Consider the following 70,844-nt stretch of genomic DNA (forward strand, 5'->3'; position numbering starts at 1 on the left):
ACTTGCCTGACACGAGCAGGCGCCTCAACTACCCGCATTAAACACTCAGAGCAGCATATGTGTCGATCAACCCGTGGAACGAACGAGGACGACTCTGCGTGATGAAGTAATGAACGAAGACCCCCGCGTGATGGACACAAAACACAAGAAGATAAGGTTCCAACGGCCCTCAGAAATGGGTCCCACACTCTAACCCTATAAATACCCCCTCTCCACCAAGAGTAAGGGGATCGAAAAATTGAGGAAGGAAAGGAGAGAGAAAGATTGTGAGTGTAAGTTAGTCCTTTACAATACACAGATCTATGTAAATCCCAAAGTCACTCGACTATCTTTGTAACCACCAAGTACATAGTGAAACAACAACCCCGTGGATGTAGGCCTTAGTGCTGAACCACGTAAATCCCCGTCTTATTTACATTTCAGCACTTTATATTTGCCTAACGCTCCATGAGTTTTACTTTTATGCTTCGCTTTCTTTATCTTCTCTGCGTAAACGCCCCTCGCAAAGTTATTAGATGAGGCTATGATAAACTCGAAGGTTTGGAGCCAAGGAATCAATGCCATTGTATTATCAATACGAGTCTGTATCTAGAGTGCGAACATTGTATGTGAACACATAGATGCCTTCGTGATTTACGTGTTCACACTTTATGTAGTCTATAAAACAGCAAATCAAACAACTATTGGATCCATGCAGGTTCTTCATGGAGTAGCATATTTACAATTGACCCTAGTATTTAAAAAACATACTGTAGTAAACTGTCAAGCCACATTTTTTTATCAAATGAGAAGATACGTAGAGGAGCAAACCCGAGGAAAACTTCGAAGATGTTTGCTCATGTAATATGATTTTTAACTATAGTTTTATAAGGGACGACCCTGACTATGAAATACGCGAAACAAACCCGATGTTCTATGATTTCGAGATTTACTCTCGCTTTAACTAAGTATTCTAGGCTACAACATACACTGTTTCAGTATGATCTTACATTCATCTCCTTGAACTAATCTCTATATTCAGTTCCATGTTTGATTGGTATACAATTCATTACACTATATGTGTTCACTGTTGAGATTAGTTTAAATGGGTTTTAACGTTAAAGAAATAACAACACCCTTATTTCCACTATTTGATGTTGTGCGTAGGTAGCAAAAAATCTCTTGTTAGTCTATTTTATGATTTTGCGATAGGGATAATTTGTGCCTTCAGGGTCGTTTTGTTTGTCTAAATTTTTGACATGCTAGACAGTATTCTTTTCAGGCAGCTGGACTTTTGCATATGCTCGTGTTGTAGTGCTGCTCACGACCTGACGACCTATATTTGTCTCAACTCAAAGGTATGTTGTATTTATCAACACCAGGCTTCCAACTCAAAACCAATCGAGTGAGTGAAGTGGCCCTCGTATGCTTGTATTGAGTAGGCATGTTTAGGAAGTAGTCTGCGTGTGACTATTATTTCTAACATGTACATCAAATAAAACAATTTCAATCATGTTCATTCGATTGACAAAAACATGAATGTACTTGCTTTTACAATTTACCGGATCAAAATCGTTCTGAAGCACCAATTAAAACGAAAAAAATGTCTCTCAGCCACTAGGACACCCTTTTACAACCATTCGTGAAAACGCGCAGCCCCGATCAAACGGTTCTTCGTTAGGCTAAGGTTCAATTCAATCCCTTATAACAACGTGCTTCCACCTTTCACCTTGTTCTCTCCTGCAACTATTCACTCCTATTCTAAACATTTATTTACCGATCTATCCAAACTCGCCACAGCATCTGATATTTCAACACAGTTCGTTCATAAGAACCCAAATTTGCATTACTCAGTACAACCACGATTCAATTAAAATCAATTTAACCGGCAATAAGCACAGTTGAATAATTCTAGAATCCCTAAATTTCTAAGATTGAAACAAACCTCAATCAATTAGCCTAACTATACTAAAGAATCAATAAGAAATCAACAACATCATACTTCTTAAAACAGAAATTACATCAGTAAATTAGTTTTTGAGCTTATATTTTTCAATGTTAAATACAAATCACCATAATCAGTACAGTTGGAAAGGAGTAAGGAACCACCATCATTTGCATTTCTTCTTTCAATCGCCACCATCACCATCTCCCAACCACCAAATCTCCACCACCACCCATAAAACCAGAACCGCCACAATCTCTCTCACCAATTTCACCATCCACCATCAACAATAATAACAAACAACTAATCAGAATACCACCATTAATTACGAGCATAAAATGAAACCAGGGAAGAAAGATAATCACCTAAATCCCCTTTGATCTCCATCAACAATTTAGAACCGACGGAGATGCAGATCTAAAACGACAATCGATCTCATTTTAGATTCGTTTGTTCTCGGTCCGGCGGCGATGAATCTCAATACTGGATGTTGCAGTTGTTGCAGTGGTGCGATTTGGAAGGAAGTGCTGGTAGCGATTGAGAGATGGTGGCGGCGGGTTTAAGCCAGAGGAGGAGACTGTGGTGGTATATTTCTATTGGTTTCATCGAACAAATGAAGTAGAATAAATAAAAGATGTAAGAGGTTAAAACAGGAAGTCAACAAATTGTGGTTTTGTTTTGGACTTGTTATTTACCCGTTGACTGAGGGTGTTTGTGCAAAGACCATGAATAGTAGGGGTAATAATAACGTTCTCGCTTCGCGAAAACGTGCATCCCCAATTAAACGATTCTTCGTTAGGCTAAGGTTCAATCTATGTAGTCGATTTCGGCCATTTCGGCCGAAATTTCGGCGAAATTTCGGATTTCGGTCCAAGAAGACACGATTTTATTAATTTCGGCCGTACAAAATTTTTGCGAAAATTTCGGCTGGAAACACGTTTTTCGGTCGGAATTGATTTGTCTTGGCCGGATTTTTTTCTTTCTTTTTAAATTGAGTGGACTAATCTCACGTACAAAAATTAAAAAGATTAATTCACTCACTAGTATTATTGCTTGTTGCTGTGTTTGAATTTCTTGAGCTAAAATTATTATTTGGTGTTGATGATGAGGAAGGTGAACAACCAGATTTACTAATACTATGTTTCTTTTAAGTGATTATCGATACAAGGATATAAAATATGAAACCGAGATTTTAAAACGGAATTTCCCCGAGACAAAGTTGTACCAGTATCTCGGTGTCGACCGAGACAATCCGAAATCCGAAATTGACTACCTTGGGTTCAATTCAATCCCTTATAAGTTATAACAACGTGCTTTGAAAGCAACACTCAGTCACTGCTTTCCCGGCTCCCTTATGTGTATTTTTTATTTAAAGCATCTCCAAGAAATGGTGTAAAAAATTTTATGTCTATTTTTTATTTAGTCCCTTAATTTATGGGGTCTACACATAAAGTAAATATATGACCTCATATCTAAAAAACCATCTCCAACAGTGAGAATTTCAAACCTTAGAATTAAAAGAAAATTAGTTAAAAACATGACGTGGAGGTGCAACCGGAGGTGTAGATAACACTTTCTGGAACACCTTCATATTTATTAAATGGTCCGACCTAACTTGTAGGACCATACTGTTGGAGATGGATTCATACCAAACGGGGTCTAAAATTTTATATGTCGCTAAAAATAAATGAACCCTATTTTGGGGCATACAAGATAATTTGGAGGCATACATAATAAGACAAAAAGGGGGTTGGAAATAGTATTTCTAGGTTATCCCTTATCCAATCTATTTTCATATATGCCAAAATACCCTTACGAGATTAGTGATTAATTAGTGTTAATCTGATTAGTTAGTTTAGTGTTAATTTAGGATCATAATTTTCTTCTTAAAGATCAGTGAGTTATTTTTTTAGAAAAAGAAGGAGGAAAGAAGAAGGAGAGGAGGAAGATGAATCTTCATCACGTAAATCTATGAAAATACATATCAATTACAATGGAGATCCAGACATGGCTTATTTCTTGGATTTTGAAAACTATTTTACCCAAACTCAACCTTTTTCTCAAGCTCAAGATCATTCCTTTATGGAGCCAAACCCCGAAGATGAGTACATGGATGAGGAACCCAATGCTAATAATACACAGGTATGGTTATAGAAGTTGTTTAATTTCCGTTTTGTAGCTTTATTTCACCAAAAGTTATGATTTTTACAACTACTTCGGTGCAACAGAGTAAGGTTCGGCAGATAATATGTATGTCGAACCATCAAAAATAAGAACAGTTCGGTTTATACGATTGAGAAATATATACGCCGAACTTTCATTCAATTATTTCCGCGCCAAATAATTTTCATGGTTCGGCTCAAATGCGATGTGATACTATAAGCCGAACCGTGTGCCAAAAATTATACGAGTTACAGTGTAATGTTCGGCTTACACGTTATCCAGCCGAACCATAATTTTTGTTTTTATAAATTTCAAATCTTATGGTTTGGCTTATAATATTAGTGCCCAATAGGCCGAATCCATGTTTGAGAATAGGTTCGGCTTCGTAAATCGAACATGAAGTAGCCGAACTTTGAGATCGGCTTTCATAGAGCACTGCGTATTAGCCGAACCTGAACCAAAACCTGTATTTTTGTAGATTGTTCCTGAAATGGAAACTATGGAGGATCAACCACCGCATGTTAATGTCATTCATGAAGATACTAAAGATCACTTCCAAACTGACTTGGTAGGTAACGTAGTTTATGTTTTTATTAATTTTCAAGTTTGTTGTATGCAAAATCATTAATAAAACTTAAGTTTTGTACTTGTGTATATGTAGACGTGGAAAACCAAAGAAGAAGTTGTTAAATGGGTTGAGGAACATGCTTGGAAAATCAATTGCGTCCTAGTTAAAAGTAGACAAAGCAAAAAGGAGCGGGTTGAGATGGTTTGTGAGAGGGGTGGGAAGAAAGTAAGCAAGAAGAAAAAAGGTAAGCCATATATTGGGAAGACCGGGAATATAAGACTAAAACAAGGAAGATAAATTGTCCTTTCAAGATCGCTTTACAGTGGAACATAAATGAAAAAGTTTTCAAAATGAATGAAGATATGGATTGCCGTCGTAACCACCCACGTCCAAAGGATCTTCATGGAAATTATAGAGCCGGAAGACTAAAAGATCATGAATATGCGGAGGTAGATAAAATGACACGAGCACCTATGGCACCCTCTAAAATTCTTAGCAAGTTGAAGGCGTATGATAAAAATAACAAGGCTACGTTGCAACAAATTTATAACGCGAGAAGTACTTTGAGAAGAAATGATTTGCAAGGTAGGTTGGTGATGCAACAATTATTGTGGTTGGAGCAAAAGAAGAACTATGCTTGCCAAAAGAAATTGGATGAATTTGGCCATGTGACGCACCTTTTTATTGCCCATCCGGAATGCATAAAGTTGGCGTTATGCTTCCAACAAGTTCTCATATTGGATTGCACTTACAAGACCAATAAGTATGAGATGCCCTTGATGAACGTTGTTGGTCATACGTCAACCAAGTCACCTTTCACCGTTGTTTTTTGTTTTTTGCATGATGAGTTGAAAGAAACCTATGTATGGGCATTGGAACAAGTGAAGTTAATCTTCCGGGAGGATGCTCTACCAAAAGTCATGGTAACCGACCAAGAGGCGGCATTGATGTTTGATATAAGGAAGGTATTTCCGAACGCGCAAAACTTTCTTTATACCTTTCATGTATGGAATAATGTTAGGAAGAAATGCCAAGGGATAATACAACCGCTCAAGTTGAAAGAGCTAGAGAAGATTGCTACATTACCGTATGGAGAACGAGAAGTGAAGAAGAAGAAAGAATTCAGGAAAGCATATGAGGCTAATGAAAGGATGTGGGCATGTTTCCACAATGATTGGGAAGCTTTGACTTGGTCCATCACCGAAGAAGTGTATGAAGAAAATGTTGCAAAGTCCATTGCGAATTGGAGCGTCAAATCATTATATATTTACGCAAGCAATTCTTGGATACCAACGCACATAGATTTGTTAGTGCATTTAAAAACCACCACAAGCACTTCGACAACCAAGCTACAAGTATGGTAGAGTCGGCTCACTATCGTTTGAAGAGGAATCTATTTGGGTGCATGGACACGTTCGTCACGGTGTTTGACGCAATGGAAGACTATTTCATGAGTGATGTTATAAGAATTGGAACGTTATTCGAAAAAAAGTCTAATGATGAAGCATGATGAATTCCCGGATGATAAGTGGCTCCGGGGACTAACCCATAGGGTCTTTCATTTGTGCATTGAACTTATAATGAAGGAAGTGGATTTGATGGAGAAAATGGATGCTAACTCCCAAGAAGAGCGTGTTTGTAAAATGAGGGAAAGCATGGGACTTCCGTGTCGGCATGAACTACTTCGGTACAAGGATTGTCTTATACCTTTTGAGGATATTGATCCTCATTGGAAACAATTGAGTAATGATCCTATGCCCGACGAGGACGATGATGTAGAGATTTGGGACAAACCTTATGGAAAAAGGTTGGCCGAAATGTATCGTGAGATGTTGCGACCTCAAAAACAAATCTTATGGGACAATATGATGCCAATCCTCTATCCTCACACCCAACAAGGTATATTCGAACCGGAAAATGGGACACAAAAAGGTAGGCCACCCACGAAAGAAAACCGAAAATAGCAGAGAGCAAGAGCGTATGCTCTTATTACCAAAAAACCCACACCTACCACAAGGGATCCATGCGAGGTCGAGTACCATGATGCAAAGTACGAAGAAGAGAAAAAGGCAATAGAGATGTTAGACAAGATGGATGAAGTGAAGCTATCAAAAAAACGTGGTCGACCGAGCAAGGATAAAGGTGAAACAAGTAACAAAGAAGTTAAGAATAGTGGTCCTATATGTCCTCCCCCATTGGAAGTAGACGTCAAGATTAAGGGTAAGATGTTTCCATCTCAACAAATCGAAACAACAAAGACGACTCCGGTGCCTAAACAAAAGCAAAAGAAAACCATATATGTGGAAGGTAGAATGAAAGGTCCCAAAAGAGATAGTTTGGGGAAGTGTTTAATACCTTCTAATATGATTCACCAAATCTAATTGGATAACCTACCCGAAGCCATTCATGAGTTTATTATATCCATGGACGATGTCGAAGGGGATGGAAATTGTAGTTCCATGTCACCGCGGAACAACTAGGGACTTTTAAAGATGGGAACCATCCGATTTCCCAAGGGGACGAAGTAAATTATACTCGGCAAAGATTGTTACAAACACTACACCGAAACAAGGACTTTTACAAGTCGATCATGCGAGGTGGCGGAGACCACGGGATCGCACACGAGTTCATTAGTTTTGAACGGCGTTTACATGGGGATGCCATGATCACAAGGGATCATTGGATGCAAATGTCGATATGTAGGTTTTTAATCACGGAGACCTTCAATTGTGTTGTTCATTCTTTTGCGAGGGACGGAATTTGTTACACCTACACACCGCCAACAAAACCTTGCAATGAGAGTGTGAAATATAGAAGACTTGTTATTGCATTTGTTCAAGGCTGCCATTATATCGGTCTTAAGCTTAGACCCGGTTGCCCAATACCTCCCTTGTGCCCTTTAGCCTTTTGGCCTGTTTTTAAAGAAAATTACTCGATAGATTGGTGTGAAAATTACGCTACGAAGATGGAGCTTTGGAGAAGTTTGCATCCACCTCTTCCACCCGGACTAGTTTGTCTAATGGATGATGAGGATGAAGAAGATGTTTTCTAGGATGATGAAGAAGATGTTTTTGAAGATGACGAAGAAGATTTTGTAAGGTTAGGATCACCCTAATAGTTAATCTAATACATGACGAAGAAGATGTTGTAAGATGCTTTGCATTTTGATTTCATTGGATGCCTAGGTTGATATCAAATATTGATGCTATATAATGTATCCTAAAAGCGCATCTTATGAAATGAATATATTTTGTGGTTTTTTGACTTGTTTGTTGGTGCAAAGATTTGAAGAAAGAGAACTTTTAGTGTATGGTTCGGCTAACCCGCAGAAATATATTTGAGCCGATCCTTGTAATTTCAAAAAAAAAAAATCACCAATTTTAGGTTCGGCTTAACGATGACCATGTTTTTGTGCCGAACTAGCATGATGCTAATTTTGGCAACATACAGTGTAATATTCGGCTTATTAGTAAATATAAATAATGAGCCGATCCTTTGTTGGGTTCCTAAGTCCTATGGTTCGGCTTCAAGTTTGTTTTTTTTGTGCGCCGAACTACACTAAAGCACATTTGCGCAACATACTGTAATGTTCGGTTTATTCGTTATATTCAATAATAAGCCGATCATGTGAATATCTCAAATATGTTGTGGTTCGGCTAATATGTAATTTAGATATGTAGCCGAACCATATTAGTTGAACCTGCAAATAAAATGAAATTACCTAAATTGTTTGAAATCATAAAATCACTATTACAAATTAACCATTGTAAAATCACTAACCATTACAAAGTAAAAATTACAAGATTTTAATAACCAAAACGAGTGATGACAAACTTCCTAAGGATGTTGTAGTGAGCTTGGTATTTGAAATTTTTTCCTTTCCATCTACGCCATTCCTCTAGAGCTCGAACAACAATATCATCATTTGTTTCACCTTTAAGCCGATACCGATTGACAATGCGAATCATAGCAATGAAGTCCCTAACTTTATTTTTAATTGTTTCGATTCGACAAAACAATGATGCCCTATCACGGTTGTTAGGATTACCTGTTTCATTGGTGAAGGCTTCATGAATTCTGACCACGTAGTACATACTCATTAGACCCTTTACCCGTCGCTCGGAACCCTTCTCCGGATAGTACGTTACGTAATGTTTGCAAAGACACAAATCTTCTTGTAGAGTATACATAGGACTAGAGGCTGCCATTTTGTGCTTTTATAATGAGATTTCATATGTGGCTATATATACACAAATGGATTGTACTATTTGTAACGGCTATATTTTCAAAAGTTGTTTAAACCTATATGGTTCGACTAATACGACTTTTATATTACAAGCCGAACTACAGTTAACGGCTAGTTTTTAAAATTTGAAAAACAATATGGGTTCGGCAGGCAGACATTTTCATTTCAAAGCCGAACCTGAAATTTTTTCGACCATCTAGTGTATCTCGGCGTAAAAGTCTCTAATAAATCTCATAATTCTTCTCTTCAGCCATCTGTAACATATTCCGAGCTCGTATCTTCTTCCTCCATGGCGTATAGCCCAAAGGCTTTGAATTATAGCTTCCTAAATAAAAGGAATGAGAAGTTAGTTTTATAAAAGGAATGAGAAGTTAGTTTTATAAAAGGAAAACTAAACAAATGGAATATTAAGCTTTTGGATTACTCACTTTTTCTTCATTAGTTTCGCTGGGATGATATTGATTAACCCATCCTAATACTCTGATGTAATATTTCATCGTATAACGGATTTGTCGAAATCTTTCGGATAATTCCGAACGTGTACGATGTTTAGGATTTCCATCTAACTGAAAATGGAATTCTTTAACTTTTTTCCAAAACATCGAATATTGCACATCAGGATGTTCACCATAAATACGATAAGTCTAAATGAAAGCTCTAACAAGCAACTTATCATCTTCTACGGTGAATGGTTCCATGAATTAGTATAGACGGAAACAATGATTTAAGCATACCCAATGCTATGAATAGAACATAATATATAGAAAAAGTCACAACAGATCTATTTTTTACAGAAGACAGTGTAATTTTCGGTTCATATTAACGATTTCCTTATGAACCGAACCTGTTGAACTTAAGGTTCGGCTTATTCGTGTCTGGTATAATGAGCCGAACCTGTTGAACTTAAGGTTCGGCTTATTCGTGTCTGGTATAATGATCCGAACCATTTCCTTTAAGTTGTTTCACAGAGCACCAAGCATTAGAACGAAACATATAAAACCATTGAAAACTACATTAAAACAAGTGATTCAAGGTACTAACAAACTAATTATACTTCACGACTCATAATAAAAGATAAAAAACTAAGTGTACTTCATGACTCATAACAAAAGATAACAAACTAAGTGTACTTCACGACACATCCAAACTTATAGTTCACTGACCACGACCTATTTTCCCTTTAGGACGTACATTGTCATCCTCTTCACCAGTTGGCCCGCCCCTAGCAGCTTGACTTGAGCCTTCACCTTCTTGTCGTGGCCTCTTGCTCGTCGGCCTTTTTGCTGGTTTATTAGGTCATTTTCCTTTGTTTATGACTGCATCCCACTGGTCGTACCAATCTTGTTGCTCCTCCACCGTCATCTTAGTTTTGCAAGAAATTCTTTTCTTCAAATTTATCAACAACTCCTTACCCTCCGCAACCTGGTTCCATTTAAAGGTCGAAGAACTTTAATATTTCAGAAGTAATACTTAAACAAGTAAAAACTGAAGACATCGCTTACCATTGTTTTATATGCCTTTTGAATGTCAATGGCCCTGGAATTCTTTTTGGAAACCTTTGCCTTCTCCTTGTCAGCTACAACTTGACTTGCTCTATTGACAATAAACGGATGTGAAATTTCATTATACCAATCCATATATCCTGGCTCAACTTGTGGAGGACCACCACCCAAAATATGCAAGTGGTTCATATTTAACTTGTTGGCATCCAACCTTCTCCAGTACTCTAAGGTTGGTTCTGGATCATATATGGGGCACCACGAAGAGGTGGTGCTTTTAGTCCCATTGGTACCCAATGGAAACAACCTGAACTTGTCGTTAACTACTGGGAGCGTTTGGACAGATCCTAACTGACGTAGAACGCGACGAGGATCATATATTACAGAACCACCCAGATAAAATAAAGGTCCGTAGTACATACCTATTGGCACAAAATTATCTTCAAAAACATAATCTTCTTAAACATCTCTCAAATATGGGTCAAATACGACGTCACTCCCATCCAAAGAGTCTAATTTCTCTCTCAGATTAATAAAGACATCTTTCTTATTTCTTTCTTTCTTGGCTTCCATATCATATTGATTCGCTGTTGGTGTTGTTTTATCCCAATTTGCATATACTTTGGCCAATTTAATTTGGGGAAATGGTCATATACCCACACCTACATAAATAATTGAAGATTTCTCAAAATATCCTCTTCACAGTGTAAAGTTCGGCACATAATGAAAATTAGCTAACATTCCGAACCTATACAACAGAAAGATCGGCTTACCAATATGCATGGTTTTAAGCTGAACTTTGCACTGAACAATCAACATTTTGTTTTAAATAAGAATAATTTGAACAAAAAAATCAAATTTAATGAATATTATTACCTGAAGCATAATGAAATTTCCTCCAATGTTTGTACTTGCCAACCTAGATGCTTGTGCGAGTTGATTGAGTAGGTAGGCAAGTTACGATGTCCCCCAAGCATAACTATTAACCGAGTGAACATCCTTGAAAAATTGGATATATCGGAAACTCACCTTGTTCCTAGAAGTGTCTGGAAAGATATCTCTTCCAAGATTGTACAACATATATGCTATTGCAGTTTGTTTCACTAACTCCTCAGTCATCACCAACTTTCCACCTTTAACCCTCTCCGCTGTTTTCTCAAAATAGGTTTTCAAACTCAACAACTTGAACTTCTTGTTTTTCTTGTAGGCTACACCTTTATCATTATGGGTAGAAGTGACATCTCTCACAGAACAACAAAACTCTAGTTCGGTTATCGATCTTTGCCAACCTAGAGTTTCCTCCGCCAACTTATACAACTCATCCCAACTCATATTATAAAACGTTGCATCCACGCTTTCGCCGGTGACACTAAGGCCCTTAATCTTATTCGCGTCTTCCGGAGTGATTGTCATCTCGCCAAAGGGGAGATGAAATGTGTAAGTCTCATGAGCAAATCTCTCGGCAAAGGAGGAGGTTGTCACTCTATCACATTCCTGATGACCATATTTAATAGCAGGCCATAAACCAGAGGCTTTCACTATAGCAATCACCTCCTGAACCTCTTTAAACAAATCCCAATGTGCGGCTCTTTGATGTCTCAAAACTCTGACCGCACGACAATGGTCATAAGTCTCATATATCCTCTTAGCCCAAGACTCTCTGTAACCAATCAACACCTTGCCTCCGTCGGCTGGAAGACCGTGTGGTAAACCATCATCTCTTGGATCTATTACATCATCATCATCATGAATGTGAAATCCAACTACACGAGGTGTAGCATCTTTCTTCTCTGGTTGTTGTTGTTGTTCCACTTCAGGTTGATCTTCCACATCTGGTTGATCTTCCCGGTGTTTCATTTTACCCTTTTGGTTCCTATACATAGTACAAAAACATAAATAATTATAATCCTATAGAATACACAACATATCCTTAAAAAAATAGGTTACAGAACTAAGTTCGGCGTATACGAACGCCAGACGAAACAGCCGAACCAATGAAACCAAAAGATCGACGATTATCTGGACTAGCCGAACTGTTCTTCAGTTAAGGTTCGGCAGCTAATAAATTACACTCTATGAGCCGAACCTTTCTATGTGTTCTGAAAAACCTAGGTTTTTTCAATTAAAGCTAATCTAACAATAGAATAAAATGCATTAATCAACAAATTAAATGGTTGGGTTTATATAACATACCTTCTAATCCTCATTTCCGGGGTTTCTTCTTCACTTGATTGAACTTCTTTGTCAATTTCAGTTTCAACTCCTTCTAACGGTTGTTGGTCTTCAATTGACGGATTAGAAGAAGATTTGGACCGCCTACCAATTGCTTTTTGTTTTCCACGAGCCATTTTATAGTTGTGTTTAATCGACGATCAAATTTTTATAAATCGACGATCAATTTCGGCGATGAAGTATGATTTGAAGAGGAGAAGAAGAGGAGAGTAACCGAAAAGGTTCGGTTGATGTTCCTTATGCTTTGACCCAAAAGAGCATTTTTTGCTTTTATATCAACTTATGGTTAATATAGTAATTTACAAGATTCTAGAATTTTCTAATACTTGGCAAATAGTTCGGCTCTTTATAAAATCTCCGTTTTAGTCGAATGGGATTCCTTTGGTAATTATCGAGTGCCAGCAATTTGGTTCAGCTCTAAACTAAGATGGAAGTTCGCGCCGAACTTAGCAACAAGAGAGCAGTCGAACGTTACAGTGTAAGGTTCGGCTTATACGCGTTAAACACTTATAAGCCGAAATTTTTACTTAGAAAATTGTAAAAGGTTCGCTAATACATATTACATATATATTTATATGCCGAACTTTATACTGTAACTTAAACATAAAATCAACATTAGACAAAAAGCATAGCATTTCACTTAAACATAAAAGCATAATATTGTAGTTAAACATCAAAACATTATACCGAAAACCAAACACATAACATTGTTTTCTTCAAGTAAATAAAATTGTGCTAAAATCAAACATTACTGAAAAACCAAACAATAAAAACCTAGTGTACTTCAATTTGAACATAATCATCTATTGAGCACCACCGCGTCTTCCACCACCACGACCTTTTCTAGCACCACTTCCACTCGCACCTTCACCTTTGTTGAATTACTCCGACCCAACGGTTGTACATATATTCTTGCTCTTCCACCGCCATATCCACATTGCAATCAATTTTCTTCTTCATAGCCTTCAACACGTCGTTACCCCCAGCCATCTAATAAAATTTAGTTAAAATATATAAGCAACAATAGACAAAAATTTTGAAAACAAGTTTAAAAGTATGCACTCAATATACCATAGTTCGGTAAGACTTCGAAACATCTTCAACCATTCCCTTTATATTCTTCCTCGTCTTCGGCTCCACTTCCTTTTGTGTTCGCTTTCCCCTATTACCATCTACCAAATCTTGACTTTCCCTATTAATGATTAAGGGATATGAAATTTGGTTATACCAATCTATATAAGACGGGTCAACTTCACAAGGATCGTCACGCAAATCTTCTAAGCCAACCCAACTTAATTTGTTATCTTCCAATTTATCCCAACAATCAATGGTAGGATCGGGATCATATTCGGCATTCCATGAACTTTCTATACTCTTTGTTCCCTTAGAACCCTTGGGAAACAACTTGAACTTTGATTCCTCTAGCACCGGAATCGTTTGGATAAATCCATATTGACAGAGTACTCGACGGGGATCAAACACTATAAAGCCTTCGAGATAAAACAATGGCCCATAGTACATCCCCAACGACATATCTTCATCCTCAACAACATCATCATCTTCTTCATCCTTTTTGTATGGTTGAAATACAACTTGTTCAGCAGTCAAAGAGTCTAAGTTTTCTCTCAAAGATATCAATATTTCATTTTTATTCCTCTTCTTATTTTCCTTGAAACTCCATTTGGCCGAGGTAGGGAATGTATCTACCCATTTGTAATCTTCCTTGACTAAATTCAAATCCTGGAAATGGTCATATATCCATACCTACACCAACAATATTGAAAACAAAACACGAAACTTAATTATTAGGATCAGTAAAATTGGATCATGAAGTTTGTCAACTTTGGGAAACAGAAGCAAGTTCGACTTATGTACAAAACAAGGTTTAAAGCCGAACCCCCTCAGGATATTGAAATCGAAACATCCGAACCTACAGAAAAGCAGGTTCGGCGTAAAATAAACCAAAATTGAAAGTCGAGTTTTTTCTTGAAAATGGAACTACAATGTGTAAACTACTTGAAGCATTGTGAAATAACCTCCAATGTTTATACTTGTTAACCTAGACGCAGTTCCAAGTTGCTCCAATAGGAAAGAAAGGGCCGCGGTTCCCCAAGAGTACTTGTGGCAGCTTTTCAAATCCTTTAACAATTGAAGGTATTGACCATTAACCTTGTTCCCACTATTATCGGGAAATATAACACTTCCTAAAGTATACAACAAATACACGGTAGCAGTGCGCATAGCTGTGACCTCGTCCATAACCAACTCCCCCTTTGAAATTTTCTCATTTGTGTCTCCAAAACACTTTTTCATAGCAGTGAACTTGATTTTCTTCAACTTCTTTGTGCTAGAATCCACAAACTTCACCTCTTTAGCAGCGCATGAAAACTCCAATTTTGTTTTGTCTTTTGGCCAACCAAGAGTTTCCTCAGCAAGTACATACAACTCATCCCAAGTCATTTCATAAACCGCTGAGTAAACATTTTTCCCATGCGTTCTAAGACCACTAATCTTCTGTGCATCATCTGGAGTGATTTCCATCTCGCCAAAGGGGAGATGAAATGTGTAAGTCTCCGGAAAAAATCTCTCACAAAAGACTGAGTTTGTAACTGCATCAAATTCCTCTTGTGCATAGAAAATAGCAGGCCATAAACCTGGGCCTTGTACTAAAGCCACCACCTCAGGAGCGTCTTTGAAAATATCCCAATGTGCGGCGCGTTGGTGTCTAAGTACGCAGACTGCATCCCTGTGATCCGGAGTCTCGTAAATTTTCTTCGCCCATGACTCCTTGTAGCCAATCAACACTCTTCCACCATCTTCAGGGAGACCATGGGGCAAACCATCCCTGCGAGGACGTATCACATTATTCGGATGAGGAGTGTGCTTATCTGTCTCCCTTGATGTAACAACTTTCTCTTGTTCTTGTTCTTGTTCTAGTTCTTCTTGACCTTCCTCACCAACATCTTCATCATTGTCATCCTCTTGTTCTACAGGAAAAGAGCATGTGGTATCAATTCCACTTTTCCCTGCATGTAAGTTCTTTGTGCCACCACCCCGAGGTTTGGGAGTTTTTGAGTTAGAAGGAGTCACTTCCATTGTTCTCCTTTTGAGATTCTCTTTGAATTTTCCCGGATGGGTGCTAACACAAATTACAAACCTTAATTAATTTTCCAAATTAAATAAATATGATAATTCACGTATAAGTGGACAAGTTTACAGGAAGCTTTTGGCCATACACAGTGTAAAGTTCGGCACATTCGATATTTATTACAATGAGTCGAACTAGGTGGCCAACAGTATTAGTCATGGTCAGAGAAAAGTTCGGCACATTCGATATTAATCATAATGAGCCGAACAATGAACCCAACAGTAATAGATCGGTTATTAAATAATGGCATTCAAGTTCGTCTGATTATCATAAAAAAAAATTGGTGCCGAACTCAATGGTTCGGCTCATACAATATTCAAGTTTTAAGCCGAACTAATCTTTGTCTGTGTAAAAAAAAATAAGTCTGGCAGCGACATTTCAGCCGAACACTACCCTGAAACTAACAAAAACCGAGACGAATCATCGATTACATGTCATAAATCAACTAAATACGCAAAAATAAACAATGGGTTTGTGGGAAATACCTTTCTATGTGCAATCTTAAAGAATCAGCCTCTATTTCTCCCTTTCCAACACCAATCGATCCACTATCCACTTCATCTCCATCTTTTCCAAAAACCCTAAATTGAGATGCTACAGAAGCAACACCAGGATTCAGCACCGTATTTCTAGGGCATCACTTAACACGAGGTGCCATGTATGTGTTTAACAGAGAAGTTAATCGAACAAATTTTCAGAAATTTTTGAGAAGAAGATGAGAAGAAGAGGGAGAGAGAAGGGTTTTTGGTTTTTAAAACTTAAATTTTTTTTTGTGTGGTTTAAGTAACCGTTTTAGTATTAATTAGTGGGTAGGTTAATTAGTGGGAAGGTAGTTAATTAGGGGATGGGTTAATTAGTGGGAAAGTTTTAGGATTAGAATTTAATTAAGTAGAAGGGTAGTAATGTAATTTAAATTATATGAGGGTATTACAGTAACTTTAGCATCATTAGGACACCCCTTAGCAATTTGAATTGGATGGCATCATAAGTCTGTATGCCTCCAAATTATCTTGTATGCCCCAAAATAGGGTTCACATAAATAAATCTACCCTTTGGAGATGCTCTTAAACCCTCATAACAATCCCGGCCCATTAATAGCAACACTCAGTCGCTCCCTGTTTAAACGACTCCACAGTCCACAACGGCTAGATTTTCTTTTTCCCCTTTCTCCATTATTCTTTCTCGATCAATTTCAGTTCTTGAGTCTATGAAGAATCGGTTTTCTAATTAAATAATCGTTCATTAATCTTTGAACGGCAAAAGGGTTTCTCAGTTCAAGAATTTTACTTCGATTCTCAATTTGTTACTCCTTTTACAATTTGTAAAACTAGGGTTTTCAATTCGTGTCGATATGAAAATAGATTACCATGGTTTTACTCCTGCAACACCTGAAAGAGTAAAACCATCTCCATTTACACCATTAAAACTTTCTCCTTCATCATCAGAAACGAAGAAGAAGATCTCTTCTTCAACCGATTCTTTTCATTCTCTTCCATGTAATAGAGTTCCAAATGGTGATTCTCCATCTGTTAAAGCAAAACACCCTCAGGTGACTCATTATTTCATTAATTTTATTCTTTAATTTTGGTGGGTTTTGTTCGATTCATGAATTTACCCTTTTTTTTGTAAAGGTTTTGTTCAATTCACCATTTTAGCCCTTTCTACAGAAGGGTTTTGCAATCTTTTCTTTAAGGAATTTCAACAAACAGTTTAAAACCCTTGTTTTTATTGTTGATTTCTTGCAGATAACCGAAAAGGATAATAATAAGGCTGTTAAGATGAAGCAACATAACCGTGTTGATGTGGCTATTGAAACAATTGAGTCATTTCGCAGTCTTTGCTCTCAGCAAACACAGGATTCTCTTGATAATGTGCTCATTGATCTATACAAGGTATATTGTCTCAATTATCTTATTTGGTTGCATTTTTTCGCGCAAAATGCATGTGAAAACCCACCCCCATAATGTAGCTCTTAATCTTCCTTGCTGATTAATGTAGGGAGTTGAGAACAGAGAGGAGGAAATTGGGTTGGGGAAAATCTTGTTAGTGTGTCGATAGAGGCAAATTCTCAGAGATCTTGCTCTTTCATGCATATCTCAGATTTTGCCATTTAACTTCCTTGCATGTGATTGTGGTGCTCGGGGCCTTTAAGTTTCTTATAGACATTTTGAAACTAGGTGCATTTGGAAGTTCTTGCTTGTCTTTTTACTTCAAACTCTAGAGTCCTTTTGATGTTACAAGAATGTCTGTTTGCCTGCTAAGCAACTGAACCTTAAACCGTTTACAAAGTAACTGACTGTTGTATTGAGAATTGATTTCTGTCAACTAGCATTCAGTACCGAATTTTATTAAGATTTATATCATGCTTAAGTACTGCTTCCGTTTATGACATTCGATCTTTATGTAACAACAGAGAACCGGTAGGATAGAAAAACATATCGAGCTTCTTCAGCATAAACTCCAGCTAGTTGAGGATGGTGTTACATATGGTGGGGAACGAACTCAGACAGCAAGAGCTCAGGGGAAGAAGTACTATTGCTCCATTCAACACGAGAAATCAAGGTAAGCAAATGTTACAAACCTCTACTATACTCAAAATGTAAATTTCTTGTATTTGTTCACTCACCGTGAGCTTTGAACAAGCAGGTTATTGGGGAACTTGGGATCGGCTTACATGCAACAGGAGAATCACCAAGTTGCTGAAGAATTGTATAGGAAAGCTTTATCTATCGAGCCAGATAAGAACAAAGAATGCAATCTTGCCATCTGTTTAATGCACAAAGGAAGAATTATGGAAGCGAAATCTTTACTTGAAACTGTAAAACCTTCAGTAGCTGAGCGCGAGTTAGCTGATTCCTATATTAAATCATTTGACCGTGCTACCGAGATGCTGTCAGAGCTTGAACTTCTGAAACCACTTGAGCAGAAGAAAGATGATAGTTTCAAAATGGAGACTCGGGTCAAAGTGAATTCCAGTTCACCAGTTTCTTCCAGATATGTGGTTGGTGAAAGAGGTTTGGAGCATTCAGATTCACGAGTTTCTTCTACCACCAAGGTTCAGCAGACTGGCACCAGAAGATGCTTAGAGAGTTCACATCATAGGGTGTCGCCTGGAAAATGGAGAGCCGATGATTCACATTTAAGTCTTTCACCCATTTATGGTGCAGATTCTGGTTTTTGGAACCCTTTTGGTTCCTCTAAAAGTGAGAAAATCTGGGCAGATATGGTTGAAGAACAAGAACCCTCAGAGCAGCAGTACTTGTACTTAAATACGTATTCAGATTGGAGAAAGAATTCAACGCCGTTAAGAAAAGATAAGAGGCTTCAAGCTTTTAAGGAAATCACTAGTCAGGAGGATAGTGCAGAGAAAGACATGGATGTTGTAATGAAGCAACTGAATCGTGCTGAAGAGGCAATTGAAGCTATTAAATCCTTTCAAAGTCTGTGCTCTCGACAATCTCAGGAATCTCTTGATAATGTGCTCATTGATCTCTATAAGGTATGTTATTTCAATTGCCTCATTTGTAATATTGCTTATTTTTCGTTTCTCGCCATCAAATTCACTTAGTAGTAACCCTCACATTACATCTTTGCCTCTGGTTATTTCGCGCAATATGCATGTGAAATCCATGCTAGATTTTCCTGCTGCTCTTAAATCTTAAAATTCTTCTGTACATTCTCAAACGATATCTAGGCCATGCTGCATTTCGGCAATGCCAACCTGAAACCGTTTAAGGATTAGTAGTAATCGGTCTCCTTTGAGGTAGGATTAGTAGTTTTATGATTGAATATTTCATTTTTTGTTGAGAATGATCCATGTCTTTGGTATGTGTATATATGAAGATTATACGATGAATGATTTCTGTAGTAAAACTGTAAATAAGTCTTTCAAGTGTTTCACCAGTAGATTATGTTTGGGCTCAGATTAGGGAGATCTGGCTCTGTGCTAACATTTTAATATAGTATTTAGATTCAACATGTCATGGTATTTTTGGATGTTACAGCTCCGGATTTGATGCGAGGTATTTCAGATTCAAATAGAATATGCAAAACAAGATATATAGCCTATGGGCATGCTTAAGTTACAAAAATCTTAGTCTTTCGGGTAGATTAATGTTTCTCTTAAAATAGCCTAAGTTTACAGAAAATGCAACTCATGGGTTTCTTATTTGAAACTCTCATGGATTTTTGTTTATACAGGTGGTTGCTGTATTGAGAATCGGTTTCTGTCCACTAGCATTTACTTTATACAGGGCTCTAGTACAGAATTGTATTAAGAGTGATATCATGTATTTTATGGATTTTGAAGACTTGGTCTTGAGCTACAACCAAGCGAAACATAAATTCAAGATGGTCCTGGAATCTACAAAACAGGAAATTCTTGAACTTTACAAGTCAATGGTTGTTGGTAAAACAAGAATGTTCTGGGATAACCAAAACTGTGTCTTCGTTATCTGTTGATTGATTCATTATCATTAAGCATCTGAACTTTTGTACAGATTCATTGGTGTAACAGAACGTTGTTATAGAAATTCTATTTTTGATTCAATTTGCCAGTTTACATTCTTATTGTAGTGTTTCGGAAAAGGTCTTATCGGACAGTCAGGTGGAGTGCACCTGAAATTAAAGAGTAAATAGCATTTTTCTTATGGCTTGGATGTGGATTAGAGAAGCTAAAACTACTCAGGAAAGAAGCCTGATTAGCACTGTACCTGGTGAAAATATTACAAGTAAGAAAAATTAGGGACTGTTGTCAGAATTGAGGCTAGGTTCCGAATTTCTGGTAAATACTTAACCCATGAAGTTCTTTTCTTCTTACATTTTTGGAGAGGGGTTAAGGGAACCCCAACCGACAAGAAAGAAAGAAAGAAAAAGCTAAGGAGTCGAGAAAACACAAAGAAACAACACGAAAAAAAAAAAAGGGAACTCACACAGCCCCTTCAAACTAGCCAACATGGCTTTGGGATCTAAAATAGACTGTACCAGACGCATCATCAATCACAATCTTCGTCAAGTCTTCATCAATGTGATTAGTATCTATTTCATTGAAGTCAATAGATGGTGGAGTTGGCCAACAAATCCGCTGCTCTATTGGTTTCTCTGAAAGTATGTATTGCTTTAAATCCTTGGAAGTTGGCACGTTCTCGTCTGATAGACTCCCAGGTGTGGTGACTGGTCCATGGAGTCTTCGAGTCAGATCGAAGGGAGATATTAATGCATCCCTTTATTCTGGCTAACTTGAGGCCAGCTTCAACTCCTTGCATCTCATGAAGAGTTATAGCTATAAGAGTTGAGCCCCCTTTCACAGCACCAATGGGACTACCATTTTCATCTCTTAAAATAGCGCCAAATCCTGCCCCATCCTCTCTAGAAGATCCATCTGTGTTAACTGCCACCTCTCCATTATCTGGCTTGGGCCAAGCAAGAGCTAGCTGATTTGTTGATGTAAAGACTGTAGATCCTCTCCAGCTCGCAGAAAGAGCTCTATTCTCATTGTTGTCCTCCATAGTAATGTTAATAGAAGCCATTCTAAGGCGAACTTCAGCAACAATTCTTTGATATAAGCACTCAGCTGACATGAATGTACGAGTGAAGATTCTTCGATTACGCTCCCCCCAAATGTGTTAGATGTATGCATTGAAAGTGAGTTTGTGAATTATACCAACTGCTCTTACACCTCTTATATGCGTGACACACCACTGTATATGGTCATCCTAATCAGTATGGGTAACACAGCTCAGACCCAACAACTGCATCAGCTTGCTCCAAACACTTGCTGCGTAGTTGCATGTGAACAACAGGTGAACATCATCCTCTAGCATCAGATTGCACATAACACATATAGGATCAACACTCAGTCCCCAAGATAACAATTTATACCTAGTCTTCAAACCCCTATGAAGAGCCATCCAAGTTATAAAACAATGTCTGGGTATGCAGTGGGAGAATCATACCAGCGACTGCCAGTTTTTCTTAGGAGCATGGGGTCTTAGAGCGTTGTATCCTTCAGGGTGTAGATACCAGAACAGCAGTCCAAACAACTCTATCAGCAACAAACAATCCACTTTTTTTTTCGCAGAATATCCTCAACAGTGGAGCCAAAGACATTTTCTAAGTTCGGGGGTGAGGGACCATTCTCCGTTTGTCAAACAAGTGCTCACCCTAGCATCCAAGTGATGGACAGAGTCATAAAGAAGGTGTTGAGGAAATAAGCTTAGAAGGTTACCTTGTGGGAGCCATTTGTCCTTCCACAACTTCGTATCCTCTCCATTGCCAATCAGTTGTAGAAAAAATTGAGAAGCCATATCCCGATGATCCAAGATGCGTCTCCAGCACCATGAGCAGTCTAGAAGCCAAAAATCCTTATGTTTGATGAGATTGTTCTTGACCCAAGTGACCCAGATAGTTTCTTTATTGCTTACGATGTCCCAAATGTGCCGGAGGTTGGATACAGTATTTGCAATCTCGATACATCAAATTCCAAGGTCTCCTTCTTCATAAGGGAGACAAACAATGGACCACCTAACCGCTGATTGCTTGTAGGTGAGTTCTATACATGCCCATAGGAACTTCCTAAATAAAAAATTAAGAGTTTTAACTGTTCTCTTAGGCAAGACAAAACATGAAGTCCAGAAAACCAATATACAGCTCAAAGTGACCTTTACTAATAAAACTCTACCTGCAAAGGAGAGGTCTCTGGCTTTCCAAGACTTTATTCTAGTAATGATGTGATCAAAAAGGGGGATGCAGTCTGAGTGAGAGAGGCGAGTAGAGAGAAGTGGGAGGCCAAGATACCTGATAGGTAGAGTGCCAACTTCGAAGCCCAACACGGATCTGATGCTAAGGGCAGTTGATGCATTGACAGAGGAGATAAATGTTGCTCTTTCTGTTGTTAGCAATTAACCCAGATTTGTTGGAGAAGGAGATAAGGGTGAAAGCAAAAGACCTAGCTTATTACCTAGCCAATTAGAATCCTATCTAACTTAATTAGCCAGCATTTCAGGATAATGAGGGCGACTTACTAGAAAACCTAGAATCGGAGTACCGATTATTACATCTTAGCGACACAATATCTGGTTAAGTTTCATAACTTACTTCTGTTATATTGAAACCCTACTTCAACTCTGAGGACTTAGACTACTAAGGAAATTTTACTGTTTCGTGATCAAAATTAAAATATAACAGTCATCAATGTCGAATATGTTCAAAAATAACTGAAAAACATGACAATACCAGATCCAAAAGTAACAACCGGACAAAAATACAATACCAACCAAATTATATGTCCTAAAAGATAAAATCAAAGAAAATATGAGTGAAGTAGAAAGTGGAGGGGTCTAACCTGTACAAATCAACAGATTTGATCTTACTACTGGACAACATTTTGACAGATCCAAACAGGAACGATCAAAATGTTCTGCTGAAGTTAAGCCCTAGAAATGTGATCAGGCAAAACAAAAAACATTTAAGAGAGTGAGGGACTACTGTCATAAAGAGGAACATGCATATGAAAAGCTTAAGAAAAACTGAGTTAATTGGTTAACCAAAAAACATTTACGGAACTGAACAGAAAATAAAGAAAGGAGATTTGATTGAAAATATTATTCCCAAATAAAAAGATGAGAAATGAAAGAAAACAACAGTCTAATCAAAACAAAAACCAATGCGAGGAAATGTGCAGACTAAATTCAGATTTTACAAGTTGAAAAGAATAACGAGTCTAATTGCAACGTCGAGGAGATCAGATGGATCCGAACATACAAGAATCAGGTGGAAAATCTTAACTCGTATAAGCAACAGCAAAGGCATACCTCAAGTTCATTGAAAGAGCTTCAGTATTTGTATTCGGAAAAGTTGTCCTTGTTCTTCAACCTCCCAGAGTTTAGGGAATGAATCAAGGTCCTGCAGTTAAAAACATTACAAGAATGAGACGCAGTGAATGTTGCTGTTTCATACCTTAGCTATAAATAAAAGTTTGTAGGAGAACGAATATTGGTGACCGGCAAAAACAGTAGAAAGAAGAAGACTTAAGAAAAAATGAAAATGAGAAACCATTTGTATTATTACAGCAGACTGTTCAAACATTACACTCCTTAAAATCTTAGTTTTAACTAAACCAGACACAGGCAATTAACACAACAACTGGACGTGTAAGATTGGACAAGAAAATTGTTCCTTCCCCTTACTTCAATTTCGTACTTTATTATCATCTAATTCCTAAATCAGTAGGAGCTTACATTAATAATTGCGAAAACTGTAATCTAAGGTATCAAATATCGCTGATTCTTAAGCCAATGCTTTGGAAAGACTTATTAGTTGACGAACACGGTTCTTATAGTGTAACCTTACTTTCATGTACGAACCTTTTGATTTGCAGTTACAATGGAGTGGACGCAACCACTCCTGAGCTCCCAAGTTCAGGAAATTCTCCAAATTTTCGACCTTCCAAAATAAGTCCATCTAGAGAGGAAAAGTGACCCAAATTTATTAGGAAACAGAATTCAATAGCCGTTAAGTTATTAGCAGTCAGAAGAAAAAAAACTTAAATTACACAACACATATCCACCATGATATGGATATGTTATCTAGTAGTATTACCTTCGAAACCTGTGTATAGTTCTCTTGATCCGGATGAATCACGGCATTCAGACGCCGCCAAAAACCGTAGCCAGACTACAGCATCCAGAATCTAGTGACTTTCTGTTAGACCACAGTCAGGTCGTTAGCAGCGCTTATATCAATAGCTGCTTAGGCAAAAATCAGCATAAAACACCAGACTGCGCAAAGCTCTGTCTAAAATGAAGACAGACTACACGCAGCCTGTCACAAATAAGGATATTCAAGAGATACCACTGAAGATATTCAAGAGATACCACTGAAGCCCAATTGAAACATGGCGATCTCATTAAGTTTTGCAGTAAGAATTAAAATGATGAATCTCAACAATCAACACAGATTTTATTGGAAGTACCATACAACCAAAAAATGAAAAGCCTAAAGGTATAAAAACTTGGAAATATGTTGTCTAAGAGTATTACCTTCGAAACCCGTGTATAGTTCTCTTGATCCAGATGAATCACGGCATTCAGACAACACGGTCAGAGACTAAGGCATCTAGTCGTCGCAAGAAATTGTGGCCAAAAGCAACGGAATTTAGACGTTTTAAAATACTGTTTATAAACTTTAACTTCGCTAAGAAGACTGATAAGTATTGTACCTGGTGAAAATACTACAAGTAGGAAAAATAAGGCACTGTTGTTAGAATTCAGGCTACGTTCCGAATTTCTGGTAACTACTTCAAGTGATGGCTGAATTAGATGAAAACTCAGGATATCATCTAGTGACTTTCCGTTACACCGATAGACTGCTTATGCAAAGATCAACACTGCCTAAAAAGAAGACAGACTACACACCGCAGCCTGTCACAAATAAGGATATCCAAAGAGATACCACTGAAGCCCAATTGAAACATGGCGATCTCATTAAGTTTTGCAGTAAGAATTAAAAAGATGAATCTCAACAATCAACGCGGATTTTATTGGAAGTACCATACAACCATATATATGAACCGCCTAAAGGTATAAAAACTTGAAAAGATAACATAATACATTATGAACGTTTTCTACAAGAAATTCAACTGATTGATTTGCCGTTTCCTGAAAATGAAAGAGTGATAACTGATAAGTCCACAAAGTTGGGCACTCACATGGCATGTGGAATATGTAGAGAAACTTTGCACAAGCTTCAAGTAACTTTTGTGTTGTAAAGAGACTAAACATGAAAGAGGCTTTCTGTAAAAGTGGTAATCAGAGTCCTCCGGGAGCAACGGGTAAACGAGGAGACTCCATCCATCTCAATCCTCTTACAAGTCTTCTTCTTGCGGTCATAAGAATACAAACAAGTGAAGCTCACTGAGTTGTTGCATCCCCGGCATTCGAAGATTATCTTGTCTGTACTTCCAGCAATTCCAAAACCACCAACCCGGTTATCACAGTAAAATGGTAGCTCAATTATCTCCGTGCTCCAATTACTTTTGTTTCCTCGACAATTTTCCAGTTTTTTACCAGCTCCATCATCTAACATCCATAACTTAACAACATAAGGTTCCATACGGTATAATAGAGCCACATGTCCACCCAATACTAAGATGTCAATTGGCAGCCTATACTCTTCATCACGAGGCTCTTCGAGGATGAAAATAGGAATTGGGATAAGTCTATATTTTTCAGTTCCAACATCAAATGCAACTATGACATCGGGATCATCACGATTAGTGGTCCCCCATTGATCCCAATAGTACTCTTTGTTGCTCCAGTATATAGTACCATCCACATACACCTGCCGACAATTACTATAAGCCGGAGGGAGCACCTCTGCAATATTTATTTGGTTGTTCTCGTTAGGAACAGCATTGATCCTACGCCATTTGGTGTCACTGCCCACTGTCAATGCCTCCCAACTTTCATATTCAGATCGTTCCAAGGAATGATGACGATGCTGTTCACGCCTGGTAAGTAGTCTCCAAAAGCAGAATACTTTATGTTCTTTCTTCTCTGGGTCGAAACCAAATCGATAAATTGGAGTAGAGTGACTTTTTATCTTCATCGTGCTTTTATCTGCCATAAGCTTGTGATTTTCTTCAGCGAGTAACGTTGATATGACCCACGGTGTTGCTTCTCGTGTACTTGCATTGTATACCCTAATAGCATGTGTCTTTTGATCTACAAAACAAACCAAACCATTCACCGGTTCCAAGACTTCACTATAAGGGAACCATTTATCCTCGGTTATCCTAACCTTACTAACAAAGGCTTCCACTTCTTCATCCTCACCACCAGTACTCGCTTCAACTATCTCCGCACATGAAATACTTTGCTGAAACGTTTTGCTGTCTACAAAGCTAGCAATTAGGCTAGTGTGGAGGATGCCCTTTTCTGGCGCTGGGACGATGTAGAGAAAATTAGGACGTGATTTTGAATGGATGAAATGCAAATCAATCAACTTTGGATCTTGTTTAATCAAAAACAACCAATGTTTGCATACCGACTTAAACTGCATGAGTGCCTTGGCTGGAACTCTACTTAAGATGTCTATCACTATTTCGTTGGGTAAACCACTGACCTGAGTCTGAATAGAAGTGTAAACACCATGAAAGTTGGTGTTGGAGCTATTAAGTACCTCTGTGGTTCTGTTCCTTGATGTACCATAGTAAAAGTGCGGTGATACATCATAACTTGTTAAAACCTCCATTGGCAGACAATATTTTCTGATAATTATCAAGGCTGCCTGCTATTCGGTTTGGAAACAAGACTAGAAGAATAAGAATCACAATCCTCCTACAACAACATTAACACAAATGATGTTAAGAACACAGCACTAATTTGGATAAATCAAAAAAAAAAATAGAGAATCAGAAATTTGAACACAATAAATTCTGCATCTAAGATGATTAGAACTGCAGATACAGCAGATCCCAAATCCGGAAAACACCCAATTTTAGGGATACATAGTAGCTCTATCTAAGATGATTAGAAAACATAACCAACCGAAAAAATCAACCTAATTTTACTTACTGATTAACAAAATTGAAGAGATATTGAGAATAAATTGAAGAAATCCTCTAATAGGTGACGACGGATATGAAGACTTTCACAATCCAATTAGGGATAATCACTCCATCAAAGAAAACTGATGAACGAAATTAAAAAAATTAACCTAATTTTAACAACTGTATATACTGATTAACAAAATCGAAGAAAATATATATGAGAATCGAGAATTAAAATCGTTATTAACAATATTGGAATTACCTAATAAGTAAGCTCAGAGAAGCTCCGTAAATTTATCTACCAGGATGAACGAAACTCAAAAGGGTCTATAGTTTAGCAGAGAAGAAGAAGGGGAAAAGATGGTGCAGAACCGTAAGTCGACCGGATCCTTTTTATACTAGTATCGGTGGTAACGGGTAAAGAAATTATTGGGAAACCAAGTTTTATTAGAAATCGACAAAGATGGCCAGATCTCAGGTGGCCTGGCCCATTACCGGTCCAGCAAGGAAACCCCTGACTCATGGTGGGTTTGGAGGAAGAATTCACAATTACGAGGAATTTATAATTTCATGGGATTCAGGTAAATTCTTTTTGTATTTGGTAACTAAGTAGAAATTCCTATTGTATTTGATTTCTCAACAATCAAACAATATGAAGGAAACCCAAAGAAGACGTCCTGTTTTGACTGAGCAGAGAAACTGAGGTTTATAAGAAATCGATAAAGATGGCAAAGATGGCCGGATCTCAGGTGGCCTGGTCCATAACCGGCCCAGCAAGGAAATCCCTAATTCCATGAAGCTGGGAAAATGTTCAAGCCAGTGGTTACAATAGCCAAAAACCGCGCATAACACTTGTACACTTTCTAGGGAATCAACTAGACAATCAGACTCAGTTTAGAATAAAGTGTATCAAAGAGTTTAATATCTCTAACTCTTAATTCAATCCGCAATCAGCAAATAGAAATCAACGAGCCTGATTGAATATAAGAGGAGTAACTTGAACGGTACCAAAGACCAATGTTCAAGTGTCAATCAATGTAAATCAACATCCCAAGGTTGGATATTCCAATTGATTGATCTTAACGCACAACCTGTGATATTTCAATTATATAACAAAATATAATGCGGAAAAGAAATAACACAGACACCAGAATTTTGATAACGAGGAAGCCGCAAATGCAGAAGAACCCCGGGCCCTAGTCCAAATTGAACAACACACTATATTAAGCCGCTACAGACACTAGCCTACTACAAATTAACTTCGGACTGGACTGTAGTTGGACCCTAATCAATATCACGCTGATTCAAGGTACAGTTGCGCTCCTTACGTCTTTGATCCCAGCAGGATACTACGCACTTGATTCCCTTCGTTGATCTCACCCACAACCAAGAGTTGCTACGACCCAAAGTCGAAGACTTGATGGACAAATCTGTCTCACACAGAAAAGTCTATAGGATTGAATAAATCTTCCTCTCACAGAAATACCCAAGAGTTTTTGTTCCGTCTTTTGATAAATCAAGGTGAACAAGAACCAATTGATAACCCGGACTTGTACTCCCGTTAAACAACTTAGAATTATCAATCACCTCACAATAATCTTAATCGACTAGCGAAACAAGATATTGTGGAATCACAAACGATGAGACGAAGTTGTTTGTGATAACTTTTCTATCCTTCCTATCGGAAATATAAAATCTCGAGCCAATTATTTCAATTGCACTCAAAATGATAGAAACAACAAGATCAGATCACACAACTAGAAAGATAATAGTTGGGTGTGGCTTCACAATCCCAATGAAGTCTTCAAGTTGTTAACTTATAGGGTCTCGAGAAGAAACCTACGGTTAAAGGAGAATCGACTCTAGTTATGAAACTAGTAACACACAGTAGGTGTAGGGATTAGGTTTCCCAGTTGCTAGAGTTATCCTTTATATAGTTTTCAAATCAGGGTTTGCAATCCAAGTTACCTTGGTAACAAAGCATTCAATATTCACCGTTAGATGAAAAACCTGATTCAACCAAGCTAATATCTTTCAACCGTTATATCGAACTTAGCTTGTTACACACAAATGAAATGTACCCTCATTTAGGTTTATGTAACCGTACCTAAACGTGTACACCATGTTGGCTCACAAATAGTTAACCGAGGTTAGCCATATGATTACTCTCATATAAACTTTATTCATCTTAACCATAACTAGTTCAAATGACTCAAACGAAACTAGTTAAAGAGTTTTGCAATTGTATAGAAAACACAATCAAAACCAAATTGGTTTGATTCACTTGAATCAAACATGAACATTATAGCCACGGTTTGCAAGAATTGCATTCCTTATGATTTAAATGTTTAAGTACATGAACTGACCGGTTTGACAAAGTAATCAGCTTAAGTATGCGTACAGGTGTGCGTACCTAAGCAACGAGATTTGAGTTTGTTTAGTTTCCAAATTCAACAGAAATTTTCTGTTTGAAAACTTCCGCCAGTATGCGTACGGGTACGCATACTTAAGGTGACTAGTTAAGAGTCAAGAACCAAACTCAGCAGAAATTCTCGGTTCGAGAACTTCCGCCAGTATTTGTACGGGTACGCATACTTAACCTTTCTCCTTCACCAATTTCGTATACACACATATGCATACACTTGGCTCCCGGTTTATGGATTTATACACTAATATGTGAACACCCTATATATGCTTATATCCAAACATGGTTACATTCTCAACTCTTTATTTCAATCATTGAAACATTCTTCTATAATGAAAATAGCCTTTTTCACACACTATTAGCATCAAAGCATTTTTCAAGATATTGAAATAATCATTATCGAAACATTCCAAGCCTACATCAAATGATTGTATCACGCAAACCATGTAAGATGTTACTCGGTAATTTTCTCATGATATAAGATGAACTCGATCGAAGCGAAAGCTTACCAACACATTTTTTGAGAAATATGTAAGCGAGAAGAAGTCTCAAATTTGTATAGAGAAACTATCTTAACACGATTATGTCTCAATATATATAGAGTAGAAATATACTTTCCAAGTGATAGATGAGTTCAAGTATCTACATACCTTTTGTCGAAGAAGTTCCACAAGCTCCCCATAGTAGTTCTTCGTCTTCAAATGATGAACTCTGTGAAATCTAATCTCAACTACACTATCTATGTCCTAGTCCGAGACATCTATAAATAGGATAGAAATCAAGACTTATATTTTTGATCACTAACATTGAAAAACATGCTTGAGATAGTAACGCATGCGAGTTCGACCGAGCAATGCTCTAACAATCTCCCCTTTTGTCAATTTTAGTGACAAAACTATCTATACATATGGATTACAAAATAGATAACAATTGTAGATTCTCATCCACATGCTTGATCTCCTTGGCATCTTCAACGCGACTCGAAATCTTCGTCACTTCCAAGTATTCCATGATCCTAAAGGTTGTAAGTTCAACATCATAGTTGTTAAAGATCCGTAGGGATAACAATGAGAAAACAAAATGCTCTCAATCATTGTCATACAATGTCATAGTATTATTACACAACATGAAAGTCCAATTGTATCACAACTTTGACAACAATACTATGGTGATATGTATCACTTCCCTTTAGTTAATACTTCATCTCACATGAAAACCACTCCTCCTTACATAATGATCCGTAAACCATATGTATTTGTAGTATCACACTACACATTAATTATTAAATGGTTGGCCAGTTACAAATATTTCTTAATGGAAAAAGACATTTTTAAGAGAGGTTCTGAATATGCAACCTTTGTGGGTGGTACCAAGTGCAGCCTCGTTCTTGCTACTGTTTCAACTGGTTTTCCCATTAAGATCCATCAGATTGGTTTTGGGGATTTCACTTCAGGAACGATGGTCTCATGTGTTTCCTCTTAACAATATCTTAGATGCTCAGGTTTGCTCCACGAATTTATCTTTCTGTGACTGTAATGTATTAGTCTATATTATTTTTCTTGCAATAAAACTTTTGTGTTTTCATAATGTATGTAATTTGTTATGCTGTACTGCTCACTACTTTGATTTACGAACGGTAAGTCCTCTCTTCAACTTTATAGTGGTCTGTGGAAGGAACTGATTTTAAAAAGAATAAGAGTTGATTCCGAAATGATATATACAAATATTTGAGATTAAGTACATTATTTGAGCTAAGTTAGGACCTCCAGAACTTCATCTAAATGGGCGTTAATGTTTACAATCTAATTTAACCTTGTCTAATTTCAACTTTTGAGTTATATTTACTTATATTTAACTATCTTTAATCTAAAATCTAGAATTGTTGATATCATGACCTTGTATTACATGCAGATGATGTCAAAATTGATGCGTTCACCTTGGATATTTCATGTCAGCTGCACGAAACAGAGAGTATTGCTGGTCTTCTATCATCAGTAGTGCATCTTTCTATATTCAGTGATGAGGCCATGCATGAAAGTACTGGCGTCATTCAAGGTCCATTGAAATTGGTAAGTTGCAGTATGTTCTTTTTTTGCAGTATGCTTTTTTAATTTAAACCAACAAAAAATTGACTTTTTTTTCTTCTCCTCATTCGTATGTCATATTTCGTTTTCATGATTTAATTTGGATATTAAGTAAATCCATGAATTTTTTTCCACTGGTTAAACATTATGAAAATTGTAATTGTAGTTCGATTATTTTTCTTGCAGTTTGTTGAACAAATTCATGAAGAAGGCACAAAAAGTCCCTGCACTATTCGTCTTCCAACTTTGAACTTAACGGGGTTCTGGTTGTCGAATCAGTATTACGTCCAAGGGCTAAAGATGCTATCTGTTATAATATTTTTCAAGAGGTAAGTAAAAGTTCGTTACTCGGACTTGAATAGATTTTAAAACGAAAATATATGTACAAATTTGTCACAAGATGTTCGAGAGGTATTGGGACTAAGGACTTGGCCAATTCTTCATGCATGTGGTATATTTTATTTATTCTTAACAATTACTGCTCAAAACATAAATATATGGACTCTTATTTTGCCAAAATAGATTCTCAGAATATTAGTTATAAATCGTAAGCATGGGACATCAAACATTTAAGCAAGCATGCCGCATCAAATAAAATGATAACTAATTAATTAAAATCATTTTTCAATTTTTAATCAGTGCAAAAGTCATAAAAAGAATAAATTAAATTTACCACAATGACGAAAATAGACTCCCTCCGTCGTCCCAATGTTGGGTTTAGCTCCTCATATTAATCATAATCTCAAAATGTTTTATTATTGCTCCAAAGTTGATTACAATTGAGTAAACAATGCAACAGAGAAATCGCAACAGCAGTTCCTGTTGCGAAGACAATGTTGGACTGTTACAGAGAAACAAATGGTGACGGAAAATTAAATGCTGTGGTTTACTTCTCTGTTGCAAAATATGATGAAGAAACTATTGCGATGAAGATAAACGTTGCAGAGCAGTTGAAGAAACAGTTGCAAATGGATGAAGGAACCGTGGCCGATTCCTTGTTCTTCACGGGCAGCAGCAGCAGCAGCAACAGAGTTCTGAAAACTCTGATTTCTGCTCCTCTGGCCCTCCTTTCGACTCCCAACTCTCGACATCCCTTCCCTGTGATAGCAGCAACCTATTTATATACCTAAGACTCATTTAATCTCGCCATAACTCCTCAAAAATCTTCACAATGAAGAAAAATATTTTTGAGAATAATTTCTTATTTCTTCCTCTGTGTACGTTAATTGTCTTGGAAATCTTCATAAACTGATTGATACGCATCCTAGGAGAATATCTGGGCTTAACTACACAAACATGCAACATCTTTTACGTGATTTTCTTTCCAAAAATGAGACGATATTCTTTTCTCTGTTTTGATTGGGAATTGATTTTATGGACAAATTTGATCGATCCCAACCACCATAATATCTTCATATACTCATATCACATATACCCATTAAGTCTAAGCTCTTTAATCTCGTTAAAACACCTTCAAATGTCGAATTGAAAATCTGCCAGTAAAGGAAAGAATTTTCCCGCCAAAACAAATTTTGAATTTTGAAAGAAGGTCGCCCCTTATCCAGTGGTCGCCCCTTATCCAAAAGCGAGAGTCCGAATAACACTTGTCCTCCGGGTGCCAAAATCAACTTTTCGAGCCGAATTTTCTTAAAATATTTATTTCCAAAAAATACCTACAAATACATAAAATAACAAAATTAGTACAAAATCGAGTGCCAACAATACGGACATTGAGGACAAATTAGACACAAAAATGTGTCTATCAAATACCCCCAAACTTATTATTTGCTAGTCCTCGAGCAAAATTTATTCTTGAAAAGTGACTGAGTTAATCTCGGGTGGGTTTATCAGAGGTGTACCCACAAAAACCAATACTCCAGACCCTAGCTATCTACGCAGAACCTTGGAAAGCACTAAAGAACCTCCTTGGTTGGCATACAATTATTGACTCTAAGAGGAAGAACCCTGATGCGAAATTCCAATTGCTGTACACGAGTTTGCACTCAAGCATACTAAAATCCATATAAGTGACAGAGCTCTACTAAGATAGTTTCACGATGGACATCATACTCGGAGTCAGACTAATCATGTGAAAAGATTAAGAAGATGGAAAAAGAAAAATGTAGATGGTTGAAAAGCGAACGGTGTTTCCCATATCTGTCTGAAGGCCTCTGCCAAGATGAACCTAACCTAAATGACTGAGATACCGGTCTGACTAATATTAACACACTGGCATATACAAGGGAACCAGTGGTCAATAACTTAAATCTAGATCAACAAACTGGCAAATACAAGGGAACCAGCAGTTGACTACACATAACAATAACCATTTCTTTCTTTCTTTTTTTTTTTTTTTAACTTAACGGCATGAATAGATCTTTTTGATCCAAGCGCATGCTTCTTGTCAGCAGATTACACGATAGTTCCCACGGGTCCTGCATTCCACGCTTGCTTAGGCGACGGAAACAGGGAGAACACACGCATATTGCTATCCAAGTGTTAATACTTATTCCGATTGGTCTAACTGGTCCGGTCTATTTTTTTTTTTTTTTTTTTTTTTTTTTTAAAAGGTAACTCAGTCACTCTATTTCACCCTAGCAAAGGTAACAACTTGAATCGTGTGCCCCACCAAATCACTTGAAATAAAAGAAAACTAAAAATAGAAAGTGAAAAGGACTCGACAAGATATGGCGAAACTATCATGTTATTTCTAACACCTGAGCTCTGTGCTTTTATGAATAGACTCTATAGATGTTTCCATCTAGTCAGATTGGTTCCTCAACTCCTAAAACAAAAATGTTTCCATCCACTTAGATTGGTTAGTGCTATCCTAAATACGCATAAATTTCTAGGCTCTGGAGTTTATTATTACAACTAAAAAGTTTCTCCCATACCCCCAAACTTAAATCTAACATTGTCCTCAATGTTCTAAAGATAAAATTAAAAACATGAACAAGGAGAAACGGTTACTATTTGAAGTAAAAGAGTTAAGGAAGGATATTACCGTGTTGCGTGAGATTGGGTTACCTCCCAAGAAGTGCTAAGTTTAAAGTCTTCAGCCAGACTTAGGAAAGGATTAGTCAACTCGAACCATAAAGTAACAGTCGAAATAACTGTGGGTCTTCAAACTAAATAGAGCTGACCAAAGGAAACTACAATAACCCAAGAAAGTGAACAAGTACTGCATCCCTTATCTAGTTTCCTGATGAAGATACCTATGTCCCATTGTGGTTCAGGTTCAGGTTTATGAAAGGATCTTGATAGAAATTTTCATTGGCTGCTTCCTCATAGCTAAGATCCAACAGTTCAGGTTTAAAAGTCTGGAAAAACTCAATTAAAAATAATAACAACCTAATAATGGGATCCTTAAGTCAATCAGATTGACTTACACAGTTGACCACAAAGAGTGTGGTCTTCTTAAAAATGTGTCGACCCTAATCTCCTAAAGTAATTAGGTTAGTCTCAAACTTAATAATGACACATCTGAAATTTATATGTTCCCACAATTGGAAGAAAACTATTTGGTGGGAAAACAAAGTCAATCTGGTGATCATAGCCTGGGCAACCACATCAACCAGAGAATGGGTTTCTAACGATGAACTCCTTCATGGATATCATTAGGTTCTGGAAAACGATACGAAGATAGTCTCGTAAGATGGGTGAGGCATTGATGTCAAGTCCGAAGTGAGGGACCTTACTAAGAGTTAAAGCACATGGAGAATGATACTCACCCCCAAACTTAGAGTTTTCGGCGTCTCTAGATAGACTGGTCATAACCTCCCTAATTTCTAGGTCGGCAATTGATTTTTCTAAGTCAGGTTCATCCTCGCTAATCTCTACGAGTTCATCTAAGACTATTGTTTCTAAATCGTTTGACTCGATCTCAAGATAAACTGGTTCCTCTAAACCATCATCGGTTTCGTAAACAGGACATACTACATCGTCTGAAACGGGGGTATCTCTAGTCAAATCCTCGTCCTTTTGAATAGGTGAATAATTTTTAAAATTATTAGGATCTGAACAGAAATAATATAATCATTATAAGGCTCAACTGGGGTAACAAATTCCTGATCACTATTCCCACATATTTCAGATTCTTCATCATCACTATCCTCATCATCATGATACATTTTTGAAATTCAAGAATTCTCAATCTTTGTTCCAAACTACATGGTCTATGTTTATAATATTTCTCATAGATCGTTAGAGGTGATTCCTCAATAAAAGTTGGAGTATCCATATATCGCTGCCCACGCATATATTCACCAAGAGTCATTTCCGAAGACGTCTCTTGATAACGAGAATTTCTAGACATATATTCTCGCAACGTCATCGCAGGTGGCGTCTCCTCAAAAGGATTCATCACCAAAGAAATATAAACTACAGAGGGATTCTATACAATCACAAACAAGGCCGACTCGACTCCACCAAAGCAAACCTAAAGATTTCTAGCAAACAAAAAGCATGATGGCTCCACTTAGATTGTTTCTAGACCAGCTTCTATCTTTCGAAAGGGAATTCGTTGCAATTTGAGCAAACCCCTCTGGAATCAATCCGAGTCAAAGTAAGTTGAATTGAGGCGAGGGAAGCTCAGTGGAGCTTTGATACCCAAGGCCTCACCGCTATCACAAGGCGGCGCAGTCACGCATTCAACTCACAGAAACCATCATGAACTTTAGAGTGTACTTAAAGAGCAACCAATATTTTTCGAACGAGTTTCCTATTAAGCTCGTTACCCTATCGGTCTCGTTCTATTCCAAATTTTAATCTTGGGTTCGCGTTAGGTTTCGTTTTCCTAAGGCGGGCAAGAAGGGAGCGGTGATGAAATCCGAACCCTTATCTTGTATTGGCCAGGCCTTGCCCTTTACTAGGAAAATAAAGACAGTCCGGTTCGTCGTCAAACAATTATCACCTTAAGGCAGACAATAACCCGCTTGCAGGAGATTCGCGGGTGTTTCGATTGGACTTACCTCCCGTACCAGACGGGCGATGAACCGTTGTCGTCGACTCGGGCCACGACTCCTATGCCGTGTGCGAACCCGAGGGGCCGAGACGATATAGTAATCGTCGTCCTTCCCTGCACACAGTTTATATAATAATTTTTTTTTTTATAATAATACCCTTCCGTAGGGTTAAAAAAAAAAATTAAAGTCCAATTGTCCAGAATAAAGTCCAAAATAAAAAAAAAAGTACAGTTTTCCTCACACACTCTAAAAAAAAAAATTAAAAATTAAATCCTAAAATTGTCCTTTTTTTCTTCTCTTTTTGCTTTTCGCTTTAAGATTTTTCCTCTCCAAGTCCTTAGTTTTCACTTTGAACCTGCAAAATAAAGACAAAAAGAAACGTAAAAGGGAACAAACAATTCTAAAAAATAAAATAATAATAAACCTAAAAAAAAAAAAATCAATCTATATACAAGTCCGCGTCGGCGGCGCCATTTTGTTATAATATTTTTCAAGAGGTAAGTAAAAGTTCGTTACTCGGACTTGAATAGATTTTAAAACGAAAATATATGTACAAATTTGTCACAAGATGTTCGAGAGGTATTGGGACTAAGGACTTGGCCAATTCTTCATGCATGTGGTATATTTTATTTATTCTTAACAATTACTGCTCAAAACATAAATATATGGACTCTTATTTTGCCAAAATAGATTCTCAGAATATTAGTTATAAATCGTAAGCATGGGACATCAAACATTTAAGCAAGCATGCCGCATCAAATAAAATGATAACTAATTAATTAAAATCATTTTTCAATTTTTAATCAGTGCAAAAGTCATAAAAAGAATAAATTAAATTTACCACAATGACGAAAATAGACTCCCTCCGTCGTCCCAATGTTGGGTTTAGCTCCTCATATTAATCATAATCTCAAAATGTTTTATTATTGCTCCAAAGTTGATTACAATTGAGTAAACAATGCAACAGAGAAATCGCAACAGCAGTTCCTGTTGCGAAGACGATGTTGGACTGTTACAGAGAAACAAATGGTGACGGAAAATTAAATGCTGTGGTTTACTTCTCTGTTGCAAAATATGATGAAGAAACTGTTGCGATGAAGATAAACGTTGCAGAGCAGTTGAAGAAACAGTTGCAAATGGATGAAGGAACCGTGGCCGATTCCTTGTTCTTCACGGGCAGCAGCAGCAGCAGCAACAGAGTTCTGAAAACTCTGATTTCTGCTCCTCTGGCCCTCCTTTCGACTCCCAACTCTCGACATCCCTTCCCTGTGATAGCAGCAACCTATTTATACACCTAAGACTCATTTAATCTCGCCATAACTCCTCAAAAATCTTCACAATGAAGAAAAATATTTTTGAGAATAATTTCTTATTTCTTCCTCTGTGTACGTTAATTGTCTTGGAAATCTTCATAAACTGATTGATACGCATCCTAGGAGAATATCTGGGCTTAACTACACAAACATGCAACATCTTTTACGTGATTTTCTTTCCAAAAATGAGACGATATTCTTTTCTCTGTTTTGATTGGGAATTGATTTTATGGACAAATTTGATCGATCCCAACCACCATAATATCTTCATATACTCATATCACATATACCCATTAAGTCTAAGCTCTTTAATCTCGTTAAAACACCTTCAAATGTCGAATTGAAAATCTGCCAGTAAAGGAAAGAATTTTCCCGCCAAAACAAATTTTGAATTTTGAAAGAAGGTCGCCCCTTATCCAGTGGTCGCCCCTTATCCAAAAGCGAGAGTCCGAATAACACTTGTCCTCCGGGTGCCAAAATCAACTTTTCGAGCCGAATTTTCTTAAAATATTTATTTCCAAAAAATACCTACAAATACATAAAATAACAAAATTAGTACAAAATCGAGTGCCAACAATACGGACATTGAGGACAAATTAGACACAAAAATGTGTCTATCACTATCTCTATATGGATCTGGTATTTAATCATACCCTCACTCTTCCAAGAACAAATCAGCAGCCATTAGGTCCCTTAACAGCTGCAAGATTTGTAAGTTTATGTAGTATCTCCTAATAGTGATTTAAATTGGAAGAACTTAGGAATTTCGTAACTTTCAATGAACTTAAGGAACTAAGTAATATGTGTACACTAGTTTGTTGTGATACTTACTATACATTTGTATCAAATACTCATACTTTTTGTTAAACTTCAATTGAAGAATCCTTTTTTCATAATATAATAAAGTTTTTTAATGAATGACATCGTTTGTAAATCTGTGGAAATGATGAATATGGAGAACTGGGTAACTGCATAGGGGTAAGAGATGGGGGGGGGGGGGGAATGGATTTTGACCAGGTCAATGAAGACTTGACTTTTTTTTTTCTGTTTCAAAAAATTAGCAACGTCTCTGATCTGTTGCTAAATTAGAACCATAACCGATAAATTAGAACTAGGACCAATAAACATTAGTTCCGGGTAGGGGTATTCCTGTAATTAGCAATAGATTAGCAACAACAGATCTCCGTGCGAATAAACAAATTCGCAACGACATGTGACGTTGCGAATCCCCGTTGGTGACCGTGAGTCGCAAAGGAGCTTATGCCATTGCGAAAAATGCAACAAATGTTTTTCAACAGGGATCTGCCGTGCGACCCTAGTCCGAAACATCTATAAATAGGTTATAAATCAAGACTTATAGTTTTGATCACTAACATTGACAAACATGCTTGAGATAGCAACGCATGCGAATTCGACCGACCAGTGCTATAACCGTTATGAATACTCCTTTTAGGTTACAAACTTCTTTTATAACCGTTCTCCCTTGTCTCACATCTTTGTCGCGCTTATTAAGCCAATAACCAACTCATAACCGTCTCTTGAGCCATAATGTGCCAATGTTGCGCATTACTGTACTTTGTCCTTTAGTCAATACTCAACCAACATGATCTTGTGATCTGCTTGGCCTTAGACAATGTACAACCAAGATTATGCTACAATCCTCTTGGTCATTTTCTTAGCTCATTTGGTCATTCATGATTCATATGCTTCACTTAGCCAACTTGCTCGATAATAGTGATGCATACTCTTGCATCACTAGCTTGTTTGCACTGTCCAAGATTTGGCCAGCCTTTAACTAATGCATATGCCAAAACTTGGCGTATTCTATACTCTTGCATCATCCTTGAGTTTGGTCCAACTCAATCCCATAGATATGCATCAATTCCGACATCGCATGTTGCATTTGTCAATTTGTCCTTGTCTTGTGTTCTTCAATGAAGCTTCATTATGTCGTCTAATAAGCTTCATTACTTAGACAAATCCTGGCCTCTCTTTACCTTGCCTAACTTGTCCATATTAGATAAATAGAAATATCTCTATCTCATTCCCTATACTTTGTGTCTCTTGTTATTTCATAAGAATAAATTAATCAGTGTGATAAAATTAAAGTACGGTGCTTATGAAAATAGACATCTACGGTTATTTGTTTTTGTTCACAAATTAATAATATATCGGACTTCATCTTTAAATTTTTGTACTCCCTTGAGGAGTTACGAAATGATTTTATTGTGTTTTTTTTCTTCGTATTTTTTTTTTTGACATTTAAGTATATACATTTATACACATTATATGCCATAAAATAATTCGAATTAAACATAAAATCTCTAGATATTATATTAATTTGATACTAAATAATTATTTCAGAAATTTAAAATTAAATTTGATATATTTCAATATGATAATAATTTATTAATTTATCGATAAATTAATGTTAAATTGATAGAAGTAGGAATTACTGTTTAATCCAGTTTTTCATGACCCAGTTAATGGCTAGTCCACCCGTGAAAAACATTTACTCCCTAGTCCAAAAACATGTTTTTGGACTAGATTATTTACTCGCTAGTCCAAAAACTTTGTGGAGATTATAAAGTGTGTTTTCTAAATGCCTAAAACACCCTTCCAGATCTAATTAGTATCAACACATGTAAATGTTACTAGTAGTATGTTACTACGTACTAGTAGTATCAATATGGTGATACTACATATTAATATGTACCATACTTAGGTAACTACTTTACTAGTACTAACTATATACTAGTATACTAGTAGTAATATGTAGTATCAATATGTAGTAACTAGTATGTAGTAACTAGTAGTAATATGTAGTAACTAGTATACTAGTATACTACTAGTAGTAACTAGTAGTAATATGTAGTATCAATATGTAGTAACTAGTAGTAATATGCAGTATCAATATGTAGTAACATATGTAGTATAACATACCAATATTAATATGTAGTATAAATACATAACATAACAGTATCGATATGTAGTACATAACATATTGATATGTAGTATCAAAACATAACATAACAGTATTTATTTATATGCAGTACATAACATATTGATACTACATATTGATATGTAGTATTATCAATATATAAATAACAATATTTATTTATATGTAGTCATAACATATTGATATGTAGTATCAATATGTCGATACTACATATTGATATGTAGTATCAATATGTCGATACTACATATTGATATGTAATATCAATACATACTACTAGTAACATACATAGTGTTATATGTTACGGTTAGTAGAGTAATTTTATTCTTTTCAAAACTTTTTTGGACCAACGGGTAAATATATTTTCCCGTTGGACTAGCCATTAACACGGGTCGGATTTATTTTATCTTGATTTCTCATCCTGTTATTGATTAACAAGATCGAAGAAGTAAGGCACATATAAGTAACAGCTTGGCTCAGGTAATGCACATATATTAATTAGGGTTTGCTTCTTTTTTGAATTCTTAAGTATGGGTTTGTATGATTTTAGTGAATCTTCGTATTATTGCACACATGATGTTTCTCTTCCTCACTGTTTTTGATCTTTTTTCTCTATTCTCCTTGTTGATTTCTTTTCCTTTTTCTTAGAGCAGGTGCAAGATATAGATGAGCTACAGGTCTAAGCACAAAGATGTGGATTTGCAAGATATAAACGAGGTGTCAGTTAGGGTTTGTTCCTTTTCTCTATTTATTTTTATTTGTTTTTTTTCTTCTTCTGATTTTCGCGTTCTTAGTTGATGTTTGTTCATCCGTTATATTTTTATTTTTTTGGTGATCTTATTTTTATTTATTTTTGATTTAGGGTTTGTTCCTTTTCTCTATTTATTTTGATTTTTTTTTGTTCTGATATATTTTTGATTTAGGGTTTGTTAATTTTATTGCTCCTTTTCATGTTTTCTGGTATTTTAGGTTTACTGATTCTTTTGTTGTTATTTCATATTAATTTTTGATGTGTTTTGACATTGTAGGTGTGAATAGATGTTTGTCTTCTTTTTCATGGTCATTTGTTTTCTGTTTAGTTTGATTTGTATCATAATAGATACCCATGTACTTATTTTGTTTAATGAGTAGTCTTTGTTTTGATATTGCAAGTGAGAAAATATGTTTTACTTATTTCATCTGATTTGGGAGGTAACACTTCTTTGTACTTCTATTAATTCTACTGGAACAGTTCTTATGTCATTATCTTTACAGAAAAATAATTAATTTATTTGTTCATATTCTTTTGTGAATAATACATCATGGGATAATGCATTGTTGTTAAGAAATTAAAATGCGTTGTTGAAAGCGAAGATATGGGTTGCTTCCTAGAAAGGGTATGGGTTGTTAATATTTTCTTTGGATCGGTTTTTGTCTAATTAACTTTTTAGCTTATATATGCATTTGCACAGTAAGATTCTTATATTCATATTCATTGAATATAATTTGTAAAATCTAAATTGGTATGTGGTTTCAGCTGGATGCAATAGGTATTAACGATGGGAAGATTGTAGTTGTGGAAGGACTCGATAGGGAATACAACTTTTAGTCTTTAGTAGATCCAGGTTCCAACAAGCCTTCGAGAGGTTTGAGGTTGTCGTCTCAAAAAAAAAAGACCGGAGGCTGATGATTTGGACGAGGGATTTCGTCTAGGAAAGAAAGTGTTGGGTGACTAGACAGATGAGAGTGGGACTCTTTCCAACATGAGTTGAAGGAATTAATGGATGCAACGGGAGCTCACAAATTGAACAAAAGACGATGTCTGCGATGCGCATGGGTGAATTGCTACAGGTATAACCTCCGACAATTTTGTTTGAGAGGCTAGAATAATATATAACTGACAGTAAGCTCACTTATTTAGTTTTTTGGAATGTAATATCAACACGGTTTCAGAAATCGAGCACTCCCACGGCAGTAACAAGTTTATTGGTTTCTTTGATACCGTTTGCGCGAATTCTGGAGAATGGTGTTCATATTCTTATTTTTCAAATTCATAATTTTTTTTCAGGATGAAACAACACGATGGTGAATTCAAAGTTTTAGTTTGAAACAACACAACTGTGACCAAAGGTGAAGAAAGCATCACGTTCAGGAAGACCTTGCAATAGTGAAGGTAGTACAATTCAATGTTTTTGTAATTGCATTATTTATGTCTATCTCGCGTATATAATTAGAATTCAAAATGTATGCAACAGTCGACGATGAAACACTGTGAAGAAGTGGCAGAAATGGGGTTGGAGCCTCATGAATGTTTACTCAGAGAAGAGGATCATTATGAAGAGGATAATGACATCTCATGACTGCTGCATCGAGATCATTGCTGCTAAGATTAATACTATCACTCATGAAAGTGGAAATAATAAAAATGAAAGATGAGTCTGGAAACTGATGATGCAAATGATGGGATATTGGGGTGGCTTGGAAAGTGCAGAGTATGAAGTCACTCCGAGTCTCTACTTTTTTAGGAAATCTTCCCGTGCTCAGTATGTTTTGTAGCACACCTGCTTTCAAAGGCCAAACATTACAGTGATCCTTCTGGCCTATGCATGGGTAAGGCTAAGATATTAGTTTATCATTACAACAAAAAAAAAAATGATAATGCACCTTTGGGTTTCACATTTCATAAAGGAGAATTAATATTTTCTTTACTCACTCTTTACCTTTAATTCTTTATATCATGGATAAAGTAGTGTTAGTAGTAATGACTCACTCTTTACCTTTAATTCCTATATCATGGATAAAGTAGTGTTAGTAGTAATGAATATTTTCATCGATGTAATATGTTAAGAATATTTGTGGATCACCTACTAATAAAGTGATTATGGATAAAGTGATTATGGATAGAGTTTTCATTTTGAAATCGAAAACTCTCTCAACCACGCAAGAAGATTTTGCAGAACGAATTCGAGCTTGAACTCAAAAACCTATGGTTTACTTCTTAATAACCAAAGAAGGGGATGTCTGTCTCGGGACAAAGACGGCCCATGATACGGGTTCGTTTGTTTGTGAGGTCTATATTTGTCCGTTCATTGTGTATATGTTTGTTTCCGATTGAATATTATTGTTATTGATCTATGACGCCGGTGCAGTATGTTAATGCTCCTTATTAAATAGGTTTTTCCTAATTAAATGTAATCCTAGCCAGTTTCAGCATCTTAAGTACCCTCATTGACTATTGGGACTATGTCGTGGCCCAGAATAAAGCTAATCTAAACACGGCTAATCATAGGGTTTGCCGTGACTAAGATCCCTAATATAATTAGTTTTCTTAATCTAACTTAGTTTTACACCAAATCAAAATTGCATCGCGACAGGGCGAGGCGAAGCCGAGCTACACCAAATAAAAAATCCTAGGCATGTATTTGGACGTGGCGAGAGGAAGCCGAGCCACATTAAATCAAAGATCCTAAGCATGCATCAGGACGAGGCGAGGCGAATCCGATCCACATCGAATCAAAAATCCTAAGCGACGGGGCGAGACGAAGCCGAGCCACACCTAACAGATCGGGACGGGGTTAGACGAGGCGAAGCCAAACTTTACCAAATCAAAAATATGGTTAAAAGAAAAAGATACCCGGGCGTAGCACGGGCACAAAATCTAGTTTAGGATAGAAACTCCGTCTTCGGTTTCCTAATAACATACCGGTTAATGTAAAAAAAAAAAAAAAAAAACTTGTATAAATAGAATAGAATGGACTCAGCGTTATTCAATTTCGGTTTGTGCTCTTCTGTTTTAGGGTTTGTTCATCTTGAGAGATTATTCTAGTTTTGTTTCAAAACCAAGCAGCAGTAGCCTTATAATTATTTGATCGAGTCTGCCAATGGAGGTAATAAAAAGCACGGAGGTAGTTGTTAACACCACCTACCATGGTATTTCTAATTCTCTTGATGTCATTGCCAATCAGGTTACCAGTTTTCCCGATGATATAGTGATGGATATTCTAAGCAGACTTCCGGTGAAATCACTCATGGGGTTTATGTCAGTATGCAAGCATTGGTTGTGTCTGATTAAACAAGATACAAAGTTGATTAATTTACATTGCATCCGTTCAAAATCACGTCCAAATCTCCTCTACATTAACCCATTGCCAGAAAAGGGCATCCTCCACACTAGCCTAATTGCTAGCTTTGTAGAAAGCAAAACGTTTCAGCAAAGTATTTCATGTGCGGAGATAGTTGAAGCGAGTACTGGTGGTGAGGATGAAGAAGTGGAAGCCTTTGTTAGTAAGGTTAGGATAACCGAGGATAAATGGTTCCCTTATAGTGAAGTCTTGGAACCGGTGAATGGTTTGGTTTGTTTTGTAGATCAAAAGACACATGCTATTAGGGTATACAATGCAAGTACACGAGAAGCAACACCGTGGGTCATATCAACGTTACTCGCTGAAGAAAATCACAAGCTTATGGCAGATAAAAGCACGATGAAGATAAAAAGTCACTCTACTCCAATTTATCGATTTGGTTTCGACCCAGAGAAGAAAGAACATAAAGTATTCTGCTTTGGAGACTACTTACCAGGCGTGAACAGCATCGTCATCATTCCTTGGAACGATCTGAATATGAAAGTTGGGAGGCATTGACAGTGGGCAGTGACACCAAATGGCGTAGGATCAATGCTGTTCCTAACGAGAACAACCAAATAAATATTGCAGAGGTGCTCCCTCCGGCTTATAGTAATTGTCGGCAGGTGTATGTGGGGTACTATATACTGGAGCAACAAAGAGTACTATTGGGATCAATGGGGGACCACTAATCGTGATGATCCCGATGTCATAGTTGCATTTGATGTTGGAACTGAAAAATATAGACTTATCCCAATTCCTAGTTTCATCCTCGAAGAGCCTCGTGATGAAGAGTATAGGCTGCCAATTGACATCTTAGTATTGGGTGGACATGTGGCTCTATTATACCGTATGGAACCTTATGTTGTTAAGTTATGGATGTTAGATGATGGAGCTGGTAAAAAACTGGAAAATTGTAAAAACAAAAGTAATTGGAGCACGGAGATAATTGAGCTACCATTTACTGTGATAACCGAGTTGGTGGTTTTGGAATTGCTGGAAGTACAGACAAGATAATCTTTGAATGCCGGGGATTGCAACAACTCAGTGAGCTTCACTTGTTTGTATTCTTATGACCGCAAGAAGAAGACTTGTAAGAGGATTGAGATGGATGGAGTTCCTCGTTTACCCGTTGCTCCCGGAGGACTCTGGTTACCACTTTTACAGAAAGCCTCTTTCATGTTTAGTCTCTTTACAACACAAAAGTTACTTGAAGTTGTGCAAAGTTTCTCTACATATTCCACATGCCATGTGAGTGCCCAACTTTGTGGACTTATCAGTTATCACTCTTTCATTTTCAGGAAACGGCAAATCAATCAGTTGAATTTCTTGTAGAAAACGTTCATAATGTATTATGTTATCTTTTCAAGTTTTTATACCTTTAGGCGGTTCATATATATGGTTGTATGGTACTTCCAATAAAATCCGCGTTGATTGTTGAGATTCATCTTTTTAATTTTACTGCAAAACTTAATGAGATCGCCATGTTTCAATTGGGCTTCAGTGGTATCTCTTTGGATATCCTTATTTTGTGACAGGCTGCGGGTGTAGTCTGTCTTCTTTTAGGCAGTGTGATTTTGCATAAGCAGTATCGGTGTTGTTTGTTTGTTGTTTTTTTGTTGTTTTGTGTTTGTTAACGGAAAGTCACTAGATGATATCCTGAGTTTTCATCTAATTCAGCCATCACTTGGAAGTGGTTACCAGAAATTCGGAACGTAGCCTGAATTCTAACAACAGTGCCTTATTTTTCCTACTTGTAGTATTTTCACCAGGTACAATGCTTATCAGTCTTCTTAGCGAAGTTAAAGTTTATAAACAGTATTTTAAAACGTCTAAATTCCATTGCTTTTGACTACAACTTCTGGCGGCGACTAGATGCCTTAGTCTCTGACCGTGTTGTCTGAATGCCGTGATTCATCCGGATCAAGAGAACTATACACGGGTTTCGAAGGTAATACTCTTAGACAACATATTTCCAAGTTTTTATACCTTTAGGCTTTTCATTTTTTGGTTGTATGGTACTTCCAATAAAATCTGTGTTGATTGTTGAGATTCATCATTTTAATTCTTACTGCAAAACTTAATGAGATCGCCATGTTTCAATTGGGCTTCAGTGGTATCTCTTGAATATCTTCAGTGGTATCTCTTGAATATCCTTATTTGTGACAGGCTGCGTGTAGTCTGTCTTCATTTTAGACAGAGCTTTGCGCAGTCTGGTGTTTTATGCTGATTTTTGCCTAAGCAGCTATTGATATAGGCGCTGCTAACGACCTGACTGTGGTCTAACAGAAAGTCACTAGATGATATCTCTGACCAATTCTTTTCTATGCTTCAAAAAAAAAAAAAAAAAAACACCAGTACCTTTCTCCTTCATCGGTTTCAGATGAAAAAAAAATCATCGGTTAGGAATTTGTATTGTTCATCTTTTTAATTCTTACTGCAAAACTTGAGATCGCCATGTTTCAATTGGGCTTCAGTGGTATCTGTTAACACGGGGGCATCACTAGTACTACTTCTCGTGCCTAGAAATGCCGTTGTATAAGTAGTATATAGCCATAATAACCTTGACAATAGTAATTAATATCCATGCTCAGAAGAAAAAAAATCTTTCTGGAGAATGACATGAAGAAAATTCCTACTTTGTGACCTAATAGAATAATCGACAAAGGCGAATCCAGGAATAAGACGATAGCATCATTGTTTGATTTATTATAGAGCATGGAGCTAAGTATACAATGCCAACATGTATTCGGCTTCAATTGTCATAACTATACCCTTTTCTAATTATTTGGAGAATTATTATACGGAAAATGGATCATTTGTCCAAATATTTTTAAATCACGGTTCAAATGGACGAGTAAAAAATAGTTCGGGTGAAATGGCCAAAGAAAAAATAATAAGGATGAAACTGGATACATCCTCTGTAAATTAAAAATAAGAAAAAATATTTGAAATGGGCACGATGAAACTGGTTACATCCTGCCTCTTTTTACATTTTTGTCCATTTAAACAGTATCAAAATCTAACTGTCCATTTCACCCAGGAATTGTTGATTTGGGTCTTTTTAACCAATTTTGTGATTGTTATATGTCTAAACAGATTTCAATTATCAGTATGTCTTTTGAATTTTTGGAACTATGTGATTGTAAAACTAAGAAGTTGGAATGGTTAAACTTCTGTTGGGACTAGTTAGAAGTGTTAGAAAGGGTGACAAAACTATATATCATTCTCATAAAACTTCAAGTTCTGTTTCTTGTTTCGGCAAATTTTGAGCCCAAACGATCCGTCCACTCATGCCATGTACTCTTTAAGTTTAGCTACATTTGTTGATTGGTTCCATTATTATTAAGCATTTGAACTTCTGTAACTTTCTTGTCATCCCAGAACATTCTTGTTTTACCAATAACCAAACTTGTAAGTATTAGAATATGGTTCTTGTTCCATTATTATCAAGTCTTAGCTGTAATGATCAGAGAAGAAACAAGTTTTACAGAATTTAGAGAATAACACTCAGTATTTATTATTATACAGACAGCAGATAAAAGTGCTGACCAATCTTGTGATTGAGTGTAAGGACCAATGAGAGCACAACACGTGGTGAGAGACAACTGTAGTATTCTGTTAATAACAGAAAGAGAGAGAAGCAAGTTTTAGACAAACACATTGCTATTGGCCCCCCTCAAGTTTAGGTGCCGGCTGTGAACCTTCAACTTGTCCCTAAGAAACTGAAATCTTGGTCCTGGGAGACCCTTTGTAAAGACATCTGCAACTTGATCAAGAGTAGAGATATAATGAACCTGCAAGTTCTTGGAGTGAATTAATTCACCGAAAAAGTGAAAATCAACAGCTAAGTGTTTCATACGACTCTGAAACACATGATTGGAAGATAAGGAAATAGCACTATGTTGTCACAACGAAGAGAAGGAGTAAGTTGCAGAAAAATATGGAGATCCTTGAGAAGCTGACAGACCCACACAATTTCAGCAGCTGATTTTGCCAAGGACCTATATTCAGCCTCAGTATTGGATCTGGCTACTGTGGCTTGTCTTTTGCTTGACCAAGATATGGGATTAGATCCAAAGAAAATACAATACCCACATGTTCTTCTTTTTGTGTCAGGGGAACCATCCCAATCAGCATCACTAAAACCATGTATAGCTAATAATCCATTTTTGAAAAGAATGCAATAATCCACAGTTGATTTGATGTATCTGAGTATTCTTTTGCAGCAACTAAATGAGCAGTAGTAGGAGACTGCATGAACTGACATACCTGGTTAATTGCATAACTTATCTCATGTCTGGTCCAAGTGAGATATTGCAGAGCCCCTACAAGAGACCTGTAAGTGGTTGGATCATCCAAAATATCCCCATCACTAGCAGAAAGTTTAGTACCAACACAAACTGAAGAGGCACATGCTTTGACACCTAGCATATCATACTTGTTTAAAAGGTCCAAAGAATATTTTTTCTGAGATAAGGAGATACTTGAATCATTTCTTTTAACCTCAAGACCCAAAAAATAATGCCGATCACCCAAATATTTGAGTGGAAAGTGAGACTGAAGTTTCTAAATAAGGTCAGAGCAATAAGATGAAGAATTTCCAGTAACAAGGATATCATCAACATAAACAAGAATCATTGTAATTCTAGAGCCAGTCTTCTGAACAAACAAAGAAGAGTCTGCAGTGGAAGCAACAAAGTTATAGGATAGAAGAACATTCATGAGCTTCTCATACCAGGCCCTGGGTGCCTGTTAATACCATATAAGGATTTGTGAAGCTTTCACACCTTGTAAGGATTATCAGGGTCAACAAAACCTGGTGGTTGTGTCGTATAAACCCCCTCTTGCAAATCTCCATGAAGAAAAGCGTTGATAACATTCAATTAGCTAATTTTCCAGTTAAACTGAACAGCTAGAGAAAGAAGAACTCTAATAATAGTTACCTTTGCCACATGACTAAAGGTTTCATCATAGTCCAGACCAGCTTGATGATGAAATCCCTTTGCCACTAAGTGAGCTTTATACTTGTCAATGGTGTCATCAGGATTTTGTTTGATTCTAAAGACCCATTTGCATCCAACCAAGTTCTGTGATGGATCAGGATCAACTAAAGACCAAGTGCCTGCATTTTGTAATGCAATATACTCATTAACTAAAGCAGCACCCCACTTTGGATTCTTCTTAGCCTGAGAAATGCAAGTTGGCAAAGTAGGTAGAGTAGAAGAAACTATAGATGCAAATAAGGAATACTCAGAACAATATGCCTTTGGATTTTTTAATTCCCAGTTTACCCCTAGTAACCATATTATGTTGATTGATTACAACTGATGGAGCAGTGCATGAATGACCTGGTAATGTAGAAGACACTGAACTTGATGAAGTAATGGTACCAGAAGTAGTTGCAGCAAGGTCTGAGGAAGAAATAACAACATCAGTAGGTGCAACAGTAGTGGTAGTAGTAGCAGAGAGTGTCTGGACAACAAAAGTAGGTGCAGAAGTAGTTGCAGTAGTAGTAGAATTGGCTAAACAACAAAAGTACCATCTGACAAAGTAGTTGGAGCATAACATAAAGTAGAATGTGAAGCTTCTTAAATAGGATATAATGGTGTGGATCTCAAAGGATAGGATTGTTCATCAAATACAACATGTCTGGAGATATAAACCTTGTCGGATGATGGATGAAGACATTTGTATCCCTTGTGTTGTAAGTTATAACCAATAAAAATGCATTGCAAGCTTCTTGGTTTTAATTTATGTGTAGTGTAAGGTTTCAGCCAAGGATAGCACAAGCATCCAAATGATTTTAGGAAGTGATAATCTGGAGATCTAGTAAAAAGCATTTCATAAGGAGATTTAAAACCAATGGACTTAGTTGCTAATTTCTTGATTGTATAATTGGCAGTATTGAAAGCATCAACCTAATAGGAGTCAGATAATCCATATTGAATAAGAAAAGTTCTACCAACCTCAACTATATGCTTGTGTTTAACCTCTGCAACTCCATTTTGCTACGAGGTATGTGGACAGGAGAATTCATGAGTGATACCACATAAGGATAGAAAGGACAATAATTCATTATATAGAAATTCACCACCTCCATCTGTTCTAATAATACAAATTGGAACACCAAAAATATTTTCAACTTGGGATTTATATTGAAAGAAGACAGTCTTGAAATCTGATTTATCATAAAGTGGAAAAATCCAACAATTCTTGGGGTAATCATCAATAATATTGAAATAGTATCTAGAACCATTTATTGAAGTTACAGGACTGGGACCCCAGAGATCTAGATGAAGTAATTGTAATGGTTTAGTACTACAATGAGAATAAGATGAAAAGGGAAGTCTATGACTTCTACCAAGTTGACATTCATGAAAAAAAGTGGTGTTCTTATTATTGATGGTAAAGAGATAGCTCTTGAAACATGTTGCATTGCTGTAAAGGAAGGATGGCCAAGCCTTTTATGTCAGATAGATGCAGAGATGGATGATGTACTGGAATATGCATGATTTCCTGAAGGTCCATAAGATGGTGGTGTACTGGAATTGGTGAAATGTATAGGGTATAATCCATTACTGTGAGGGCCTTGTAAAGTAGTCTTCCCTGAGAAGAGATCCTTCATAGTAAAACCAACATGATCAAATGTGATTGAATATTTGTTATATGAGGTAAATCTATGTACTGACAATAAATTTGCAGAAGTTTGAGGAACATGAAGAACATTGTTCAAAGAAAACAATTGCGTAGGAGTGTACTTTAATGCAAAACCTATATGCGAAATTTTCATACCTTCTCCATTAGCAATATGTATTTCCTCAGAACCAAAAAAAGGGATTAGAAGTAGTCAATTCAGATTCATCAGCTGTAATGTGATTATTAGCTCCTGTGTCTGCATACCAAGGGTTTTCTCCAAAGATGTTTGCAGAGGCCAACATAGCAGTAAGATGCTGAGGAGTTTTGTTGTTTTGATAAGCAAAATTCATTCAATTGGGACAAGATAAGCATCATGACCAGGTTTGATGCAAATTTGACAAACAACAACATATGTGGGTAAAGATGAGGAATTAGTTGGGTGTGGGTGGTGGTGGTGGCACAGATGCATATGTGTAATGAGAAGGAGCAGGAGGAGGTCTTGAATAATATGGAAAAGGAATCCTATAAGATGGTTGAAAACATGAGTCTGAATAAGTACCTCTACCACGACCACAAGAACCAGAAGCATGAAAATTGTGCATAGATGCTTGATAAGCAGCAAAGGCCTTTGAATTGGCTTCATAAAGGAGAGTTGACGATCTCTACTGAACTCAAATTTCTTCAGAGAGAAGAAGATTATGAAGTTCTCTAGAGTTCACTGGTGGATTCGAATCCTAATTGAGGTACTAAAATCTTGATAATCTTGACCAATTCCATTTAGAATTTTCACCACAAGTTCATCATCTGAAACAGGAGAACCAGATGCATCCAACTGATCGGTGATTTTCTTGATCTCCCCTAAGTAAAGACATTGAGCCAGATCCAAGTTTCAAAGATTGGAGTTTGGAGCGTAGTTGAATTGAGTGAGTTGTAGAACTTCTTGCAAATCGTAACTCAATATTATCCGATAATTCTATTGCAGAAGAAGCTCCAACAACACAGGGAAGAACTGAGTCGGAAATGGTGGATTGGATCCATAGAATGAGAGTGTTATCATCCTCAAGCCAGTTGTTGTAAGAAGGATTAATAACATCTCGATCATCACCATCAATCCACTCTTGCAGATATTTTCATGGACATGTTGTAGTGCCATCAATAAACCCTAAAACTTTGTATTTCTTCAATAAAGGAAGTAAAACACTATTCCAAATGAAAAAATTATCTTCTGAAAGTTTGAAGTGAATGATATGAGAGATGTGGTTAAGAGGAATTTGGGAGATTTGAGAATCATAATGATTGTACGCCATTAGAGATCAAGAAATCAAAGGAAAATGAAGAAGATGAAATTGGATCTAAGATCGGATCAGCAGCGGAATAAGGATCTTACCATACAAATGATACCATATTAGAATATGGTTCTTGAATAATCAAGAACATTCTATTGAAGAAGATGATGAATTACAGGAGAAATGAAAATTATAGAAAAATCTGTGTAATCGTTATTACAGAACTTAGAAAAAACACTCAGTATTTATTGTTATACAAACAACAGATAAAAGTCTTGACCAATCCTGTGATTGGGAGTAAGGACCAATGAGAGCACAACACGTGGTGAGAGACAACTGTAGTATTCTGCTAATAACAGAAAGAGAGAGAAGCAAGTGTTAGACAAACACATTGCTATTAGTAAGGTTTCAGAATTTCCTCGTCTGCGAATTCCAGGGCTATCTTGAATTTATGTTGAGCTTGCTTGTAGCTCAAAACCAAGTGGTCAAAATCCATGAGATCGGTTATTTCTAAATAGTCAAACGCGTGATGAAATAAAGGATCTTTTGCATAGTCTGGCCTAATCGGATAATCCCCCAACTTCTCATTCTCAATGTTTTTGAGGATTTCAAAACCTAAAACATTCTTGCCAATTGCCAAGAAACTATCCTTTGGTAAGTAAATTCCATCATCCAAGATTGTGATAGGCCACGTTGTTTTAAGTGGGGGGAACCTAAAAAAATTATGTTTTCCTTCTTTTATCTTTATAACTGTTTTCGACGACTTCACAAGCTACTGTCACTAATCGAGGATCCTGTAAATATTACTTTCAGAAATAAATTTTTTTTTAAAAGTCGCCACGCTATTCATCCTATAACCTTGACGACTAAAAAGAAATATGAAAAGTTGTCATGCTCGATGAAGAGATACCATGACGACCGTGAAACTCCAATTCAACAATTTCAATTTTTTCGACCTTATATGCCATTCAAACAACAAAACAAAGCATTAGATCAACAATACAAATTCCTAACCGATGATTTTTTTTTTTCATCTGAAACCGATGAAGGAGAAAGGTACTGGTGTTTTTTTTTTTTTTTTTTGAAGCATAGAAAAGAATTGGTCAGAGATATCATCTAGTGACTTTCTGTTAGACCACAGTCAGGTCGTTAGCAGCGCCTATATCAATAGCTGCTTAGGCAAAAATCAGCATAAAACACCAGACTGCGCAAAGCTCTGTCTAAAATGAAGACAGACTACACGCAGCCTGTCACAAATAAGGATATTCAAGAGATACCACTGAAGATATTCAAGAGATACCACTGAAGCCCAATTGAAACATGGCGATCTCATTAAGTTTTGCAGTAAGAATTAAAATGATGAATCTCAACAATCAACACAGATTTTATTGGAAGTACCATACAACCAAAAAATGAAAAGCCTAAAGGTATAAAAACTTGGAAATATGTTGTCTAAGAGTATTACCTTCGAAACCCGTGTATAGTTCTCTTGATCCGGATGAATCACGGCATTCAGACAACACGGTCAGAGACTAAGGCATCTAGTCGCCGCCAGAAGTTGTAGTCAAAAGCAATGGAATTTAGACGTTTTAAAATACTGTTTATAAACTTTAACTTCGCTAAGAAGACTGATAAGCATTGTACCTGGTGAAAATACTACAAGTAGGAAAAATAAGGCACTGTTGTTAGAATTCAGGCTACGTTCCGAATTTCTGGTAACCACTTCCAAGTGATGGCTGAATTAGATGAAAACTCAGGATATCATCTAGTGACTTTCCGTTACACCGATAGACTGCTTATGCAAAAATCAACACTGCCTAAAAAGAAGACAGACTACACACCGCAGCCTGTCACAAATAAGGATATCCAAAGAGATACCACTGAAGCCCAATTGAAACATGGCGATCTCATTAAGTTTTGCAGTAAGAATTAAAAAGATGAATCTCAACAATCAACGCGGATTTTATTGGAAGTACCATACAACCATATATATGAACCGCCTAAAGGTATAAAAACTTGAAAAGATAACATAATACATTATGAACGTTTTCTACAAGAAATTCAACTGATTGATTTGCCGTTTCCTGAAAATGAAAGAGTGATAACTGATAAGTCCACAAAGTTGGGCACTCACATGGCATGTGGAATATGTAGAGAAACTTTGCACAAGCTTCAAGTAACTTTTGTGTTGTAAAGAGACTAAACATGAAAGAGGCTTTCTGTAAAAGTGGTAACCAGAGTCCTCCGGGAGCAACGGGTAAACGAGGAGACTCCATCCATCTCAATCCTCTTACAAGTCTTCTTCTTGCGGTCATAAGAATACAAACAAGTGAAGCTCACTGAGTTGTTGCATCCCCGGCATTCAAAGATTATCTTGTCTGTACTTCCAGCAATTCCAAAACCACCAACTCGGTTATCACAGTAAAATGGTAGCTCAATTATCTCCGTGCTCCAATTACTTTTGTTTCCTCGACAATTTTCCAGTTTTTTACCAGCTCCATCATCTAACATCCATAACTTAACAACATAAGGTTCCATACGGTATAATAGAGCCACATGTCCACCCAATACTAAGATGTCAATTGGCAGCCTATACTCTTCATCACGAGGCTCTTCGAGGATGAAACTAGGAATTGGGATAAGTCTATATTTTTCAGTTCCAACATCAAATGCAACTATGACATCGGGATCATCACGATTAGTGGTCCCCCATTGATCCCAATAGTACTCTTTGTTGCTCCAGTATATAGTACCATCCACATACACCTGCCGACAATTACTATAAGCCGGAGGGAGCACCTCTGCAATATTTATTTGGTTGTTCTCGTTAGGAACAGCATTGATCCTACGCCATTTGGTGTCACTGCCCACTGTCAATGCCTCCCAACTTTCATATTCAGATCGTTCCAAGGAATGATGACAATGCTGTTCACGCCTGGTAAGTAGTCTCCAAAAGCAGAATACTTTATGTTCTTTCTTCTCTGGGTCGAAACCAAATCGATAAATTGGAGTAGAGTGACTTTTTATCTTCATCGTGCTTTTATCTGCCATAAGCTTGTGATTTTCTTCAGCGAGTAACGTTGATATGACCCACGGTGTTGCTTCTCGTGTACTTGCATTGTATACCCTAATAGCATGTGTCTTTTGATCTACAAAACAAACCAAACCATTCACCGGTTCCAAGACTTCACTATAGGGGAACCATTTATCCTCGGTTATCCTAACCTTACTAACAAAGGCTTCCACTTCTTCATCCTCACCACCAGTACTCGCTTCAACTATCTCCGCACATGAAATACTTTGCTGAAACGTTTTGCTTTCTACAAAGCTAGCAATTAGGCTAGTGTGGAGGATGCCCTTTTCTGGCGCTGGGTCGATGTAGAGAAAATTAGGACGTGATTTTGAATGGATGAAATGCAAATCAATCAACTTTGGATCTTGTTTAATCAAAAACAACCAATGTTTGCATACTGACTTAAACTGCATGAGTGCCTTGGCTGGAACTCTACTTAAGATGTCTATCACTATTTCGTTGGGTAAACCACTGACCTGAGTCTGAATAGAAGTGTAAACACCATGAAAGTTGGTGTTGGAGCTATTAAGTACCTCTGTGCTTCTGTTCCTTGATGTACCATAGTAAAAGTGCGGTGATACATCATAACTTGTTAAAACCTCCATTGGCAGACAATATTTTCTGATAATTATCAAGGCTGCCTGCTACTCGGTTTGGAAACAAGACTAGATTAAGAATCACAATCCTCCTACAACAACATAAACACAAATTATGTTAAGAACACAGCACTAATTTGGATAAATCAAAAAAAAAAATAGAGAATCAGAAATTTGAACACAATAAATTCTGCATCTAAGATGATTAGAACTGCAGATACAGCAGATCCCAAATCCGGAAAACACCCAATTTTAGGGATACATAGTAGCTCTATCTAAGATGATTAGAAAACATAACCAACCGAAAAAATCAACCTAATTTTACTTACTGATTAACAAAATTGAAGAGATATTGAGAATAAATTGAAGAAATCCTCTAATAGGTGACGACGGATATGAAGACTTTCACAATCCAATTAGGGATAATCACTCCATCAAAGAAAACTGATGAACGAAATTAAAAAAATTAACCTAATTTTAACAACTGTATATACTGATTAACAAAATCGAAGAAAATATATATGAGAATCGAGAATTAAAATCGTTATTAACAATATTGGAATTACCTAATAAGTAAGCTCAGAGAAGCTCCGTAAATTTATCTACCAGGATGAACGAAACTCAAAAGGGTCTATAGTTTAGCAGAGAAGAAGAAGGGGAAAAGATGGTGCAGAACCGTAAGTCGACCGGATCCTTTTTATACTAGTATCGGTGGTAACGGGTAAAGAAATTATTGGGAAACCAAGTTTTATTAGAAATCGACAAAGATGGCCAGATCTCAGGTGGCCTGGCCCATTACCGGTCCAGCAAGGAAACCCCTGACTCATGGTGGGTTTGGAGGAAGAATTCACAATTCCGAGGAATTTATAATTTCATGGGATTCAGGTAAATTCTTTTTGTATTTGGTAACTAAGTAGAAATTCCTATTGTATTTGATTTCTCAACAATCAAACAATATGAAGGAAACCCAAAGAAGACGTCCTGTTTTGACTGAGCAGAGAAACTGAGGTTTATAAGAAATCGATAAAGATGGCAAAGATGGCCGGATCTCAGGTGGCCTGGTCCATAACCGGCCCAGCAAGGAAATCCCTAATTCCATGAAGCTGGGAAAATGTTCAAGCCAGTGGTTACAATAGCCAAAAACCGCGCATAACACTTGTACACTTTCTAGGGAATCAACTAGACAATCAGACTCAGTTTAGAATAAAGTGTATCAAAGAGTTTAATATCTCTAACTCTTAATTCAATCCGCAATCAGAAAATAGAAATCAACGAGCCTGATTGAATATAAGAGGAGTAACTTGAACGGTACCAAAGACCAATGTTCAAGTGTCAATCAATGTAAATCAACATCCCAAGGTTGGATATTCCAATTGATTGATCTTAACGCACAACCTGTGATATTTCAATTATATAACAAAATATAATGCGGAAAAGAAATAACACAGACACCAGAATTTTGATAACGAGGAAGCCGCAAATGCAGAAGAACCCCGGGCCCTAGTCCAAATTGAACAACACACTATATTAAGCCGCTACAGACACTAGCCTACTACCAATTAACTTCGGACTGGACTGTAGTTGGACCCTAATCAATATCACGCTGATTCAAGGTACAGTTGCGCTCCTTACGTCTTTGATCCCAGCAGGATACTACGCACTTAATTCCCTTCGTTGATCTCACCTACAACCAAGAGTTGCTACGACCCAAAGTCGAAGACTTGATGGAAAAATCTGTCTCACACAGAAAAGTCTATAGGATTGAATAAATCTTCCTCTCACAGAAATACCCAAGATTTTTTGTTCCGTCTTTTGATAAATCAAGGTGAACAAGAACCAATTGATAACCGGACTTGTACTCCCGTTGAACAACTTAGAATTATCAATCACCTCACAATAATCTTAATCGACTAGTGAAACAAGATATCGTGGAATCACAAACGATGAGACGAAGTTGTTTGTGATAACTTTTCTATCCTTCCTATCGGAAATATAAAATCTCGAGCCAATTATTTCAATTGCACTCAAAATGATAGAAACAACAAGATCAGATCACGCAACTACAAAGATAATAGTTGGGTGTGGCTTCACAATCCCAATGAAGTCTTCAAGTTGTTAACTTATAGGGTCTCGAGAAGAAACCTACGGTTAAAGGAGAATCGACTCTAGTTATGAAACTAGTAACACACAGTAGGTGTAGGGATTAGGTTTCCCAGTTGCTAGAGTTATCCTTTATATAGTTTTCAAATCAGGGTTTGCAATCCAAGTTACCTTGGTAACAAAGCATTCAATATTCACCGTTAGATGAAAAACCTGATTCAACCAAGCTAATATCTTTCAACCGTTAGATCGAACTTAGCTTGTTACACACAAATGAAATGTACCCTCATTTAGGTTTATGTAACCGTACCTAAACGTGTACACCATGTTGCCTCACAAATAGTTAACCGAGGTTAGCCATATGATTACTCTCGTATCAACTTTATTCATCTTAACCATAACTAGTTCAAATGACTCAAACGAAACTAGTTAAAGAGTTTTCAATTGTATAGAAAACACAATCGAAACCAAATTGGTTTGATTCACTTGAATCAAACATGAACATTATAGCCACGGTTTGCAAGAATTGCATTCTTTATGATTTAAATGTTTAAGTCCATGGACTGACCGGTTTGACAAAGTAATCAGCTTAAGTATGCGTACAGGTGTGAGTACCTAAGCAACGAGATTTGAGTTTGTTTAGTTTCCAAATTCAGCAGAAATTTTCTGTTTGAAAACTTCCGCCAGTATGCGTACGGGTACGCATACTTAAGGTGACTAGTTAAGAGTCAAGAACAAAACTTAGCAAAAATTCTTGGTTCGAGAACTTCCGCCAGTATTTGTACGGGTACGCATACTTAACATGTCTCCTTCACCAATTTCGTATACACACATATGCATACACTTGGCTCCCGGTTTATGGATTTATACACTAATGTGCGAACACATTATATATGCTTATATCCAAACATGGTTACATTCTCAACTCTTTATTTCAATCATTGAAACATTATTCTATAATGAAAATAGCCGTTTTCACACACTATTAGCATCAAAGCAATTTTCAAGATATTGAAATAATCATTATCGAAACATTCCAAGCCTACATCAAATGATTGTATCACACAAACCATGTAAAATGTTACTCGGTAATTTTCTCATGATATAAGATGAACTTGATCGAAGCGAAAGCTTACCAACACATTTTTCGAGAAATATGTAAGCGAGAAGAAGTCTCAAATTTGTATAGAGAAAACTATATCTTAACACGATTATGTCTCAATATATATAGGAGATAGTAGAAATATACTTTCCAAGTGATAGATGAGTTCAAGTATCTACATACCTTTTGTCGAAGAAGTTCCACAAGCTCCCCATAGTAGTTCTTCGTCTTCAAATGATGAACTCTGTGAAATCTAATCTCAACTACACTATATATGTCCTAGTCCGAGACATCTATAAATAGCATATAAATCAAGACTTATAGTTTTGATCACTAACATTGAAAAACATGCTTGAGATAGTAACGCATGCGAGTTCGACCGAGCAATGCTCTAACAATCTCCCCCTTTGTCAATTTTAGTGACAAAACTATCTATACATATCGATTACAAAATAGATAACAATTGTAGCTTCTCATCCACATGCTTGATCTCCTTGGAATCTTCAACGCGACTCGAAATCTTTGTCACTTCCAAGTATTCCATGATCCTAAAGGTTGTAAGTTTAACATAATAGTTGTTGAAGATCCGTAGGGATAACAATGAGAAAACAAAATGCTCTCAATCATTGTTATACAGTGTCATAGTACTATTACACAACATGAAAGTCCAATTGTATCACAACTTTGACAACAATACTATGCTGATATATATCACTCCCCTTTAGTTAATACTTCATCTCACATGAAAACCACTCCCCCTTACATAATGATCCGTAAACCATATGTATTTGTAGTGTCACACTACACATTAATTATTAAATGGTTGGCCAGTTACAAATATTTCTTAATGGAAAAAGACATTTTTTAGGGGAGGTTCTGAATATGCAACCTTTGTGGGTGGTACCAAGTGCAGCCTCGTTCTTGCTACTGTTTCAACTGGTTTTTCCCATATTAAGATCCATCAGATTGGTTTTGGGGCTTTTCACTTCAGGAACGATGGTCTCATATGTTTCCTCTTAACAATATCTTAGATGCTGAGGTTTGCTCCACGAATTTATCTTTCTGTGACTGTAATGTATTAGTCTATATTATTTTTCTTGCAATAAAACTTTTGTGTTTTCATAATGTATGTAATTTGTTATGCTGTACTGCTCACTACTTTAATTTACGAACGGTAAGTCCTCTCTTCAACTTTATAGTGGCCTGTGGAAGGAACTGATTTTAAAAAGAATAAGAGTTGATTCTGAAATGATATATAGAAATATTTGAGATTAAGTACATTATTTGAGCTAAGTTAGGCCCTCCAGAACTTCATCTAAATGGGCGTTAATGTTTACAATCTAATTTAACCTTGTCTAATTTCAACTTTTGAGTTATATTTACTTATATTTAACTATCTTTAATCTAAAATCTAGAATTGTTGATATCATGACCTTGTATTACATGCAGATGATGTCAAAATTGATGCGTTCACCTTGGATATTTCATGTCAGCTGCACGAAACATAGGGTATTGCTGGTCTTCTATCATCAGTAGTGCATCCTTCTATATTCAGTGATGAGGCCATGCATGAAAGTACTGACGTCATTCAAGGTCCATTGAAATTGGTAAGTTGCAGTATGTTCTTTTTTTTTGCAGTATGCTTTTTTAATTTAAACCAACAAAAAATTGACTTTTTTTTCTTCTCCTCGTTCGTATGTCATATTTCGTTTTCATGATTTAATTTGGATATTAAGTAAATCCATGAATTTTTTCCACTGGTTAAACATTATGAAAATTGTAATTGTAGTTCGATTATTTTTCTTGCAGTTTTTTGAACAAATTCATGAAGAAGGCACAAAAAGTCCCTGCACTATTCGTCTTCCAACTTTGCACTTAACGGGGTTCTGGTTGTCGAATCAGTATTACGTCCAAGAGCTAAAGTTGCTATCTCTATATGGATCTGTTATTTACTCATACCCTCACTCTTCCAAGAACAAAGCAGCATCCATTAGGTCCCTTAACAGCTGCAAGATTTGTAAGTTTATGTAGTATCTCCTAATAGTGATTTAAATTGGAAGAATTTAGGAATTTCGTAACTTTCTATGAACTTAAGGAACTAAGTAATATGTGTACACTAGTTTGTTGTGATACTTACTATACATTTGTATCAAATACTCATAATTTTTATTAAACTTCAATTGAAGAATCCTTTTTTCATAATATAATAAAGTTTTGTAATGAATGACATCGTTTATAAATCTGTGGAAATGATGAATATGGAGAACTGGGTAACTGCATAGGGGTAAACGTGGGGGGGGGAATGGATTTTGACCAGGTCGAAGACTTGACCTTTTTTTTTCTGTTTCAAAAAATTAGCAACGTCTCTGATCTGTTGCTAAATTAGAACCATAACCGATAAATTAGAACTAGTACCAATAACATTTAGTTCCGGGTAGGGGTATTCCTGTAATTTAGTAATAGCTTAGCAACAACAGATCTCCGTGCGAATAAAAAAATTCGCAATGACATGTGACGTTGCGAATCCCCTTTAGTGACGGTGAGTCGCAACGGAGCTTATGCCATTGCGAAAAATGCAACACAATGTTTTTTAACAGGGATCTGCCGTGCGACCCTAGTCCGAGACATCTATAAATAGGTTATAAATCAAGACTTATAGTTTTGATCACTAACATTGACAAACATGCTTGAGATAGCAACGCATGCGAATTCGACCGAGCAGTGCTCTAACAGTTATGAATACTCCTTTTAGGTTATAAACTTGTTTTATAACCGTTCTCCCTTGTCTCACATCTTTGTCGCGCTTATTAAGCCAATAACCAACTCATAACCGTCTCTTGAGACATAATGCGCCAATGTTGCGCATTACTAAACTTTTTCCTTGAGTCAATACTCAACCAACATGATCTTGTGATCTCCTTGTCCTAAGCCAATGTACAACCAAGATTACGCTACAATCCTCTTGGACATTTTCTTAGCTCCTTTGGTCATTCATGATTCATATGCTTCACTTAGCCAACTTGCTCGATAATAGTGATGCATACTCTTGCATCACTAGCTTGTTTGCACTGTCCAAGATTTGGCCAGCCTTTAATTAATGCATATGCCAAAACTTGGCGTATTCTATACTCTTGCATCATCCTTGAGTTTGGTCCAACTCAATCCCATAGATATGCATCAATGCCAACATCGCATGTTGCATTTGTCAATTTGTCCTTGTCTTGTGTTCTTCAATGAAGCTTCATTGAATCCTGACCTCTCTTTACCTTGCCTAACTTTTCCATACTAGATAATAGAAATATCTCTATCTCATTACCTATACTTTGTGTCTCTTGTTATTTCATAAGAATAAATTAATCAGTATGATAAAATTAAAGTACGATGCTTATGAAAATAGACATCTACGGTTATTTGTTTTTGTTCACAAATTAATAATATATCGGACTTCATCTTTAAATTTTTGTACTCCCTTGAGGAGTTACGAAATGACTTTATTGTGTTTTTTTCTTCGTATTTTTTTTGACATTTAAGTATATACATTTATACACATTATATGCCATAAAATAATTCGAATTAAACATAAAATCTTTAGATATTATATTAATTTGATACTAAATACTTATTTTAGAAATTTAAAATTAAATTTGATATATTTCAATATGATAATAATTTATTAATTTATCGATAAATTAATGTTAAATTGATAGAAGAAGGAATTACTGTTTAATCCAGTTTTTCATGACCCAGTTAATGGCTAGTCCACCCGTGAAAAACATTTACTCCATGTTTTTGGACTAGATTATTTACTCGCTAGTCCAAAAACTTTGTGGAGGTTATAAAGTGTGTTTCTAAATGCCTAAAACACCCTTCCAGATCTAATTAGTATCAACACATGTAAATGTTACTAGTAGTATGTTACTACGTACTAGTAGTATCAATATGGTGATACTACAAATTAATATGTACTATACTTAGGTAACTACTTTACTAGTATACTAGTAAAGTAAACTAGTTTATTAGTACTAACTAGTATACTAGTAGTAATATGTAGTATCAATATGTAGTAACTAGTATGTAGTAATATGTAGTAACTAGTATACTAGTATACATACTACTAACTAGTATACTACTAGTAGTAACTAGTAGTAATATGTAGTATCAATATGTAGTAACTAGTATGTAGTAACTAGTAGTAATTAATATGCAGTATCAATATGTAGTAACATATGTAGTATAACATAACAATATTAATATGTAGTATCAATACATAACATAACAGTATCGATATGTAGTACATAACATATATATATGTAGTATCAATACATAACATAACAATATTTATTTATATGCAGTACATAACATATTGATACTACATATTGATATGTAGTATTATCAATATATAAATAACAATATTTATTTATATGTAGTCATAACATATTGGTATGTAGTATCAATATGTCGATACTACATATTGATATGTAATATCAATACATACCACTAGTAACATATGTAGTATGTAGTAATATATGTAGTAACATACATAGTGTTATATGTTAGGGTTAATAGAGTAATTTTACTCTTTTCAAAACTTTTTTGGACTAACGAGTAAATATAATTTCCCGCTGGACTAGCCATTAACCCGAGTCGGATTTAGTGGACTAAACAACAAAGTTCTCTTGATAGAATTTAGCAGTCTCAAGAGGCCAATACTATTGATTAATCGAAGTTTTAATGTAGTTTCCGAATCCAAATCGACTCCAATAATCAGTTCCAGTTCCAGTTCTACCGTACCCGACCAATAATCGGTTCCAGTTCCAGTTCTACCGTACCCGATCAGTATCCTTTGGAGCAAAGGGCTAAGGTTAAAAAAGGAAACACTGTCTACGTGGGCCTTGGAAAAATCACATGCGTTAGTTTCTATAGATTTGGGACGTCTTTGTCCAGCCCAGATATCTTAATCTTATATCTAACTCCTTTAAAATCCTAATCTCCTTAGGCTCCACGTTGAACGGTGACCGTCACCCTTTCACAGAATTGTTCTGTTTCACTTTTCCTCAAAGGAGAGAAAAACAAGGCATTTCCTCACAAAATAAAGAAATATTTTTATTTTTATTATATCCCAAAAAAAAGAACACAATCCAGGAAAAATAAAAACACAATCCTGGAAAAAAACCGGCAGAACAAAAAAAAAACTACGAACGAAACCTAAAAACCATTCTTCTCTGCCTCGCCTCTTTCCTTCCTTGTTCTCCTTCGATTTATTTTATCTTGATTTCTCATCCTGTTATTGATTAACAGGATCGAAGAAGTAAGACACATATAAGTAAAAAACCGGTAGAAAAAAAATAAAAAACCTATGAACGAAACCTAAAAACCATTCTTCTATGTCTCGCCTCTTTCCTTCACTGTTCTCCTTCGATTTATTTTATCTTGATTTCTCATCCTGTTATTGATTAACATGATCGAAGAAGTAAGGCACATATAAGTAACATCTTGGCTCAGGTAATGCACATATATTAATTAGGGTTTACTTATTTTTTGAATTCTTAAGTATGGGTTTGTATGATTTTAGTGAATCTTCATATTATTGCACACATGATGTTTCTCTTCCTCACTGTTTTTTATCTTTTTTCTCTATTCTCCTTGTTGATTTCTTTTCCTTTTTCTTAGAGCAGGTGCAAGATATAGATGAGCTACAGGTCTAAGCACAAAGATGTGGATTTGCAAGATATAAACGAGGTGTCAGTTAGGGTTTGTTCCTTTTCTCTATTTATTTTGATTTGTTTTTTTTCTTCTTCTGATTTTCGCGTTCGTAGTTGATGTTTGTTCATCCGTTATATTTTTATTTTTTGGTGATCTTATTTTTATTTATTTTTGATTTAGGGTTTGTTCCTTTTCTCTATTTATTTTGATTTTTTTTGTTCTGATATATTTTTGATTTAGGGTTTGTTAATTTTATTGCTCTTTTTCATGTTTTCTGGTATTTTAGGTTTACTGATTCTTTTGTTGTCATTTCATATTAATTTTTGATGTGTTTTGACATTGTAGGTGTGAATAGATGTTTGTCTTCTTTTTCATGGTCATTTGTTTTCTGTTTAGTTTGATTTGTATCATAATAGATACCCATGTACTTATTTTGTTTAATGAGTAGTCTTTGTTTTGATATTGCAAGTGAGAAAATGTGTTTTACTTATTTCATCTGATTTGGGAGGTAACACTTCTTTGTACTTCTATTAATTCTACTGGAACAGTTCTTAGGTCATTATCTTTACAGAAAAATAATTACTTTATTTGTTCATATTATTTTGTGAATAATACATCATGGGATAATGCATTGTTGTTAATAAATTAAAATGCGTTGTTGAAAGCGAAGATATGGGTTGCTTCCTAGAAAGGATATGGGTTGTTAATATTTTCTTTGGATCGATTTTTGTCTAATGAACTTTTTAGCTTATATATGCATTTGCACAGTAAGATTCTTATATTCATATTCATTGAATATAATTTGTAAAATCTAAATTGGTATGTGGTTTCAGCTGGATGCAATAGGTATTAACGATGGGAAGATTGTAGTTGTGGAAGGACTTGATAGGGATTACTTGAGGTATATCTTAGTGTCTTTCAAATAATATGAATTTAAATTCTTGCATGTACAGATATATTTGTTTGTGAAGCTATTAACAAATGTATTTGTTGCTTATGAACACTATAAGGGTACTTACTACTTATGATTTTCTGCACTTGCATATTTGGTAACAAAGATATGAATTTTTGAAGGTTTTGAAAAGTAATCATACTTTAGTTTCAGTTGATGATAAACTGGTAGTGGTAAGTTTCACAATCAGTATCAACATTAACCAAAGTTTCTTTTTCGTATATGATTTTAGTTTTCTTTTGCAATTTATTTTCTAGATTTTGAAGTTTCTACTTTTGTGATTTAAGTTTTGTAGAGAAGTTAGAACTTGAAGGTTTTGCTAGACTACCTTACATTCAGATTTATATAAAAGGATTGATAGAATATTTAGGTAATGAAATATTCACTTAATTCCCATTTCATTATATTACATTTTGGTATTAGTTAGATTGTTTTTTTTTTTTGGTCTCATCTTATCTTAGCCTGTCCGTATTGGAACTCTTTGTAGAATTTCAGAACTATGGTGCCTTTCAATTTTTCTAAATGCGAAGATGGTCTTGAGAAATCAAACATTAACCCTGTTATTATAACCAGACTACAGATAACCATGGTCAACATTATTAAAGTCTTACAAATAATAATTATGGGATGTTATGTATAATTCCTTTCTCACACATTTATTAAGAACCAAATATGATGTGTATTTTAGCTGGATTCAAAAACTAGGGGACGAGACAGAGACGGCGACTATTAGTAACTAGTAGTAATATGCAGTATCAATATGTAGTAACATATGTAGTATAACATAACAATATTAATATGTAGTATCAATACATAACATAACAGTATCGATATGTAGTACATAACATATTGATATGTAGTATCAATACATAACATAACAATATTTATTTATGTGCAGTACATAACATATTGATACTACATACTGATACGTAGTATTATCAATATATAAATAACAATATTTATTTATATGTAGTCATAACATATTGATATGTAGTATCAATATGTCGATACTACATATTGATATGTAATATCAATACATACTACTAGTAACATACTACTAGTAACATATGTAGTATGTAGTAATATATGTAGTAACATACATAGTGTTATATGTTAGGGTTAGTAGAGTAATTTTACTCTTTTCAAACTTTTTTGGACTAATTAATAAATATATTTTCCCGCTGGACTAGCCATTAACCCGGGTCGGATTTAGTGGACTAAACAACAAATTTCTCTTGATAGAATTTAGCAGTCTCAAGAGGCCAAGACTTTTGATTAATCGAAGTTTTAATGTAGTTTCCGAATCCAAATCGACTCCAATAATAAGTTCCAGTTCCATTTCTACCGTACCCAACCAATAATCGGTTCCGGTTCCAGTTCTACCATACCCGACTAGTATCCTGTGGAGCAAAGGGCTAAGGTTAAAAAAGGAAACATTGTCTACGTGGGCCTTGGAAAAATCACATGCGTTAGTTTCTATATATTTGGGACGTCTTTGTCCAACCAAGATATCTTAATCTTATATCTAACTCCTTTAAAATCCTAAGCTCCTTAGGCTCCACGTTGAACGGTGACCGTCACCCTTTCACAGAATTGCTCCGTTTCACTTTTCTTCAAAGGAGAGAAAAACAAGGCATTTCCTCACAAAATAAAGAAATATTTTTATTTTTATTATATCCCGAAAAAAGAACACAATCCAGGTAAAATAAAAACACAATCCAGGAAAAAAACCGGCAGAACAAAAAAAAACAAACTGCGAACGAAACCTAAAAACCATTCTTCTCTGCCTCGCCTCTTTCCTTCCATGTTCTCCTTCGATTTATTTTATCTGGATTTCTCATCATGTTATTGATTAACAGGATCGAAGAAGTAAGACACATATAAGTAAAAAACCGGCAGAACAAAAATAAAAAACCTATGAACGAAACCTAAAAACCATTCTTCTCTGTCTCGCCTCTTTCCTTCCCTGTTTTCCTTCTATTTATATTATCTTGATTTCTCATCCTGTTATTGATTAACAGGATCGAAGAAGTAAGGCACATATAAATAACAGCTTGGCTCAGGTAATGCACATATATTAATTAGGGTTTACTTATTTTTTGAATTCTTAAGTATGGGTTTGTATGATTTTAGTGAATCTTCATATTATTGCACACATGATGTTTCTCTTCCTCTCTGTTTTTGATCTTTTTTTCTCTATTCTCCCTGTTGATTTCTTTTCCTTTTTATTAGAGCAGGTGCAAGATATAGATGAGCTACAGGTCTAAGCACAAAGATGTGGATTTGAAAGATATAAACGAGGTGTCAGTTAGGGTTTGTTCCTTTTCTCTATTTATTTTGATTTGTTTTTTTTTTCTTCTTCTGATTTTCGCGATCTTAGTTGTTGTTTGTTCATCCGTTATATTTTTATTTTTTGGTGATCTTATTTTTATTTATTTTTGATTTAGGGTTTGTTCCTTTTCTCTATTTATTTTGATTTTTTTTGTTCTGATATATTTTTGATTTAGGGTTTGTTAATTTTATTGCTCTTTTTCATGTTTTCTGATATTTTAGGTTTACTGATTCTTTTGTTGTCATTTCATATTAATTTTTGATTTGTTTTGACATTGTAGGTGTGAATAGATGTTTGTCTTCTTTTTCATGGTCATTTCTTTTCTGTTTAGTTTGATTTGTATCATAATAGATACCCATGTACTTATTTTGTTTAATGAGTAGTCTTTGTTTTGATATTGCAGGTGAGAAAATATGTTTTACTTATTTCATCTGATTTGGGAGGTAACACTTCTTTGTACTTCTATTAATTCTACTGGAACAGCTCTTAGGTCATTATCTTTACAGAAAAATAATTAGTTTATTTGTTCATATTCTTTTGTGAATAATACATAATGGGATAATGCATTGTTGTTAAGAAATTAAAATGCGTTGTTGAAAGCGAAGATATGCGTTGCTTTCTAGAAAGGGTATGGGTTGTTAATATTTTCTTTGGATCGGTTTTTGTCTACTGAACTTTTTAGCTTATATATACCCATGTCTAATGAACTTTGTCTAATATTTTCATTTGTTTTTTGTTTAGTTTGATTTGTATCATAATAGATACCCATGTACTTATTTTGTTTAATGAGTAGTCTTTGTTTTGATATTGAAGGTGAGAAAATATGTTTTACTTATTTCATCTGATTTGGGAGGTAACACTTCTTTGTACTTCTATTAATTCTACTGGAACAGTTCTTAGGTCATTATCTTTACAGAAAAGTAATTACTTTATTTGTTCATATTCTTTTGTGAATAATACATCATGGGATAATGTATTGTTGTTAAGAAATTAAAATCTTTGTTGAAAGCGAAGATATGGGTTGCTGCCTAGAAAGGGTATGGGTTGTTAATATTTTCTTTGGATCGGTTTTTGTCTAATGAACTTTTTAGCTTATATATACCCATGTCTAATGAACTTTGTCTAATATTTTCATTTGTTTTCTGTTTAGTTTGATTTGTATCATAATAGATACCCATGTACTTATTTTGTTTAATGAGTAGTCTTTGTTTTGATATTGCAGGTGAGAAAATATGTTTTACTTATTTCACATGATTCGGGAGGTAACACTTCTTTGTACTTCTATTAATTCTACTGGAACAGTTCTTAGGTCATTATCTTTACAGAAAAATAATTACTTTATTTGTTCATATTCTTTTGTGAATAATACATCATGGGATAATGCATTGTTGTTAAGAAATTAAAATGCTTTGTTGAAAGCGAAGATATGGGTTGCTGCCTAGAAAGGGTATGGGTTGTTAATATTTTCTTTGGATCGGTTTTTGTCTACTGAACTTTTTAGCTTATATATACCCATATCTAATGAACTTTGTCTAATATTTTCATTTGTTTTTTGTTTAGTTTGATTTGTATCATAATAGATACCCATGTACTTATTTTGTTTAATGAGTAGTCTTTGTTTTGATATTGCAGGTGAGAAAATATGTTTTACTTATTTCATCTGAATTGGGAGGTAACACTTCTTTGTACTTCTATTAATTCTACTGGAACAGTTCTTAGGTCAGTATCTTTATACAAAAATAATTACTTTATTTGTTCATATTCTTTTGTGAATAATACATCATGGGATAATGCATTGTTGTTAGGAAATTAAAATGCGTTGTTGAAAGCGAAGATATGGGTTGCTTCCTAGAAAGGGTATGGGTTGTTAATATTTTCTTTGGATCGGTTT

General features: G+C 36.0%; 3 protein-coding genes and 1 long non-coding RNA gene across 9 annotated transcripts; 1 reads left to right on the forward strand and 3 right to left on the reverse strand.

Moving 5' to 3' along the window:
* Positions 1-1,475: 1,475 nt before the first annotated feature.
* LOC113335294 lies at positions 1,476-2,542 on the reverse strand. Its single transcript, XR_003353250.1, has 2 exons — positions 2,089-2,542; positions 1,476-1,782 (listed from the first exon to the last, which is right to left on the reverse strand). It is a non-coding gene; the product is annotated as an uncharacterized LOC113335294 (long non-coding RNA).
* Positions 2,543-16,903: 14,361 nt separating this feature from the next.
* Positions 16,904-20,323, forward strand: LOC113335299 (protein POLLENLESS 3-like). Its single transcript, XM_026581400.1, has 5 exons — positions 16,904-17,329; positions 17,526-17,672; positions 18,194-18,342; positions 18,427-19,279; positions 19,981-20,323. Exons 1-5 carry the CDS (start codon positions 17,132-17,134, stop codon positions 20,239-20,241), a joined length of 1,608 nt encoding a protein of 535 aa, XP_026437185.1. The 5' UTR covers positions 16,904-17,131; the 3' UTR covers positions 20,242-20,323.
* A 724-nt stretch (positions 20,324-21,047) lies between these two features.
* On the reverse strand, positions 21,048-27,731 carry LOC113312184 (putative F-box protein At5g62660). Of its 5 annotated transcripts, none has more exons than XM_026560950.1 (8): positions 27,591-27,731; positions 24,998-27,116; positions 24,819-24,894; positions 24,379-24,480; positions 24,144-24,240; positions 23,592-23,682; positions 23,123-23,213; positions 21,048-22,666 (listed from the first exon to the last, which is right to left on the reverse strand). In XM_026560950.1, the coding sequence occupies exon 2, from the start codon at positions 27,028-27,030 to the stop codon at positions 25,552-25,554; it is 1,479 nt and encodes a 492-aa protein (XP_026416735.1). In that variant the 5' UTR covers positions 27,031-27,116; positions 27,591-27,731; the 3' UTR covers positions 21,048-22,666; positions 23,123-23,213; positions 23,592-23,682; positions 24,144-24,240; positions 24,379-24,480; positions 24,819-24,894; positions 24,998-25,551. The 5 variants fall into 5 exon arrangements, with proteins under 5 accessions (XP_026416735.1, XP_026416729.1, XP_026416733.1 ...); XM_026560944.1 differs by having other exon boundaries at positions 21,048-22,353; positions 22,460-23,213; XM_026560948.1 differs by having other exon boundaries at positions 21,048-21,595; positions 21,735-23,213.
* Positions 27,732-54,976: 27,245 nt separating this feature from the next.
* Positions 54,977-57,471, reverse strand: LOC113312203 (putative F-box protein At5g62660). Of its 2 annotated transcripts, XM_026560963.1 has the most exons (3): positions 57,331-57,468; positions 57,094-57,208; positions 54,977-56,856 (listed from the first exon to the last, which is right to left on the reverse strand). In XM_026560963.1, the coding sequence occupies exon 3, from the start codon at positions 56,771-56,773 to the stop codon at positions 55,295-55,297; it is 1,479 nt and encodes a 492-aa protein (XP_026416748.1). In that variant the 5' UTR covers positions 56,774-56,856; positions 57,094-57,208; positions 57,331-57,468; the 3' UTR covers positions 54,977-55,294. The 2 variants fall into 2 exon arrangements, with proteins under 2 accessions (XP_026416748.1, XP_026416743.1); XM_026560958.1 differs by lacking the exon at positions 57,094-57,208 and having other exon boundaries at positions 57,331-57,471.
* Positions 57,472-70,844: the final 13,373 nt, after the last annotated feature.

Source organism: Papaver somniferum, chromosome 1, assembly GCF_003573695.1.
Source record: "Papaver somniferum cultivar HN1 chromosome 1, ASM357369v1, whole genome shotgun sequence".
Classification (NCBI taxonomy): Eukaryota; Viridiplantae; Streptophyta; class Magnoliopsida; order Ranunculales; family Papaveraceae; genus Papaver; species Papaver somniferum.

Coding starts and splice junctions, on each gene's coding strand:
- LOC113335299 (XM_026581400.1), top strand. CDS start 17,132: ATGAAAATAGATTACCATGGTTTTACTCCTGCAACACCTGAAAGAGTA. Junction 17,673..18,193: donor TGCTCATTGATCTATACAAG/GTATATTGTCTC, acceptor ATGTAACAACAG/AGAACCGGTAGGATAGAAAA. Junction 18,343..18,426: donor ATTCAACACGAGAAATCAAG/GTAAGCAAATGT, acceptor TTGAACAAGCAG/GTTATTGGGGAACTTGGGAT.
- LOC113312184 (XM_026560950.1), bottom strand. CDS start 27,030: ATGGAGGTTTTAACAAGTTATGATGTATCACCGCACTTTTACTATGGT.
- LOC113312203 (XM_026560958.1), bottom strand. CDS start 56,773: ATGGAGGTTTTAACAAGTTATGATGTATCACCGCACTTTTACTATGGT.